At 40.6% G+C, this 68,148-nt stretch overlaps 6 protein-coding genes across 6 annotated transcripts; 1 reads left to right on the forward strand and 5 right to left on the reverse strand.

Moving 5' to 3' along the window:
- Window positions 1-4,618: 4,618 nt before the first annotated feature.
- LOC310940108 (uncharacterized protein) lies at window positions 4,619-8,995 on the reverse strand. The gene is made up of 5 exons (XM_083905038.1): window positions 8,861-8,995; window positions 8,098-8,383; window positions 7,835-8,001; window positions 6,441-7,657; window positions 4,619-6,070 (listed from the first exon to the last, which is right to left on the reverse strand). Exons 2-5 carry the CDS (start codon window positions 8,342-8,344, stop codon window positions 5,677-5,679), a joined length of 2,025 nt encoding a protein of 674 aa, XP_083761164.1. The 5' UTR covers window positions 8,345-8,383; window positions 8,861-8,995; the 3' UTR covers window positions 4,619-5,676.
- Window positions 8,996-10,621: 1,626 nt separating this feature from the next.
- On the reverse strand, window positions 10,622-19,076 carry gda (guanine deaminase; the record flags this gene model as incomplete). The annotated part of the gene is made up of 11 exons (XM_083905020.1): window positions 18,905-19,076; window positions 17,765-17,852; window positions 15,559-15,692; window positions 14,955-15,062; window positions 14,024-14,131; window positions 13,796-13,893; window positions 11,915-11,982; window positions 11,306-11,452; window positions 11,088-11,206; window positions 10,791-10,818; window positions 10,622-10,695 (listed from the first exon to the last, which is right to left on the reverse strand). The coding sequence occupies exons 1-11, from the start codon at window positions 19,064-19,066 to the stop codon at window positions 10,622-10,624; spliced, it is 1,134 nt and encodes a 377-aa protein (XP_083761146.1). The 5' UTR covers window positions 19,067-19,076.
- Window positions 19,077-25,185: 6,109 nt separating this feature from the next.
- Window positions 25,186-27,886, reverse strand: cUnh9orf85 (chromosome Un C9orf85 homolog). The gene is made up of 4 exons (XM_083904941.1): window positions 27,659-27,886; window positions 27,174-27,280; window positions 26,958-27,071; window positions 25,186-25,539 (listed from the first exon to the last, which is right to left on the reverse strand). The coding sequence occupies exons 1-4, from the start codon at window positions 27,758-27,760 to the stop codon at window positions 25,308-25,310; spliced, it is 555 nt and encodes a 184-aa protein (XP_083761067.1). The 5' UTR covers window positions 27,761-27,886; the 3' UTR covers window positions 25,186-25,307.
- Window positions 27,887-28,925: 1,039 nt separating this feature from the next.
- f2r (coagulation factor II (thrombin) receptor) lies at window positions 28,926-31,630 on the reverse strand. The gene is made up of 2 exons (XM_083904987.1): window positions 31,510-31,630; window positions 28,926-30,228 (listed from the first exon to the last, which is right to left on the reverse strand). The coding sequence occupies exons 1-2, from the start codon at window positions 31,574-31,576 to the stop codon at window positions 28,985-28,987; spliced, it is 1,311 nt and encodes a 436-aa protein (XP_083761113.1). The 5' UTR covers window positions 31,577-31,630; the 3' UTR covers window positions 28,926-28,984.
- Window positions 31,631-31,883: 253 nt separating this feature from the next.
- iqgap2 (IQ motif containing GTPase activating protein 2) lies at window positions 31,884-58,237 on the reverse strand. Its single transcript, XM_083904705.1, has 37 exons — window positions 58,152-58,237; window positions 52,053-52,209; window positions 50,853-50,930; window positions 49,937-50,013; window positions 48,004-48,071; window positions 47,197-47,310; window positions 46,896-47,077; window positions 46,176-46,263; window positions 45,685-45,848; window positions 45,466-45,553; window positions 45,197-45,360; window positions 44,957-45,117; window positions 44,719-44,843; window positions 44,460-44,623; window positions 40,951-41,041; window positions 40,693-40,860; window positions 40,435-40,577; window positions 40,176-40,346; window positions 39,982-40,065; window positions 39,794-39,865; window positions 39,630-39,699; window positions 39,296-39,504; window positions 39,053-39,205; window positions 38,793-38,956; window positions 38,496-38,720; window positions 38,278-38,418; window positions 37,079-37,163; window positions 36,515-36,747; window positions 35,817-35,949; window positions 35,347-35,449; window positions 35,124-35,265; window positions 34,405-34,492; window positions 34,100-34,312; window positions 33,854-34,014; window positions 33,635-33,778; window positions 32,493-32,601; window positions 31,884-32,338 (listed from the first exon to the last, which is right to left on the reverse strand). The coding sequence occupies exons 1-37, from the start codon at window positions 58,214-58,216 to the stop codon at window positions 32,225-32,227; spliced, it is 4,911 nt and encodes a 1,636-aa protein (XP_083760831.1). The 5' UTR covers window positions 58,217-58,237; the 3' UTR covers window positions 31,884-32,224.
- f2rl2 (coagulation factor II (thrombin) receptor-like 2) lies at window positions 42,140-43,907 on the forward strand (the record flags this gene model as incomplete). Its single annotated transcript, XM_083905084.1, has 2 exons — window positions 42,140-42,205; window positions 42,841-43,907. The coding sequence occupies exons 1-2, from the start codon at window positions 42,142-42,144 to the stop codon at window positions 43,905-43,907; spliced, it is 1,131 nt and encodes a 376-aa protein (XP_083761210.1). The 5' UTR covers window positions 42,140-42,141.
- Window positions 58,238-68,148: the final 9,911 nt, after the last annotated feature.

The following is a 68,148-nucleotide window of genomic DNA, read 5'->3' on the forward strand; positions in this document are numbered from 1 at the left end:
GATAAAATTATTAAAAGATTAAAAAAAAAAATTAAAGAGATAAAAATACAGCACCAGTCTATAAAAATAAGTTCTAAAACATACAGGGAGCCAGTGGAGTGAGGCCAAGATTGGAGTAAATAAAAAGTTCTACTGTTGTAAACAATTTCCACTGTTATACATATATAAATATATATATATATATATATATATATGTACACACATATTGTTGCTACTGTGTTGGAGGCCGGTGCATCTCATCACTTGACCCACACAACCTTGACGTCACTCAAAGTCTTGCACTTCACCAACTCGTCCAGACTGATTTCCCAGCAGTGGCTCACATCTACAAACTTGAGTCTCCTGCAGTGCCGCAACAACGTTTCCACCATGACCGCCTTCACGTCTGTCCACGTCAGGTCGACGTGCCGCACGTGCCTCAGTGGCAGGTTTGCGTAGACCGACAGGTCCGCGAACCACACCGAGTCGGACACGTGGAAGTTGTCCACGCCCAGAAGATCCTCCAAAAGGCAGTTCAAAGGACACGGGAGCGAGACCAGCGAGAGCCTCTCCAGTAACGGAGAACCAATCAGGAGACACTTCAGCACCTTCCTCAGGGACAGCCAGGACATGATGGGCATCATCTGACTGTGGCAGAGGGAGAAACTGCACAAAGAAAGACAAAAGTGTGTTTACGTGAGGTATTGGCTCATGCATTTTTCGCGTAGCTCAACATTAACCTTACTTGATCGTAAGAGAGCAGAGGTTGGGCAGCTGTGGTCGACCCAGACTGACCCACTGAGCCACCACATCCTCCTGTGGGACGGCAGGAGGTTTAGAGGGAGGCTCGGCAAAGATGAGCAGCTCTCTGAGTCTGGGACAGGCCTCCATGACCTCCAGCAGAGGGCAGTGAGGGCTGGTTTTCACTCCCTCCAGAGTGAGAGACACCAGGGAGGAGCCTGTCACCCGCAATGCAGGAGGCAGATCCTCCAGAGGGCCTTGGTAGAGCAGAGACAGACTCTGCAGCTGGCCTGACCAGGTCTGGAGGCCTGCAGCCAACACAGAGCCCTGGTTTCTTCCTGGAGGTTCTGCTTTATAATGCACGTTCACAGATATGGAGCAGATGTGTGGACACAAATGACCTAAACTGTCCAGAAAGTCATAAGTTACGCCTTTGACGTTCTTCAGCTGCAGGATTAGCTGTTCATCACCAGACTGTGAGAAAACTTTCCTTTTCTCCTCCACTTGGTTTCCAGAGCAACTCGGCCCTTCATCTGCACTTAGGTCTTCATCGCTCTCCTCACAGTATCCTTCACACAACATCTCCTCTTCCTCATGCTCCTCACCCCCTGCTGCAGCTCCTCTCTTCTCCATCCTCTCGCTCCACATCTCCATCAGCTTCGGAACTCCTTCTCTGACGCTGAACTCGTCTGTCTGGCTGAACTCTCTTCGCTCGATGAGACGACAGGCCTGCGCCAGGCCCTTCATGGCCACTGTTTTCAGGCCGGGCAGAGAGAGGAGTAGGTAAGCTGCTGCTGCCACGGGTTCTCCCTCCTGTTCCCCAAACCCAATATCCAGAGCCAGCAAGCTGGTGAGAGGAAGAGGAGCCGGGGATGCAAACGAGGAGGAGGAAGAGGCAACAGGAGGTTGAGATGGTCCACCTACAAGAGCAAGCAGTGAAGCAGGGGAGAGGAAATGACAGCGGGACACATCCAGGTGGCGCAGCAAAGGGCAGTGGCGGGCAACCGTCCCGATCACGCATCTGTCACAAGGCGTACCAGCCAGAGAGAGCGAGCGGAGGGCGGGGAGACGGCACAGAGTTTCAGACAGCACTTTTGGAGGCAGCTGCTGAGCCCCAGACAGATCCAGACTCCACAGACCCTGAGACACAACAGGAAGAAAATTTACAAACAAACAAAACAGAGAGGACGGGGGAGTTGGCTCACATTATTTTAAAGTTACAGCCGTGCGAGTAGAGCTTTGATTCACTCAGATCCTCAAAAACTTTTGTACAGTAAAACATGTTCAAATTAACATTTCTGTGTGTATTTTCATGCAGCCCAGAGATATGAGATATGCAAATAAGGTTTATTCTAATAACTGGTTAATCTGTCATTTATTGATATTTCTTGTTTAGTCCATAAAGCAGGGGTGTCAAACTCATTTTCATGGTGGTTACACTCAAAGGGCCTGATGTAACTGCCATACAGAATAAATGTAACTAAATGTAAACAAAGATAATGTCAAATAAAGGTAACTACTCCGTAACATATTGCTAAATAACTTTCTGTATTTCTTACTTATTCAATTTCACTCGTCGCATGACGCATATACCATGATACACTGCGTTCTAGTGGCGCTGCCGTCACTTTGCGAGTAACACAATCGCCGTGCATTGTGGGAAATGTAGTTTATGGTCAACGCACGCCTTAAAGCAGCATAGACGTATTTTAACACAGATTTTTAACACCAATGAATCACTCGCGGGCCACATAAAATGACGTGGCGAGCCACATCTGGCCCCCGGGCCTTGAGTTTGACACATGTGCCATAAAGTGTTGATCGATTTTTCCCAAACCTTGAAATAATGATGTTCTCATACTGAAGGAATAATTAAAAGTAAATAAGGAGAAATAACTGTTTATTTACACTGTTTATACCGCGGTCAAGTTAGGTATCAGGGCTTTTGTACTTGATTTTGACAAAATGCTTTTTCAATGATATCCACTTGTGACTGGATGTGGATTAAATGACTTTTTTATGTATTTAGAAGAAATTATATTAAAAAAAATATACAAAATAGTTCACTACAAGTCCAAAATTCAAACACAATATGCAAAATGTTTTCCAAAAGGAGCGTAATAAAAGAAAAAGGAATCAAAAACAAGTATACGCAGTAGGAAAACGGTGGTTTCTCTCTGACCTGGCAACGTGCAGCGATGTGGGCACAGAGGGCAGAGGTCACCAGACCGGGACACCTCTCCAGGGACAGGTTGTGGAGTTGTGGCACCAGCAGGAGGTGAAGAGCTGCTCGGGACAACTGCTTCCTGTTGGACAGCAGACACGTGAGGTCCTCGACCAGGTCTCCTGCTGCAGGGGGGTGAAACAAACGTGGAAGAGATGAATCAGAAGAGACGACTCTGGAGTATAAACCACGACGGCGACGAATGAGATCTTCACAAACTCACGCAGCAAGTTGAAAGGCCTCAATGAATACGAGTCGGCGGCGTCTTTCACGCGAACTTCCTTCATGTTGCCCGCGAGGTTGAAGAGACAGAGCTGCGTCAGGGACGGGAGCGCGTCGTCCTCGTCCGTCGTCCTTCTGCTCCTCTTCCACCTCACCCTCCTCCGCCCTGACTTATCCCTCCCATGTTCTCCTGAGGCCCAGAACAGAGACATGAGGACGCCGCAGGCTGATCGCTGTCCTACAGTCGGACAAAAGCAGGGATTAGTAGTAATCTCTCAAAGTCGCAGTATTTGTCGTGTAACAAAAGGTTGTAATGTAACATGCTGCTTACTTAAAAATATATATCACTCGTTACCAACAGGTGTAACAACTGCCAACAAAAAGCAATACTAGAAAAACACTTTAATCTCTCTGTTCTTACTTTAATCTCTGGAATTCTGACTTTAATCTCTTGAATTCTGATTTGAGCTCAGAGTTGTGTCTGTTTTTCCTCACCGTTTTGACTTTAATCTCGAAAACGAGAGCTGTGGTGCAACACTCACCTCATCCTCCGCCTCATCGAGTCGACTGTGGTTTGCAACGAGGATGAAGCTTCTTTTTAACGTTGTGTATAAGAAACAAGAGAATGAAATGCTCTATAAAAGTTAAACACAAGACATTAATTCCAAACCACGTTTGTTGGTATTGAATTCAATGTATTTTAAAATCTAACGTCCACAAGCAGGCGCTTTTATTTAAATAATAATAATAAAAGAATACTTTGCATTAAAGACAAATGGGACATATATAATATTTTGAGGTTATCTCCGTCGATTATTGAATTTTTAAAAAATGCGATTTTCCAATAACTAGAGAATAAAACAGAGAATTTGCAGATGTTTTGTTAAATGACAACAAGCAAATATACTAGTAATGGATTATTTATGTATGATGGATGAAACTTTGCCCGATACTAGCATTAGATATAAATAAATATATATTTTTTTTACTTACTATCACATTTATTTAGTCAATAATACAGTTAGGTCGAATGCAATCTATTCTGATTATGGCATTATTATTATTATTATTATTTTCTCTGCTGAAGTGCTATATTTCCAGTTATCCCATCTTATTATTATGTTTTTACATTTATATATTTTTTGTAAAAGCACAAATGAACATCACCTGCAATTTCAAATCACCGAATGACACTTCTTTAAGTTTAAACCTAATTGTTTGTGTTATAGCAGAATTTGAACATATTTTTAGGTCATCTCATTGTTTCGAACGTGTGTAAATATCTTTGATTTATCATTAAAAAGCCAAAAGCATATATATAAATATATAATATATATACACAACAACAACAACAACAACAACAACAACAAAGGTCAGCATCATATTTTCACCTCTCTTTATTTACTTTGCGGGACAACATGGGCAAACCAACAGGTTACATGTTTCCAGGCACTGAAGGTGGTTTTGATGTAAGACATTATAATAATAATAATAATATAGAATATAGAATTTAATTTAGTTTTCTGTGCAAAAATCAATCAGGTAATAAAAAAAAAAATAAAGTATAATAGTAATACTGTGATTCACACTAAAATACAGCAGTGCAGGTGTAGAATAACATATTTTTCAAATGTTTTCATACTGTATTTATGACGACTGCGATGGCAAATAATCAACTCCAGCGAGGAGGTGATGTTTCGATTTGTATTGACTTCTCTGTACATTTCTCCTTCTATTCCTTCAACTTGAAGACAAAAATTCCCCGTCAAAACTAATCGGATTTGGAGGAAATTTCGGCCGTGTTTGCAGGATCAGAATCACATCCAGATTGAGTTTCATCTGGATGTGATTCAGATTACAGATTCAATTTAAAGGGGGACATATTATGCTAAATCAACTTTTTAATCATTTTGATACCTCTGGAGGTCCTATGAGTAGGACCTCCAGAGGTAAGTGTGAAAGATGACTCGCTCGTGTTTTTGTGGTCCTCCTCAGTGTAAGTACAGGAGATAAAATACGCAATGTTGACTTCCGCACTCATTGTTACATCACAATGAGACATTCCTGGAAACACTCGCGGGGCTCCGCTTTGTCCCTAAAAAACACAAGAGTGCAGGCAATAGTATCCGGAAGAGCGGAAGCCTACAAAGTGTTCTATTCTTGGCTCCACAGTGCAGCACAGAGTTCTACACAAACTTCCAGCCTCAGAGGATTTATGTGTCCAGTGGATACATGTTATATATGACAGCAATATGCCGGCTAGAGTCGGATAATGATGGCTTTTCCAAATGCTAACTGCTGTTAGCTACCGGAGCCTCAGTGATGCTAACATAGTTTTGTTTTGGCAGGGTGATTGAACTGCTGTGGTGCTTCATCCTTAAGTTATTTAAACCAAAAAAAAAGTAAAATTTTGCATTACAGTGAAACATAAGATTCTTCTGAATAAATGTAATGTGATGTAATTTAAACGTTAAATATTGTTTGTCCACTTCCAGCACTGCTTCTCCTCACTACACCCAGACTACTTTGACGTCACTGAAACTCTTCGAGTTCCACACGTCCGCCTGCCTGATTTCCCAGCAGTGACTCAAGTCTACAAACTCCAGTCTCCGGCTGCGCTGCTTCAAATGTCTCACCGTGGTCACCTTCACGTCCGTCCGCGTCAGGTCGATGTGCTTCAGCCGCGACAGCGCCGTCGGAGACGACTCAGCCATCCTGCCAAAGCGATGGCGGTTGAACAATCTCACGTGCAGGAGATGCTGCAAAATGGAGTTGAGAGGACACGGCAGGGAGACCAGCGAGACCTTCTCCAGCAACGGAGAACCCTTCAAGAGACACCTCAGCACCTTCCCAAGGGACGGCCAGGACATGGTCGGCTTCTTCTCACTGTGAGCGTGGGAGAAACTGCAAACATAGAGCAGACACGATATCTCAACTAGAGCTGAAACAATTAATCGATTATTAACCGATTACTAGATTAATCGTCAACTATTTTGATAATCGATTAATCAGTTTGAAGCTTTTTGCATGATTAAAACAAGATTTCTGATTGTTTTAGCTTCTTAAATGATGAATATTTTCTTTGTTTCTTTGCTCCACATAACAAAGAAATCATTAAAACCAAATCATTTTGGTTTGTGGACAAAACAAAGACATTCGAGAACATCGTCATTTCCAGGTTTGACAAACACTGATCAACATTTTCTGACATTTTCTGGACCAAACAAATCTGAACTAATCATTAGTTTAAAGAGTGACTTAACATTATTCTTACTTGATCGTGAGAGAGCAGAGGTCCGGCAGCTCTGGTAGATCCTGATCGCCCAACTCATCCACATCCTCCTCTGGGACGGTCGGCATTCCGAAAAACTCGAAAGGAGGCTCGGCAAAGATGAGCAGCTCTCTGAGTCTGGGACAGGCCTCGATGACCTCCAGTAGACGGCAGTGACGGCTGGTTTTCACTCCCTCCAGAGTGAGAGACATCAGGGAGGAGCCTGTCGCCCGCAAGGCAGGATACAGATGCTGCACAGGGCCTTGGTAGAGCAGAGACAGACTCTGCAGCTGGCCTGACCAGGTCTGGAGGCCTGCAGCCAACACAGAGCCCTGGTTTCTTCCTGGAGGTTCTGCTTTATAATGCAGGTTCACAGATATGGAGCAGATGTGTGGACACAAATTACCTAAACTGTCCAGAAAGTCATAAGGTACACTCTTGACGTTCTTCAGCTGCAGGATTAGATGTTCATCACCAGACTGCGATGAAGCTCTCCCTTTCCTTTTCTCCTCCACTTGGTTTCCAGAGCAACTCGGCCCTTCATCTGCACTTAGATCTTCATCGCTCTCCTCACAGTATCCTTCACACAACATCTCCTCTTCCTCATGCTCCTCACCCCCTGCTCCTGCTGCTGCTGCTGCTCCTCTCTTCTCCATCCTCTCGCTCCACATCTCCATCAGCTTCGGAACTCCTTCTCTGTCGCTGAACTCGTCTGTCTGGCTGAACTCTCTGCGCTCGATGAGACGACAGGCCTGCGCTAGGCCCTTCATGGCCACTGTTTTCAGGCCAGGCAGAGAGAGGAGTAGGTAAGCTGCTGCTGCCACGGGTTCTCCCTCCTGTTCCCCAAACCCAATATCAAGAGCAAGTAAGCTGGTGAGAGGAAGAGCAGCCGGGGATGCAAACGAGGAGGAGGAAGAGGAGGAGGAGGAGGCGACAGGAGGTTGAGATGTAGAGGTGCTGCAAAAAGATGAGCCAGAAGAACTCGAACAGAACAGTCCACCTACAAGAGCAAGCAGTGAAGCAGGGGAGAGTAAATGACAGCGGGACACATCCAGGTGGCGCAGCAAAGGGCAGTGGTGGGCAATCGTCCGGATGACGCATCTGTCACAAGGCGTACCAGCCAGAGAGAGCGAGCGGAGGGCGGGGAGACGGCACAGAGTTTCAGACAGCACTTTTGAAGGCAGCTGCTGAGCCCCAGACAGATCCAGACTCCACAGACCCTGAGACACAACCGGAAGGAAGGTCAAAGTCAGGGTTCTGGTGTTTTCGAACGTCAATATAATTATCATCAGGTTTTTTTTCTCTGCCTATTTTTTGCTGGTAACCATGTGCGAGACGCACACACAAAATACAGAAAGACAAAGACAGAACCAAGGAGATGGAGGTTTCTCTCTGACCTGGCAACGTGCAGCGATGTAGCCACAGAGGGCAGAGGTCACCAGACCAGGACACCCCTCCAGTGACAGATTGTGGAGTTGGGGCACCAGCAGGAGGTGAAGCGCTGCTCGGGACAGCAGCTTCCTTTTGCACAGCAGACTAGTGAGCTCCTCGACCAGGTCTCCTGCTGCGGGCGGTGTGAAAGACAGAGAGTCAGAGCTATTAGAAGAGGTGAATCTCTGTGGAAATCACAAAAAATCTGTGGACAGCCGTGTGGACTCACGCAGCAAGTTGAAAGGCCCCATGATGTGCCTGAACGAGTACCGATCCAGGTATTTGTCAGCGTAGTCTTTCACCCACACCTCCTTCATGTTGTCCGCGAGGCTGTAAAGACACAGCTGTGTGAGGGCGGGGACGGCGTCGTCGTCCTCATCCCTCTTCCTCTTGCTCCCCTTCCAGTTCATTCTTTTCCACCTCCTTTGCCCTGCTTTCCCCCCACTACATGCACCCGAGGCCTGGAACAGAGGCATGGCCAAGCTGGATCTGTGAGACCCGGACGCTTCTCTTTCCTACAGGTGGATAAATAAAGATAAGTCCTCTGTTAGTCCAATAACGGGGACATTTACGGTGTCACAGTGACTTCATTACAGAGCAATTTTAGTGATTAACGTATAGGTTTGTTTGCTCCATATAACACATACATCATTATAGTGGAAAAATACTGGTTTGTGGACAAAATGCTTGAGAACATAATCAATACTATCCCATTTTAAGGATCGATAAAGTACATTAATCTAGCTATGTAGCTTTACTAAAATGACTATTTAAATAGTACTGTTATCTTACACATTTAAAGTTATATTTGCCGTTTTAAAAGTAACTATTAACACTTAATTAGAGAAACGCAGTAAAAATATAATGTCCTTATAAGGAATCACAAAGCTGATAACGTGAAAACTTGACCACTTCCAACATTGAGACGCAGATACAGAGGGAAGGCTTTTATTAATGTTATTAATGTAAAACAATTACGTACTAACACTTACCTGGCAGCTCTAACTTTGCTGTAAGTTGTTAAACTTCCACAAACACAAACAAGCAACAATAAAAGGTGAATAAAAACGTGAGGAATCTTTTTTTTCTCTCTGACGATGACAAAAAAAAGAAAAGAAAATCTCAAATTCACTTCCGGAATCTTCTCCGATGACTCTTGCTCTTTCTCGTGTGGGGTTTATTGGTGGTTGACGTCCAGCTGTACGGTGCAATACCGCCACCTACCGGACGGGAATGTGGCTCAAAAGACATGACAGTGGGGCAGTGTACAAAACATGGAATATTTATATAATAACCAAATAATTCAATTAAAATAGACATGTCATATTTAGAAGAATACATTCTCAGTCAAGCCGTATATGATATAAATATTTTTTTAGACAAATGGAGAAAAGAATAGGTGTTAAACAGAAACATGAATTAATACATTTTATTTATTTATTTAAAAAAGAAAAAAATCAACATACCACAAACCCAAAAACAACACTTAATTCACATTCTCTTAATTACAATTACGTAATTATACTTCATTTAAATGTATGCTAAATAAAATAAAATACATGATGTATAGATTAATAAGCAGTCTGTATTTGACTCACCCATACAATCTATTATTTTAGGTGTTACAAATATTTGCTATAACACACACACACAAACATGTACAGCATTCATAGAGGACACATATCGATGTCCCTTGTAAGACAGAAGTGTCCTCACTTCCTGTGGTTCACACGTATTTGTGTCCTAGAACAAACTAAAAGTAAAGTATTATCCATAACCTTAAGCTTAACATAGTTTTCACTTAACCGTTGCCTTAAAAATGAGATTTAGCCACTTTAGGATTTGAGAGCTTTGGTCCAAATGAGGACTGCACAAATACTCAAGTACGATGTCTCCCTCTAGTGGCTGTGATGGTGGACAGCATGATATCAACAGGTCAGCAGGACATGATAATAATGTCAGTGTCATCTCCAGATGGTGAAGGTCTATTAACAGAGCTGTTGACCAGTCAGCTGGAAGTGTCAGTGGCCGTTGTGTTCATCTTTACCTTCCAGACTTTGACCATTGACCGCAGATTTGGGAGGAAACGTCAATTGAAAAAAATTACAATCAAAGCAGACTTGGTTTCACTTTTTTTTTATTTTTAAATCGTACATCATTATTTGGCATGTGACTTGAGTTAAAGAGCCATATGTTGTGATGAAGACTATGAGCCCCCCCCCCCCCACCCCCCCCCACCCCGTAACGCATCAGGAAACTACGGTGGCCTTGAAAGGATGTCGTCGTTCTTCATTTGCGTGGTAAAAATTCTACTATAAAGAGGTCGTTAAAAACTCAGCTGACCACTGTAGCACAGGACACACCTCCCTCATGGTCTGATCAGTCGCTGCTAATCGTTATTGGTTGCTAATCGTCCGCAACACTTCTTTTTGTTGGCTTCAGAGACAATGAAGCATTGTCGAATCTGCGTCACCGTCCATTGATGGGGGAGATCAGTACGAGCCAGTCCGGCCAATCAGGAGATACCAATAGATGAGCAGAACACCAAGGTCTGTCCACGCTAAAAGGCTTTCCTATTTCTGACCAGAAAGGACCTAACTAACCACTACGATCCTCACTAAACTTCATAAAATAGCACCTCTGGATTTAACTCTAAAATATTTGTTGCGATACTTAATTTCCAACATATTTTTTTACGAAACAGTCCGTGCAGCCGTATTTGTGTCCGACTCCGACACAGGTGGAGGGTGAGTTTACTCCGCTGGCTCCGCGAAAGGCACAACCCTCCTCCCGGCCACAAACACCTCCACTATGTTACGATCGTCACCTGTAGAATACAGAGGTAAACACGGAGGCGGCGGGTCATGAGAGAGAGAGCGTCACCGAGAGAGTGTGACAAATACACCGAAGTAAAACACTCACCCAAATTTAAGAATTTTTCCAACAGAACCTGAAATTAAAATAGAGCGAAATCTGGTTAAATTTAAGTCTGTGTGCAACCACTAGATTAACCCTCCTCAAGGGGGTCTAATGTGACCCATTTTATAGCGTTACTAAAGCATAAATGGTTGTTTTTCTCCATTTTACCTATGCTATAATATTATATTAACTGTTAGTATAAACTGTAATGTGAAAAGTGGATCTGGTTTGCCGGTTGACGCTCAACAGGAAGTAGGAATATACAGACTAGTCAACGGGGGGGCAACCCGAGAAACCAACCTTCGGTTCTTCGCTCTGTATCAGGTCGATCGGTGCCCCGGGTGCAGCTACGTTCACCCTCAGGGCATCAAAGTCTTTGCCCACGACAAAGTTCCCCGTTTGGTCATCCAGGGACAACGCTGCGGACGAAAAAGACACGGTCAAAATTTTTGTCCGGGGACCCAAGACAAATCTCCCGCGACCCATCTGCGGTCCGCGACCCAGTCTTTTTGTTTCACCTTGGCTTCCTCCCAGCGTAGCCAGTCTGAAAACCTCCTCAAAGGTGAGCGTGTCATGGTCCGGGTCCTGGATGGTCAGGACCTTGGACGCGTCCATCGTTCTCCTCACGGCGTCCAGCATGGAAGCGGAGTAGCCTCCCGCCACGTCTGACGGACAGTTACACCACAGACACACGGGGCGAGCGTGTCACACAAATACTGACGCACACACACACAACAATCATTCGTTTTGTTTTAATGTCGTGGCTAAGGATCGAAAGTGTCTGTGTCCTGTCATTTTCACTTGTCCCCCATATCTTTACAGCCTGAACTGAACAAATCTGACATTAGACCTGGTGTTGTTCTACTTTAAGATGGACGTCGAGGCAGAGCAAACTGATCAGCTGGTGGTCAGCTGACGAGTCCGTGTCAGAACTGTCAGCTGAACTGCACTCACGGAAAAAAAAAAAAAAATACTCTCATGGACTTCTGTAAAAACAAAGATGATGCAACAACTGCCACAGCCGTGTGACATCAGAGCTTCTGAAGCTCTACAGACTGGAATTTAGAATTGGACTCATTTCTGACATTAATAAATGAACTGGTACAATAATCAATAATAATTCTCACCTGTTCCCAGACCCAACTTCACTTTGCGGTTCAGGACGTTTCGGACATTTAACACACCACTGCACAATCTGGAGAGAGAGAGGGGGAGAGAGACATCTGTAATGTTATGTTATTGTTATATATGTTTGTGTAGTGTATTTGCTAACTCTTCGTGGCCTTTTCTGGAAAAGACGTTAAAATATATATATATACATATATATATATATGTATATATATATATATATATATATACACACATATATATGTATTTTGACGTCTTTTATACATATATATATATATATTTAAAATACGACTTTCAATTTGTTTGGTGGAACAGAAACGGGGACTTTTATTTTGAAAAATGGGCGAGCATTTTTATTTGTTTTTATTAGCACAGACAAAATAAATTTAGACTGGGGGTTTGTTTTTAGTGTGGTCAAACAGAATCTGTGACCTTTCTTTTGAAAACTGTGTTGTTTTTTTTAGTGTGGACAAGCAGAAAATTTAACCTTTATTTTGAAAACTGTGGGGTTGTTTTTTAGTGTGGACAAGCAGAATCTGTGACCTTTATTTTGAAAACTGTGGGGTTGTTGTTTTTAGTGTGGACAAGCAGAATCTGTGACCTTTATTTTGAAAACTGTGGAGTTGTTGTTTTTAGGGTGGACAAGCAGAAACTGTGACCTTTATTTTGAAAACTGTGGGGTTGTTTTTTTAGTGTGGACAAGCAGAAAATGGGACCTTTACTTTGAAAACTGTGGGGTTGATGTTTTTAGTGTGGACAAGCAGAAAATGGGACCTTTATTTTGAAAACTGTGGTGTTGTTGTTTTTAGTGTGGACAAGCAGAATCTGTGACCTTTATTTTGAAAACTGTGGGGTTGTTGTTTTTAGTGTGGACAAGCAGAATCTGTGACCTTTATTTTGAAAACTGTGGAGTTGTTGTTTTTAGGGTGGACAAGCAGAAACTGTGACCTTTATTTTGAAAACTGTGGGGTTGTTTTTTTAGTGTGGACAAGCAGAAAATGGGACCTTTACTTTGAAAACTGTGGGGTTGATGTTTTTAGTGTGGACAAGCAGAAAATGGGACCTTTATTTTGAAAACTGTGGTGTTGTTGTTTTTAGTGTGGACAAGCAGAATCTGTGACCTTTATTTTGAAAACTGTGGGTTTGATGTTTTTAGTGTGGACAAGCAGAATCTGTGACCTTTATTTTGAAAACTGTGGGGTTGTTTTTTTAGTGTGGACAAGCAGAATCTGTGACCTTTATTTTGAAAACTGTGGTGTTGTTGTTTTTAGCGTGGACAAGCAGAAACTGTAACCTTTACTTTGAAAACTGTGGGGTTGTTGTTTTTAGTGTGGACAAGCAGAATCTGTGACCTTTATTTTGAAAACTGTGGTGTTGTTTTTTTTTTAGTGTGGACAAGCAGAAACTATGACCTTTATTTTGAAAACCATGGGGTTGTTGTGTAAAGTGTGGACAAGCAGAAAATGGAACCTTTATTTAGAAAACTGTGGGGTTGAATTTTTAGTGTGGACACGCAGAAACTATGACCTTTATTTTGAAAACTGTGGGGTTGTTTTTTAGTCTGGACAAAATTCCAAAGGACCAGAAAAACCTCCTCGTTATCTGAATTATGAAGACTGAATTCCTATGTGTAGATTAAACCACAATGTAAACACAAGCAAAGTGTCATCTGTTGTTCGCCACGGTGACCCGCCGCTCCCTTTTTTCCAGGCGAGTGGCTTCTCTTTTACACTTGACTCACAACAGAAGTGTTTCTCATTCACTTTGAAGGTGAGCAGTGTTTCCCCCCGAACCGCATCGTGGTTTAAACAATTTAGACGCTTAGTCTCCGAGAGCTTGACGGTGGGTAGGTGAGCGAATCAGAAGAATCGGAGACTTACGAAAAGTTGGAGCTGGGGCAGTGACACAGGGCGGCTCCCGTCTCTCTGAGCAGATCCAGCTCTTTATCGGTGAGGTGACAGCCGTGGGCCAACACGGTCTGTGAATCATCGCCGTCGTTACAAACAGATTCAAACTAGTTCAGCATTTTGTGTTTGCTTTACAGATAAGAGCGTGAGTGTGTGTGTGTGTGTGTGTGTGTGTGTGTGGACAGCGCAGCGTGGACTCACTTTGTCAGTGAGCAGGTTGTATTTGTGATAGACGTCGGTGTACGACTCCGACTCGGGGAACAGCTCCTTCACGAGGTTCACCTCCTCGATGTTTTCACTGACGTGGGTCTGGAAATAAACGCACACATTTAAAAAATAAATAAATAAATAAATAAATGAATGAATGAATAAATAAAGAAGCATTTTTTTCAGACTAATAACAATGTCTGTTTTAAGAATGCTTATTATATATCATACAGTATGTTATAACGCCTGGGTTTATAATTGAAGACAAATCTAATAATTTCTAGTTCGCATTTTTGAAGACAGTAGGTTTTATTCTACACTTGTATTTGCTCATTTTTTTCTGTTTTCAGACCTCATTACAGTCTCATTAAGAGGCTACTAAGAAAACTTAAAGGTGCCATATGTAAGAATGTGGCCAAAAACGGTTACTACATTCAAATTCAAAATACAGAGGTCTTTTAGGTTTCGTTTTCTGACGTAACTGGCAACCCGTGGTTGCTCGGCAGCTGAGACTCTACTGACTGCAATGATTGGTAGACGGCGGTAGGTGGCGCCACATGCCAAAACATGATTTCAAAACATAAACATGATTTGCAGTCTGCAAAAGATTTTTTTTTAATGCAAATATTTTGTCTGTACTGTTGTCGTTGGTGAGTTCAGTTTGTTATATAAACATTATTCCTGAGTCTCTGTGACATATTAGGAGGATTTTACGGCCTGTTGCTTTAGATTTATTACATAATGCACCTTTAATATCCGGCTTATTTCCAGCAGTCACATCATCTTGTGATTTCTTGTCTTCTTGTCTTGTCAGCATTTAAAAAACTTGAACAGACATCTGTGTGTGTGTTGGTTTAATTGCCCGTCTCCACGGCAACCCTTCCCAGCAGACGTAGCACTTGCTTGGTTGCCACAGCGAGCTCACCTGGATGTGCAGGTGGTTATTCTTAGCGATGGATCCCAGCTGTCCGAGCAAAGCTCCCGAGCAGGACGGAGCGAAGCGTGGAGTCACCACTGGCTTCACGAGAGGATACTGACCATAAAAAAACACAACAACAACAACAACAACAACAGTTAATAAAGTGAGTCACTTTGACCAACGCCAACTCGAGATTGCTCCATTACTTTTGCTAGAATCTCACCTTTTTGTTCAAGAGCTCCACGATGAACCTTTAATGGCACAAAACAACCAGTGTGATTCATTTAAAAGGAACATTTATGCATGTTTTTTTTTAAGCAAAACCTACTTTATTCTTCCAAATGAGCACACGTGTATGCAAATCTGAAGAAGATTAACCCCGGCTAACGCTAGAAGTTATTATAGTTAAACGTAAAACTAACTAATAATAAGGAAAAGTCCTTTAAAATGGCGTCTTTTGCTGGGTTGTCATGACGCACAATACGTAATTTGACCTTTTTGCGTCTTGCACCTGGCAAATACACCATATTAACACTAAAACTAATACAAAAGTAAAGTAATACTCCAAAAAAAATAAAAAGTAGACAGTAGATACATATACATAACATACGTAACATAACAACATGTTGATTACGCACCGACAGGTTTCCTCTTGAGACTCCTGTGTGGTCTCTCTGTAATGTTTCACTGAATTGTTTCGGTCCATACACACTTTGCCCACCAGGGCACGCTGTCCAAATTCATCTGCAAGAAGAAAAAGAATAAAAGTGGGGACGGAGACGAGCACAGACGAGCACGCGTTCGAAAAAGGTTATTTTTCTTCCTTTGTCAGGTCTTTGTAAACATGAAATGATGTTGAAAACGGACTCCGTCAGGCAAAACTATCAGTAGAATTCACTTCTGAGACCCTTTTGTGGACGCTTCTTTTGTGTTTTCAGTCATATTGCAATAAATACAGTCGTGTGGAGCTTAGAGGCTCATTCAGCACCTAGTGAACTCATTTGAAATATAAATGTAAATATATATATATCAAATATAACACATTACACTTTTTAAGTGAATACTCTCTGCACACAGAGTTATTCTGAGCTGTTGGTCTAAACTGACTGAGTTAGTTGGTGTGCAGAGTATTTAATTATTGACCAGGAACATGAGGACGTAGTGCAGAATTGTGATTTTTGGACGCTGGAAGGTGTTGTTTACGTGCATGATTAACACACGCGTGCGTTAATCATTAGTACGTGCGATGGTACAATTTACGCTCTTTGAACACTCAGCACATCAACATTATCACTTAATAATAACTATTTAGATTCAAACTATTCAATCTTGTGCAAAAAAAAAAGTCAAATTTAAGACATTTGTTTACAAAAAAGTACCACAGACTGCGTCTTAAACTCCTCTTTTTCAGAATAAAAGCCTCCGAATTCTGCAAGACTATTATTTCTTATAAGCAACGAATGATTTGGATGATTTAGATACAAGCAAATAAAGATTTAGATTGCCAACCAAGTATTAAACAATGAAAGTTTGATTTATGATCGTTTTGGTTTGTCCCATTACTATTGGTAAGTGTAAATACCCTCAAATTGAAGCTGAAAGCGTGCAGTTAAAGAACATCTTGTTCGTTTCATTTCAAATCCATTGTAGTGGTGTATAGAGCCGAAAAGAAGAGAATTGTGTCGATGTCCCAATATTTATGGACCTGACTGTATATATAAATATATATATAAATATATATATATATATATATAATAGACAGATCATGAATGTATTGATGTACATTATAATTACAATAAAAAGGTCAAAAGACAAAAATAAATAAATAAATAAAGAACAGGACAAAGGTAAAAGTTCAGTGAACTTGATTATGCTCCCAGTGTTTTATCTTTGTGTGTGTGTGTGTGTGTGTGTGTGTGTGTGTGTGTGTGTGTGTGTGTGTGTGTGTGTGTGTGTGTGTGTCCAGTATTATATAACACAACAACTCATTGATAAGGACGAGGCATAAAGGTGAACGAATCAAATGCGTTTCAGAGCCGGGAGACACGACATGTGACTGCAGCAGGAACTCAGCTGGTTTTTTTCAATGAGCCTCATTTTAGTCTTTAAAGACTGTTGTTTGTAAATGTCCACGTGTATATTCATACCACTGTCACAGACGGCGCCCCCCACAGGCCCGGAGCACTTCCGTTATTGCAGTTGCTTTTGGGATTTGTGCGGTTTTTTTGTTGTTTTTGAGTGTTATTTCCGTTGAAGCACGCGTGTCGGGTCGCGAAAAGAGATTAAACGTGATTCGTTTTTGGTTTGTGGACGAAGGAAAAACGCTTGACGACGTCGTCGTTTTTTTCGAGTTTAGGGAACAACAACAGAAGACATTTCACAACGTTTTCCTCCATCTCCAGTGTCGTGACGGTGTTTATGCTTTTACAAAATCCTCTACTCCTGAAACAGACAACGTTGACAGGCTGCAATGCAAACGCATGGCGAAGACCCCAGGAACCCTCTTTATCAACATATTTGTGTGTGTGTGTACTATTTATTTATATCTGTGTGAGGTCCAAAAAACAATAAAAATGCCAAAAAAATGCCTGGGCCCCATAACTTTAAAGGCATTTTTTTAAAGGATTAAGACCTGTTTTTAGGGTTAGGGATTATGGAACGCATTATGTCAATGATGTGTCCTCCCTAAGACATACAAACAGGTTTATGTGTGTGTGTGTGTGTGTGTGTGTGTGTGTGTGTGTGTGTGTGTGTGTGTGTGTGTGTGTGTGTGTGTGTGTGTGTGTGTGTGTGTGTGTGTGTGTGTGATATCTTACTTGCTATCTGGCCCAGCAGCAGAGAGGCATCTGTGTGTATGGTGGCAAAGTAGCACGCGGTGGTTGTTCCGTTTCTCAGGGTTCTTTTCTGTGAATGACAGGAGTCGTGTTACAAGGATTACGCCTCGCGTTTCGACGTATACACTTTTCTCTAAACACATTTTTCCCCCCGGAAAATATGCGCTTCTTTTCAAAGTAAGAGGCAAGTTTCTGAAACTGAATTCCCCACTTTCCCAACGATTTACTACTAGTTTGGCGTGTATCTGCCTCTTATATCTTAGACTTTGGGGCTCCCGTGTTGTCCGACACATGAGGCAGTCAGATTTCTCCATTCTTTGGGTTAGGGTTAGGGGTTAGGATCTACTTAGGATCTAAAACCATCGGCTTTATCCCTCTGTTTGATTGCAGAGGTAAGTTTACTAAGGTATTCTGTATGTGTGCATAATGTTCCGTAGTGTAAACAGTCGAAATCAATAAAACTGATGGCCGCGCGGAAAAAAGTGAAGCGTTAAATCCAAGTTAAATCGACAAGACGGAAGTGCTGACGCTGCACTTTGGTGCGATTCCAAAGGCATTTAATTAATCTGCAGTCCTCGCCCCCAGTGTACACACAAAACACAAGTGTTACATAATCCAGACTAATACATAATACATGTATCATATTCAGTTCTTTAACCCTCTTATCACCAGTGGAATTGTCTCCCAAAAAAAATTGTGCTTCTGCTCCTTTTTTTTCCACCAAGATAACTTTCACTTTCCGATATCTGGCAATTATTCAACCGTTTACCGGGAAATTTACGGGACTGAGAAGCCGACGTCACGAACGTTTGTCTGCGATTGGATGCTCGTGCCAAATCTTGGATGGTAACAGAAGCGATAGAGGGGAACTAAACTCTGCCCAAAGTCTGACTTTGAAAAATGCCAAGAAGTGGGCTGAGTGAGGGAGCAGTGCAGGGGGGGCGTGGCCTGGCCTGGCCTGGCAGAGATTTTGACACCAGTTGCAGCTCAGGCCTTGTGTAAACTGCTGCCCAAATCTGATCTGTAAGCATATTCCGACATCGTCTCTATATTTCCTCATGTCACGTAAACCTACTGGCTAGTTTTTTCGTTTGTTTTTTTTAACGATGCCGGCAAACTCACCACGACTTGAGTGTAGACCTTTTTGGCAAACTCCAGATCTTTGAAGCGAGACTCCACGGGGAAGGTGTAGGTGCTGAGCCACTGCAGCAACGGCAAGTCCAGAGCTGTACCAGCGTAGCTGTACTGGGACGCGTGAATGTGGCTGTCTATCATCCCTGGCATGAAGAACTCACTGCAAACATAAGCATAAATCAGAGGCACTGGTTGTTTTATCGTTCAGATTATTATTAATGTTATTACGTGGCTCATTTTTGAGGGCGTTAGCATGCACACAAAATTGCGAGAGGCCAAGCCGAACAAAAAAGTCAATAGGGACGATGGCCTCAACTCTACAGGAAGTAGGCCGTTTTGAATTTTGCCGTCCATTTTGGCGATTTGCATGCTTTGTCTTAAATGAACAAACCTCGTCCGAGCGCGTTTATTGTTTTCCGACATAAAAAGTTTTGTGCTCAGAAAATTCATCGGAAAGGTTTTGTGGATTCAAAAGGGGCGTGGCCACTGCAACCATCGGGAATTTCGGACCATTCGAAACAGGAAGTGCCCCATAACTTCGCCGTACATTGACCGATCGCCTCGAAACTTCATACGTGACGCAAGAGACGGACCCTGAACGCGTCTACGTTATTAGACGTCCATTTTTGGGTTGGGGGGGTTAACAAATAAAAGTGAAGACTGTTATAGATCATTCCATATCAAAACAAGTACCGTTTACTTGGAAATGATGTAACATGTCATCATGGAATATGTTTATTGCGATGTCATGATGGGATGTTATGTTCTAACTTTAACCTCATAGTACCCAACTGCTGTTTTTTCCCCACTTCATTTCATTAGACTAGATGACGCTCATTGGCCCCCCCGTGTCGTGTTGTGTTGAATTTGACACCCCTGAACTATCCATGCATCTTATACGGCTTTATCCTCCACGTGAGGGTCGCGCGGGGGGGGAGAGCTGTGGCGATCTGAGCTGACGTAAGGGCGATAACAGGCGGGGTGGAAAGTTAGCCGGTCACATACAGAGACAAAGAATCATCCACTCTCACACCAATGGTCAATTAAGAGTGTCAAATTTGCCTAATCCCCATATAGCATGAAACCGGAGAACCTGGACTAAAAGGTTGCAAAGCCAGGTCAGGCGAACCACTACTACGTCAACCGTGAGGCCCCACACGCTGACACAGTACACAATACACTAACAGAAAACCCCCTCCGAGTGCCACAACTGACACTTTATTAAGCGTCAAATTCACCTAGTAAAGCGGTCAGGGTTGTGGGCACTGACGCACGTGTGATTGGTCACGAGTGCTACGACACAATCTGTAACGACCGCGTCCAATGGCTTCTAATTCATTATCTGTGTATGAGTTGAGCCGTTGAGCCAGTGTCATCGTCTCTCTCTCTCTCTCTCTCTCTCTCTCTCTCTCTCTCTCTCTCTCTCTCTCTCTCGCTCTCTCCACTCACTGTTGTGTCAGTTGTGTAACTTCACGAGGGCTGAATCCAAACGCCCGAGACAGCGCGTCCAGTTTGCCGCCTTTCCCAATGAACGCAACCTGAGGACACACAGACATGGGGGGAGGTAGGGGGGGGGGGGTTTTGGGTTAAAAAGCCGTGTCTTTAATTACTTGCACTTCAAAGCGTGATTTCACACTCAAACAACGAGATCATGTATGTGACGTACAGCGGAGACAGCACAGAGAGGCGGCCGATGACCTCACGAGGCGCTCATGTGCCCCCGAGGCCGGAAAATCGGAAGAAGAACGTACGATAGAACACGCAAATCCCGTCATGGAGTCATCATCATCGGACGACGTTGAGATGCCTGATGCACCCCCCAACCCCCCCCCCCCCCCATTGTATTGTAAGCCTTTTTGAAAGGGCTCATATGCTTCAGACTGACAGGAGTGAAGAGCTCCGTCTGCTGGGGCCAAATTGTGGGAGTTGCTGAGCAACACCTCACAAATTGACACTTGACACAAATTTCAGAATCACGGGAGGTTATTTATACCCTCGGGAATAAGAGAGAGAGAGAGATTTGCTCCAAATACTGTATATACTATATACAGTATGTGTGTACACAAATGTATGTACATATACATATATTTATACATATACATACACACAAACGTATGTGTATACACACAAATGTATGTACATATACATATATTTATACATATACATACATATAAATACATATATATATGCACACATATATATCCATATATATAGACATGTATATACACATATACACATACATATATATATACGAATATATCCATATACATACATATATATACACACATGTATATATACATATACACATATATCCATATATACACATATATACATACATATAAATACATATATATATGCACACATATATATCCATATATATAGACATGTATATACACATATACACATACATATATATATACGAATATATCCATATACATACATATATATACACACATGTATATATACATATACACATATACACATATATCCATATATACACATATATACATACATATAAATACATATATATATGCACACATATATATCCATATATATAGACATGTATATACACATATACACATACATATATATATACGAATATATCCATATACATACATATATATACACATGTATATATACACATATATCCATATATACACATTTATACATACACATACACACGTGTATATATACATATACACATATATAAATACATATACATACATATATATACATATATACACACATATTTATAGAAATCCATTACTTTGTATATAAACAGTTAAATATTTGACTTATTTGCCAGTGCATACGTGACACTTGTGATCATCATAACGCGTTTGAATCCGTTACCTTCTTGGCAGCGTCCCTCTTGTAAAACAGGTTTAGAGCTAAAGGAAACTTAAGCTGAGTGTATAATTTGACACGAGCCAGTGTCACTGACATTGTTTTGTTGCCAAGTGATCAACAATAACAACTCAATAAGGAAACATTGAAAACCAACAAGTATTTAATTCTCCCATTTTGTCTCGTCTCTCCAGTCTGATCCGATTTTGATCCGATTTATTTTTTTTAAATAATCTATAAAGTACATTTTAAGTCAATGAAAAGACATGCAAAATAAAAAAAATAATTATATTCCTTGAAAGTGTCAGAGATCAATTAGATAAATACAAATAAAACACATTTGGTTGATTGGTGTTCAAATCAAATATGAACCTCAACAAGTTTTTTTTTTTTTTTTTTTTTTTAAATGCTGCACAGGCGGGTTTAAAAACTATAAAAGGCTGTATTTTTTTTTTATTTATGAATAATCTAAATGCTGTTTCAACAACACGCATCAGACGAACCTTCCCCTCCGTGTCCACTCCCACGAGCGCGTCTTCCAGAATCTGCACCGCCGTCTTCTGGGTCGAGTGGATGAACGTTCCCCTGAAGACCCGCGAAATCGCGCTTCTGTCGGTGTTTGACATCCTTTTTCTGTGGGTCGGCTGCAGTGGGACACACACAGAGAGAGAGAGAGACACTGAGAGACACAGAGACACTGAGAGACACCTGCGTGTAGGACACAGAGCGCATGCAGGAGGCTTTTTTATCCAGAGGGAACTCCACCACCAGGGCGCAGCATGTTCTCCACCTGACTGAGAGGACTCTCTGCAGCCAATCACAGGATTCTCTGTGTATGTGTGTGGGCACTTGGTATTCAGTGTTGCAATATATACTGTATAATAAACATGTAATAAATGTAATATATATGTATGTATGTATGTATATATACACATATATACATATACATACATATACACACACACACATATATATATATATATATATATACATACACACACATATGTATACATATACATATGTATACATATATTACATATACATACATATATATAGTACACATCCATAATACAATGAAATAAAATAATTGACTTCCCAATAAAATAAAGACATCTATCTATACATACACATGTATGTATACATGTATATGTATATATATATATATATGTGTATATGTATATTTATATTATATATATACATATACACACACATATATATATATACATATACATATACACACATATGTATACATATATACACATATATTACATATACATACATATCTTTAATGTATATGGATTCCCAATAAAATAAAGACATCTATCTATACATATACATATACACACACATACATATATATACATATACATATATATATATATAAACATATACATATACACACATATTGTAGAACTTTCTAGCAGTTGCCCAGCGCGTACAGTGCAAAATCAAAGGGCGATTGTCATCAAAGCAGTCGTCATCAAAGCTTTGCTGACCAAAGTGCTTCTTGTATATAGCAAATCCTTTGTTTGTTTGTCATCATCTGTAAATGATCATCAGAACCTGTATGATTTGCCGGTTTACAACCTATTAAGTAGTGTATTAAGTTGTGTTTAGAATAAAACCTCTTAAAGACACTCGAGTTGTCCGCCATACTTGTTCTGGTCGCCCTTTCCAGAGGGTAGTTTATTGAGCTGTAAGGAGCAGCTGGTAAAAAACTGGACACATATGTATACATATATACACATATATTACATATACATACATATCTTTAATGTATATGGCTTCCCAATAAAATAAAGACATCTATCTATCTATATATCTATCTATCTATCTTCACAGAGTTAAAGGCACAGCAACATAAACGCCGTAAAACATCAAAACAATCAATTAAAACAGTACAAATCGTAACATAATAACATTGTAAAATGGTAAAAAATCTCGATAGAAGTGTCCGGGGTTGACTGTTCTTGTGCTGGAGTGAAGTGCCAAGGAGAAGAAGTGGGTCGATTTTAAATGTTTAATAACTCGTTTTGGGGCAAAATCTAAAAAGCAGCCTGTTATTAGACCTCAGAGCTTAAGATGAGGTGTGAAGAAGAAGTTCAGATGGTGCAAAAGAGCTTTAAAGACCAACGATAACCTTCTAAAAATCAATCCTCCAATGAACATGAAGCCGGTGGAGGGAGGTCTTTGTCAAAAGGCGAGCGGCGGCTGCGGCGTTCTGGATCAGCTGGAGTCACTGGACAGATGACTGGTCTAAGCCAGAATACAGGAGATGGAGATACTGTAGGCTTTCACCTGAGTGAGGAGGCCAAGTTGGAAAACGCTGGACTTGACGACAGCTGAGATTTGCTTCTCAAATTTAAAAATTCGTACTACTCCATAAGAATAAAATTCCACATATGTACATTTTTTTGATATACACGTCGAGCAACTTTTACTCTTCCCCTTACTGTCTTTGTTACTCACGACTACCAAATAAAAGAGTAATAAGAAGAGTTGGTAATGGTCTGTATTTATATAGAGCTTTTCTAGTCATAAAGGCAAACTACTACAAATGAAAGTGCTGACTTGTGTGTCATAACCGATTTGCCTTGTTTTATGGACGCAATAAAAGGCATAGGTCAATAAAGAGAAACGCGGGGGGGGAGAAAAAAAGAGGAACTACTATTTCCGATAAAAATCACATTACCTCAAATGTGTCACAAACCATATGACAAACGGCCGCATACGTTCACTGGAAATGGCATCAAGTTGCGTGCGAGGGTTCAGAGTGGCCGGAAATAACGCAGCGTTGACACGAGGGTCGGTCTCTGCTGATGGACGCATTTTCATGTCTAAGATGAAATAATGTTCACGAGATCCCACTAAAAAAAAAAAGAGTCTCACAAGGCCACGCCTTAATCTGCACCCATCTGAACGTCTCGTATTTATTCCAAATTGGGAATGAGTCAACATTCTCGATTAACTATAGCAATGGTCAAAGGTATTGGAACAGTCTGGCTCACAACCTCCGTTTATGGGGTTAAAGGTCAGGGTCCTGTGCTCTTCTAAACCAAACTCCCAAGTCAAACCATGTATTTATAGTCCTTGCTTTGCTTTTAGAAGAGAAACTGCTGCCACAAAGGTGGAAGCGTAACGTTGTCCAAAAATGTCTCTGTATGCTAAAGAGTTAAGATCGTGCTTCAATAAAGATAAAGAGCCCAGAGTCTAAAAAAACCCCCATCGAAAGCCCCAAATACTTTTGTCCATATAGTTTGTCTGATAACGTCTATTCAGTCCTTCCTCAGTCCTACACCCAGAGGAAATGAGAGTGACTTGACGCCTCATTAGCATCGCTAATTAGCAGTTTTGTGCTATGGTCGAGCATTCCAGAGCTACGCACACGTTAATGACACGCTCACACTTCATCCATAGTCACGGGTTTACTTGCATCAGTCAGTTTGAGTGTGTTACAAAGGTCATTATGTACACTGATGAGGAAAATAATGTGATAAAACAAAATTTTAAAAAAAGAAAAGAAAGAAAAAAAAAATCCACTTTTTTAGTCTTTAACGTCAAGGTTGGACACGTCTGGCAGCGCCGCAGTCTTATTCTGCGTTTTCCTTCGACGCGAGTCGTCGCCAGCGTATTCGTCGTCGCCAACGTCTTCGTCAAGGTCACTGAAATCGTCACCGTCGTCGCTGCCCGAGTCTTTCCCGCCTCGCGCGCGAGGTTCCTTCGTCTGTTCGCGTTCCTCCTCGTCTGGCTCGTTCTTGTCCAGATGCGAGTTCACGCTGCGCACAGAGACGACAAAAAGACGGCGTCACACAACCGAGCGTCACGTTCACTACGCGTCCTCTTCAACAAGAACAGGGCATGCATTGTTTGAGGTGTCACAGTGTGACCAAAGAAGCAAATAAAAGAACATATGGTGTAAAAAAGAAAAGAAAAAAACACAGAAATGTTGGAACCAGTTGTAATGTATCATTTTGTCCACAAGATGGCAGTCCTGGAGGGAGTTACTACATGTGACCAACTCCAATACATTCATAATAGGAATGTTATTCTACTTTCAGATTAGGGCTGTAACGATACACAAACTCACAAACTCACGATTCGATTTGTATCACGATATTTGTTACATTTACACAATGTAACAATTTTTGTATTTTTTTTTTAAATTTAAAAACATTTTATTTAAACATCATTTACTTATAGCAACTTTTTAGCAATTTAATAACAAATATTTTGGAACACTTTGAACAGATTTGAACATAAATAAATAAATAAATAAATAAATAAATAAATAAATAACCAAAGACTTCTCTCTTTTCTGTAACAAACCAATACTGTTGGAAAATACAAAGTAAATGATCAATCAGACTGGGATTTGTCCCCAAAGCATGCTGGGAAGTGTAGTTCTTCATGAGAAGCAGTTTTGTTCCAGTCAAAATAACTTGTTTTGATTAACGGCAAAGGTAAGACAACATTTCCGCTTGTATTTCTTGAAAGTCGGTTGCTGTTTTGCTCTTATTTTGGGGCTGGATCCGTGAATCTTGTTCGTAGAGTGATAAAAATGGTACCGTTAGAATCTGTGAATTCTCCGTTGTTTACATAATCACGCTGATGCTCAGGTGCCGCTTTTCAATGTGTGCTCTGGAACGGGGTTTTTCCGCTCCTTCGGGTTTCCATCTGTGTTTTAACTGTGTTTGGTGAACATAAGAATGGTTTATATGAGCTTTTAGCTGAGTTTCTGACCTTTCTGTGGGTATAAAGCGTGTCTGTGTTTGTTAAAGTTAGACATGGTTCTATGTCGCTAAGAGATTAAAGCGATTAAAAAACATATCGCGTTAATGATGACTGTAATTAATTAATCACAATTAACGCGATAATTTGACACCCCTAATAAAAATAAGTTTGGTAGCACTAACAGCTCATATCATGTGGCTGACTGGAAAAATAACTGGGAGTTAGAAAGGTCGTTTCGCGATTCTGTTTTCTCAGCCACGAGTATCGCAATTTCAATTTCGATACGCATATCGTTGCAGCCCTATTTCAGATGCAGGATTAACCATTTAAATCATATACATAATGAGAGCATGTGATTACGAAAGGCTCGTTTGTGAGTCTCTGATAACAACGCGTACATGAATAAAACTGGCATCAGTAAGTTCACTGTAATAATTTGTCATATAATAACAATAACACTCACGGAACAACAATGTCCTCCTTCTTCCCACACTTGCAGCAGATTTCCAGTTGAAGAGAACAGGGTTTACAGATGATGTGATAGGCATCCTTCACCGTCTTTTGAGAACATTTCACACTGGGAGACAAAAGCCAAGGTGATGACGTCACGCGTGTATGGATGGATGGACAGTTTTGTGAAATGACACAATGTATTCATGTATTTAAACACAGCACTCACCATTTTTTGGCCTGCGTTAGAGACTTGTATTTGCTGTATTTCACTTTCCACTCGAGGACGTCCTTACAGTGTTGACACAGCCCGTCGTGGATCTTTGACTTTGCCTTCTACAATTAAAAATCATATATATATAAACAAACGGGACATTTGAGGACAGCCACATTTATCAACAGTTAACTTCCATTTTGTGACATTTGAAGGACCAAACAACTATTGCAGCTGTAACAATATAGAATACATCTGTAGGCTGGTTTATGGTGTTGGGGTTAGTGGTTAAAGTTTGGGGTTAGGGCTAGCGTTTAGCTAACCCGTTAGACAATTCTCCACTGACTACAGCGTTTGAAGCTATTCTAAAAGGTTGTTAATTAACAATAATGCAGCATTAGCACAATTAGAAGTTAGTTAGTAGGTAAATCAACATAAATAAATAAAAGTCTCTACAGTGGTTTCACCCTAAAAGAGAAGAATATAAAACGTTGACAAACCTTCACTTGTACCGATGCTCCGTATTTGTCGTTTCTGAACGCGGAGGAGTTTTGATGTTTCTGGCCTCGCGACCGAGACACGTTACCTTTCTGAGAACTCATAATTCGTATTCTTCTTATTCTTCTTTCATTTATTTATTTATTCAAATGTCTACTCACACATGTTCTCTTCGGTTCACAAGTGGGAAAACAACCATGAAGTCAACACAAGCATGCCAGCATAGAGCGGCGCACTAACCCGGAAGCGGAAGGAGTGGAGGCGCCGCGTCAAAATACGTCACCACGGTCAAAACGAACTTTATTGACAACGTTTAGGAACAAACGTTAGAAACTCAACAGTGCGTCAATAAATGTGCATTAAATACAGACAACACTTGGAATAAAGGATTAGGCTGCGTCAGAATAAAACACATGCACGAGATAAAAGAGGAAGGAAAAAAAACATGAAATAATCAAAAAAATGTTAAAATAATAATAATAATAATAAGTAGAAGAAGAAACAAACACTCGTGTTGTCACAAAAATGGACTAATACCTGGGAAATCCATTTTATATGCAAATAATCACAAATTGAATCTGAAAATAGTAACAATTTTGAAATATGATGAATGTGAATATGTGCCATCTGTGTGATCATAGCGCGCCCTCTGTTGGTGCTTTGGAGACATGACATGACATTATGTCAACATGGACAATCACTCCCATAAAGTATTTACAGCAGCCATTTTGAAAAATGTAAAATGTTGCATGCCATTTACGCAAGAAGTCGGAATCGACCGTAGCAAAATCAACTGATAACAACGCTCTTCCACATTGCATTTTGCGCACACAAACATGTAATACATGACATATGAAGAATTTACATGAACAGGTGAAGTTTTTTGATATCACACTTGATCAAACCCATGAATTTTCTTTGTGACATTTCCAAACACATAGACCTATAGATGCTTTAAACCTGAGGTCTCAAACATGCGGCTCGTGGGCCACGTGTGGTCCCCCCCCCGAATTGATTTCATGCGGCCCGCCGCTTAAAATCAAGTCATAATAATGAGTTTTTCTGTCTTTCTGTCTGTCTTTGAGATTTGTAGATTCATAAATATGTTTTTTTTTTTTTATTGTGCACTTCATCATTATCATTCCATATCAGAACAAACACTTTTATTTTTGTAATTCCGTGACATATCGTCTTTATTTTGATATCATACCATACTGGAAAGTTGTTATTTTACCAGAAAGTTGGACTTTATTTCACGTGCTCGGCCCCCTCCTGACCAGACTAGATGCTCATTTGAATTTTGAGAGCCCTGCCTCACGTCTGTGCTCTTAGGCCACCAGCCTGCTGTACTGGCTCCCCCCCGGGCCACTTTGACCGCTCTCCATCTTGCATAGCCTGCTGCTGTCTGTCGTCCCCCCGCTGGTTCTTGTGCTCTCCGTCTCGGAGCTGCTCTCTCCCCGCTTCGGTCGCCGGCACCTGAACAGCAACAGCGCCATCTGCTTCTGGCACTGAGACGAGCCGAAGTAGTAGAGGACGGGGTCCAGGCAGCAGCTGAGGCTGCCCACGCACATGGACAGCAGGTAGGCCTGGTACGAGCTGTCGCCGTCCTTGTGGGACAGCTGGACGTAGTGGACCATCAGGATGACGTTGGTGGGAGTGAAGCAGACCACAAACACCACCAGCACCACAAACGCCATCGCCATGGCCCGAGTCTTCCTGGAGCGGTTCTCCACGTTGGCGGCCGCCAAAGCCTGGATGATGCGTACGTAGCAGACCACGGTGAAGACCAGCGGGACGAAGAAGAAGACGGACGAGTAGATGGGGAAGAAGTAGAGATAGTAGGCCTGAAGTTTCTCCACGTCCTGCACGTCGTGGCAGGTGGTGACGTCCAGGCCCGACAGGTGGACGGTCTGCCCCGAGGTCAGCAGCGGGACGACCCCTCCGAGTGCCAGCAGCCACATGGCGCCACAGACGACCGAGGCCGTCCGAGGACTGCGCCACGTCAGCGAGTTCATGGGGTAGACCACGGCCAGGAAGCGGTCGACGCCGATGCACATGATGAGCAGCACGGAGCAGTACATGTTGCAGTAGAAGGCCGCCGTGACGACCCGGCACATGAAGGCGCCGTAGATCCAGTTGTTGCCGTGGTAGTGGTAGGCGATCTTGAAGGGCAGGAGCAGGCCGAAGAGCAGGTCGGCGCAGGCCAGGTTCAGCATGTAGATCACCGCCGGCTTCCTGGGACGGATGCGCCGCACGAACATCACCATGGAGACGAGGTTCAGGGGCACGCTGACGACGAAGACGAGGGTGTAAACGGTCGGGACGAGGCCCGTCGACAGGCGACCCCGCAGGAAGGCTTTGGCCTCCTCTGAGACAACATAGCGACGCTCTGGTAGACGAGCGCGTCCTCCTCCTCCTCCTCTCTCCTCCCTCCTCTCCTGCTCTGAACCTGAGCCGGACTCTTCGTCGTCCTTTAAGCTCTCCAACACTCGCAGGTCAACAAACTCCACGGGCTCCTCCTCAGTGATCAGCACAGAGTGGCCAGAGAACGTCCTGGGCAGAAGCAGCGAGTCTTTGAACAGAGAGACATAAACAACGTGAATTTAAGGTGCATTATGTAATAAATCTAAATCAACTGGCCATAAAATCCTCCTAATATGTCACAGAGACTCAGGAATAATGTTCATATAACAAACTGAACTCACCAACAACAACAGTACAGACAAAATATTTGCGTTAAAAGAAAACTTTTGCAGACTGCAAATCATGTTTATGTTTTGAAATCATGTTTTGGCATGTGGCACCACCTACCGCCTTCTACCAATCATTGCAGTCAGTAGAGTCTCAGCTGCCCGAGCAACCACGGGTTGCCAGTTACGTCAGAAAACGAAACCTAAAAGACCACGGTATTTTGAATTTGAATGTAGTAACTGTTTTTGGCCACATTCTTACATATGGCACCTTTAAACAAACAGCATCTTAATGTTTTTAAGAGTATTCTTCATTTGACTAAGTGAAAAAAAATGGGTGAAACAGCCCTTTAAGTTTTTTTTTTTTAACAATTCTTATTTTAATGGTTTCTTCTTGGTATCATCCTTCCTCTATTTTACAAGCTGTTTCCAGTGAATTTCCTGACGGTATTTTATTGCTTCCTTTAACGTCAACTTGTTTTTAAATGTGCTAGATACATTTGACCTTGACCTTTATTTATGCTAAAATACACATTTTAATGCATTAAACCTTATTAAAATCCATTTTTATAATCCTGTGGAAGAATGAGTGTATTCTGTAACGATTATACATATATTATGTTTCCCACATTTGTTTCCCCTTTGTCTTTATTCATTGGTAATGCCGAGTCAGCATTTTCTAACTACTGTTGATCCTGGTTTTTCAACATTTCCGAATATTGTTTTGCAACTTATTATTAAAAGTATTAAATACATACAGATATACTAGATATTCTTGTACTTTAATGCATAAATACACCAATAATTGAAATACAATTGGATTATTGCAAATATTGGCATTTAAATATTTCAGGAAAGTTGATTTTTTTTTTACAATTTAGTACAGTATGTCAAATTCTATGAGCATAAGCCAATTTTCCCTCTTATTCAATTGACTACAGCCCAGTCTATTGTCTATTTGGCCAGACAAAGGAAATGATGGGGTAGATTATCTTCCAGCAGAAGCAACTGTAAGCAGGAAACGGTGCAAATGGTATTCTTACATTAGTAAAAGCCCTGCAGATTGAATTATTGTGTAAATTATAAGAGTCATATTATTATTATTATTGTTGTTATTTTAAATCAACTACCAACCATTATATTTAAGTTTATGAGTGACTTACCATTTTGGAAGGAGAAAACTGAGCTCGAGAGAGAAAACAACAACAATCCCACAAACAGGTGAACCATGGCTTTACTGAGCGTCCTCCACACACCGTGTTGAGATGACAAGAGTCACTTCAGTCACTTCACTCTGTCGTCTTCAAACATCAAACCTGTTATTACAGCCCAGTGTGGACACGCCTCCGCCTCCCCCTCAGTCTCCGCCCCCAAATCAAAAGAAATATCATAATAATTTCCCCTTAAACACACGAGAGAAACGCGTGTAATTTATCATTCAAATTGTTAAAAAAAAAAATACATCAATTCATGCAACTTTTAAAAAGTTTAAATGTTTTATTTATTAAAACATGTTTCTTTAAAGCAGTAATTAAAAAGGCACGGGTAAACTACAGTAGTTCATAGAGAGCATGTCAATTCCCATCAAATGTGTTTTTCTGTTTGTTTTTTTTAGCATCTTTTACAAAGATAATATGAATAACATTAACATTTAATTCTTAAAAATCACTTTACATTTTACAATCAACCACATAGAAAAATACAGACTGGACATAACACAGTGGACAATAGAGACAATAGATTTTTTCGGGGGCTGATCCATGAAATCATAATTAAATGAAACACATAAACAACATAAACCTCTCTCTCTCCTGAATTGATATCTGTCAGAAGGCACAGTCTGTTTCCTCCTCGACTCCTGCTGCTTTCTTATGTTTTTTATTTTCCATAAAATTTCTTGTTAAGGAGAAAAATGAGCAAGTTGACATTCACTTTGGCTTTGTCGAACATCTTCATCACGGCCACACCTTCGTACTGCAGCTGCAGAAGGTCCTGAAAGCACACAGTTCCACATATTATCCTCATGATCAGTAAAGAAAAAGCACAGACTCATCACTGAGCTGGGAAATATGATTCTCTCCACAACAGGAAAATGTGGGAAAAAAAACCATCTCTCTATTCGTGGAAAAGTGTGCGAAACATTTACCTGGAAATGAAGCTGGACCTTTTCCATTTCCACTCCCATAAACTTCGCCTTTACCTCAAAGTCCCCGACTTCCTCAGAGGGAGAAATGTCAAACATGACATTTTTAAACCTGAGAGATGATAACACGCGGATTAGTGGAAGAAAAAAAATGATAACACAGCACAAAGACGGGAAAAACAAAGTCATTATTAAGACTTTTCTTTGTAAATTTCCGTCCATTTCAGCTCATTTTTCCCCTGTGTTGGCAGATTTGAGTTGAATTGTGCCTTTATCGTGAATAAATGTTTCAAAATAATATGCCAAAATACCAGGAATTTAAAAAGTGGAAACTTTCCATGGGAATCTACGGGAATAAATTATAGTTGATAAGTAATACAAGTCAAAATTGTAGCATAATTTGAGTTGTAGCATAATCAATGCTATTTCCTGACAATCACAGACACCTCCCCCCCTCTGGCTTGCAGCTAATTTTTTTTCCAGTGGCCACTCGTGGTACTGCAACTAAAAATACTCAAAAAGCAATTTTCCCATAGACCACAATAGTCAAAGAGACGTGTGTAAAACTGTTCACAGGACACCTCGAGACATTGATATATATATAAGTATTTATAGATGTTTGTATTCTATATTTTTTATTTCACAGAGTTTTATTTTTGTACAACTTTCCTATAGGCCATAAAAAGCCCAGAAAAATCATATTTCCGTGCAGTTTCTTTAAATTATCCAAAATCCCCAGTAAATTCTCATTAATTCACATAACTCCCATGGAAAGTTTCCTATTTTGAATATTTTGCAACCCCTTTTTACTGAAAGTTGTTCTTATAATTTAGAAAACTGTCAACTAACTTCTACAGCATGTGATGCTGAATAAACCTGGCATAATAGACCTTTCTCAGAGTAAATGAATAAATGAACAACATGAAAAAGTTGTACAAACACAGGTTTTACCAGTTATATTAATTATGGTGGTTATTATTATCCAAGTTTTTGAGAAAAGGACATTGAAATAATCATACTTATGATGATATTTCACACAATTTCAAAATAAAAGTGTTTGTTTTGATATGGAACGATAAATAGTCTATAACATACGATGCAAAATAACTCATAACTTGATATTAAGTGACGAGTTCTCTACTCACTGGTTTGTCTGAAGGCCTTCTATCTCCAAAACGACTCCCTTCTCATGCAGCCTCGCTGCTGTGTACTTCAGAGACTGAGGCTTCCACTTCTTGCTGCCCTTCTCTTCTCCTTTGCTGTCCAGTTTTATCGATCTGCGAGAGTTCCTGCGAGAGACGGAGACATCTCAGCACATATCCATAAAACGTCTAAATTCTTCACCTTAACCGCGCGCCACTCACTTCCTGTTGAGGTTATCCAGGCAGGTCTTGATGTAAGTGTCGTAATAGTTCATCTGATCCTGGTGGAACGCCGTCTTGGCGTTGAGCGCCGTCAGCGTCTGCTGGAGCTTCACGAGCTCGGCCTTCCTCCTCTGTCTGTAGCGTCTCTGGTAGCGGATGTCCTGTCAATTAAAGTGTAAAGTTTTACAACGGTGCTCACACGTTAACATTATGCCCGTGTAAACGAATGAAGAGCTGCGTATAAACCTTGGATATGTCGTTGATGAGGTCCTGGTATTTGTTGGTGGCCTCGGCGAGGCCGGCCTGCTCCAGGTTCCTCAGGTTCCTCAGGATCTTCCTCTTCTTCTGCTCCAGAGGCAGCTGGCTGTCCTCCAGAACCCCCGGGTTGCTCTTCAGACCCTCCGGCGTCTGAGCGTCCTGGACCGCTCGCCACTCCACAATCTTGACATGCTCCGACTCCTTCAATAGGAGAGAAGTAATTTTTTTAGAAGCAGCAGAACAAAGCAGAATAAATTAACAACATCATTTATTGCAGATATCGTCTTTTTTACCTGTGGTGCAGTTGCTGGGGTCTCAAGAATTTCGGGTAAAGTCTCTCCAGGTTGAATCCGAATCACATCCACAATTAGCTTTTTCGTCCTGATAAACACAAACACACACAAATATATAATTTTAGTTACAATATTATCACGATATTGCGATTATTTGAAAATTCATATATCGTGATACACTCACAACACTCTTGGCACCATCTAGTGGACTGAAACGTCAATTGTTTTGGTTTATGCTTATCCACAAAAAAAGTGTAATGTTTATTTGTAACATCAGTTAAAAAGAAAAATAGAAGGAACCGATACTTGGCGTCTCAAAAGCGATATTGTAACGGAAAATATTGCGATATTTCACTGTATCGATTTTTCCCCCACCCCAAATGAGAAGGTTATGTAATACTGGTCACATTTAAATTTGGTAAATGAAGTAACAGCAGCTCTTGGTCCCTTTTAAGAAAGTGATGCAGACGGATACATGTTTATGGGACAGATAACCCTAGCCCGCCAACCCCCTTCCTTTTTGGACAGGAAACAATAGACGAGCAGGAAAGATAACAAAGACAAGCAACTGAGTGATGTGCCATAAAAAACACACACGTGTGTGTGTGTGTGTGTGTGTGTGTGTGGGGGGAAAGGTTAAATAAAGTGCATCACACAGCGTTTACAGTGTGGATCCATTGCCTGACGATTAAGTATTTTGCCTCAAACTCCAAACTTACTTCGTCATGAGCGTCTTCAGGTCCTTGTCGTCTCCTTCCAGCAGCTCAAACTTGCTGGTCAGCGTGAGGGAGATCTCCGTCTTTGCCAGCTGGTGCAGAGCGCTCTCTCGGTTCGGGTCACTTGGGTCCACCGCTCCTTCACCTGACACCGGTAAAACACTTCAAGTCAAACACACTGTAGCATGTAGTAATAATAATAATGACTATGAAAGTGTGACGGTACCAAAGAGAGACTCGACGTCCGGCACGTCTCCCAGGTCCTGCAGCAGCTCATGCAGCAAGTCATTGTGGTCTGGAGAGATGGCCTCCAGATGTTCCAACAGCAACTGAACAAACACACACACATGATTAGACTTAATACTTACAGAGTGTAACATTTAAAAGGATTTATATACATATAGTATATTAATTTGTATGTATAATAAGTCTTTTATATCTCGTTTAGGAGCCTTGTTTCAGTGGATTTTACTCATGTTTCTACAGCAGCCCTAATGGATAAACCAGTATTTTGAAGTATTTATATTTATATACAAACAAACAACGGCTACATCCGTATAAGAAGAAGGAAAAAAGCACTGATGCCGAGTGCTCGAGAGTGGAGATAGTAGTTCTCTGACACAGCTGCAGTCTCACCATTAGATCACATCAATAATCCCCTGCACACTATAGACAATTAATTTTGCTTGGATATACCGAGTGAGTGTTGATGATCTCCTCTATCGAGATGTAGATGATAGGTTTGCTCAAGGTCACCATGTCTGAGTATTCGTCAATGTTAAACTTCTCCTCGGGTTCGGGAACGTCGCACGCCGACTGGAAAAAAGCCCTGAAAGAAAAACAAAAACAGACAGAAAATAAATCCAGTCTTTTGATCTGAATACTTAATTGTTGTTGCTCCTGATTTCTACTTTGTCATATATAGAGAAGTTGCTCCCACACACTTAATCCAGCAAAGTGGATTAAGATTTATGTGGATTTCAATATCACAGTAACGTAGGTCAGAAGGTAGGTAAGAAGAAGACTTTTAGTGCGTCACAACCCAGAATATGACACGCCCACTGATGACGAGGAGGAACCAGTATTTTTTGGTTCCAGCTGAGAACCAACTTTTCTGGTTCAGAACCAATTCTTTTTCATCGTGCTCATGCTAGCCTTCAAGCTAGCTTTAGCCCCTCTGGAGTGAAGTTCACCACATGTTTTTGTGCTGATGGAGTAGCCTCTTCCTTTGCTGCTGCTGCTGCTGCTGCTTCGGTCCTTGGTTAATCCCCTGTCTTTGTTATTGAAAGGAGCATTTCCTCTTTCTCTACAAACTTTAGCGTTCATGAAATCCACACAACCAGAGACGTTTATACAGAACACTTCACTAAAAGCACAATTTTTCATTTTCTCACCTAAACTTCTCGTACGTCTGAGAAATGTAGTTGTTCATCGGCGTCATGTGTGCGTTCTCGCCCTCAAACAGCTTATTGGCGGCGGCGTGCTGGAGCATCTTGGCCACGGAGCCCAGGTTGCGACGCTGGTCCGGGTGGAGCTGCCCCCCCGCCGACATGTCGATGATGTCGAAGCCGTCGGGCGCGATGATGGGCGGGTTCATGTAGCGGTAGTACAGCAGGTTTCCTACGATCTAAGAAGAGAATAACATAATATCTGTCAAAGTCCATTCAAATCTGATTCACTACAGTCATGATTCAGAACAAATCTGAAGTTGGGAGACATTTAATAAGATTAACCTTTACTGATCCCCCACATGGGGACATTTCATAATTGTATCTATAAAGGCAAAAAGCAGCATGGATTCTGATAAAACAGATGTATATTTGATCTAAGAAGTGACACAAACCCGATTTAAGAAACAGAAATGAGAATTAATTGCATTTCTATGTCCACAGCTCTCAAAAACAATCAGATATGAGGCACAAACAAACAATCTGGAACTCGTATGTGTACATGTTTACCTTCATCAGCTCGTCTTCTGAGGCGTCTGGAAACTTTTCATGGAGGGTGTTCTTCAGAACTTTTGCTATGTATCTCATGCCATAACTACATGCAAAACAAACAAACAAACAAAAAAAGCATTGATGGGATGGGACGTGAACAAAACAACATGCATTCGTGTGACTGTATATGACAAATGACAGAGTGGACCTAAATGGCAGGAAAAAAGCACTTGAATTAGCAACTGTAATTACTGATGTGTTTCAGTCGCTTTCCGGGCCACGTGAATAATCAAACATCACCATCTAGTGGTAAAAACTAAATAAAAAATATGAATAATTTGCTTCAGTTTTGGTTCATAAAGGTTTACTTGGTTCATGTTGCAGAAAGCACAGCTGTGTTATTGTTTTGGACGACATAGATCACGTCTTCTAACCACAGTGATGATTCTCTGCTAATAACCATGAGCTAACAGGCAAAGCTGAACCCTAAACAACAAGAACGAGAGGTAAATTACACACGCCACAGCGTATCATCATATCTATTTTGTCTAGCTCTAGTACACTGGACACTGCTCTCATTATTATTGTTGAAATAATACTGTAAAATTAGAACAAAAACACTTAGAAAAAGTTAAGTAATAAGATGTGTAATTTGTTTTTTCATGGGTTTTCCTCACAGAAACACCTTAGATTTAAGGTAAACAAATAAACTGCACTTTGAACACGTTGCTTTGTTAAATAAAATCTAATTGAATATTTTTTTACATTCATTTATAACTTCTATATTCATTTATTTTGAAGAATAATATGCATGTGTGTGTGCTTTTATCCCAAAACCACCATAAGAGTATGGTACTGGGTTTTGGATTAAACATTTTCAATTAAATATTAAAGTCAAGTTATTATTATTGTAAAGTCAAGTTATTATTATTTTTTTATTGTTTGTTCTTAGGTCTATTCGGTCACACATTTGTATGATTTATTTGTATTATTTATTTATTTATCTCTGATGTACAGCACTTTGTTTCAGCTGTTGTTTTTAAAGTGCTTTATAAATAAAGTTGGATTGGTTTGGAGATGGAAGTAAAAGCACTTACAAAATGAAACTGGTAAATAAATAAAAATCATGCCATGTCAACACACTCGACCAAACAGTGAAAAACAAAACTGTCACAGCAAACATTCAGTAGACGTTTCACAGACCCCCCCAAACTTACGGGATGTTATCCAGCGAGGAGACAATGGAGTTGAGGACTTTATCTGTAGCAGAGCGCAGTGCCAGACTGGACGCCTCCAGCCTGGTGCGTACTTCCTCATGTGACATGGCCTGCTCGGGCGTCACTTCATACGGCAGCTTACTGAGGGGAAGACAAACATTTATTATAACTACACACTTATCTACGTTCAAAAAAAATACACAAGTCATTGTCCCCACCTGGCCTCTCCAGTGGCCGTCTCCAGCTGGTTCACCCAGGCTTTGTACACGTCCACAGGGTTGGTGTTGATGCCTAAGTTCTTGTCCTCGATGAGGTCTTTAACCACAGGGGCCAGAAGCTGCCTCAGCGCGTTGTGGCCTCGAGCACCTCTGTTAAAGCTCACGACCATCTTGATGACGGTGGGATTCCCGGTGACTATATCCTGGATCTGGTCCACTTTAGAACTGAAGACGAGACATCAGTTAGTGTTCACAAAAACACAAAAAATGGCACAAAAGTAGTGTCACAGCACTCACTCGATTTCCTCCTCTAAGGCGGTCTTGAAGAGTTTGAGCAGTAAGCACTCCTCTCTCTGGTTGGAAGCGTAGTTATACAGCGTGAAGATCACCGTGTCCATGAATTTAGTAGACTTATTTTGGGGCATCTGGAAGATTAGCTTGGCCAGATATGATGGATTAGTCTGAAAGAGAAAACAAGGAGTATTTTACATGTACATAACTGGACTTTTATTAAACCCTTTAAGTATGATTTTAGTGAAACATGTTTTCTGTAATACCTGTAGCAGGTAAAAGAGATGTTGGTAGGCTTCCAGTTTTCTTCTTTTCCCTTTACTAAGGCCTTTAATACCCAGTTTTTCTCCTGCAGTCAGGTCATCTTTACTCGCTTTACTCTTCTTGTTCTTCATTTTCTTACTATGGGACACGACGTCCTTTTGAAAGAAACACGCGCAGTTTAAGTATATGAACAGCTGTTACAAAAATAACACAATAGTAACACATTAACGTAAAAAGTCACCAACCTGCAGCGTGATCCTGTTCTTCACGAGCAGTCCAATCTTGATGTCCATCAGGTTCAGGTCTTTCTCCATCTGCTGATTGGAGCGGATCTTGGTGACCACTTCCTCCCGGAACCGCGTCACTTCTTGCTCTTCCTGCAGATCCAGAGAACTCTGCTCCAGCAAGTGGACAAACTTTCGCACCACTGACAGAGGAGGATCCTTGGCCCCAGCTTAAAGAAAATTCAAAGTTTAGTACACATCATCTAAATACTAATATAGTTAAGTGATGCTAATTTAAGTCATTTCAGTGTAGCTCAGTTTCTCAGCAGGAACATTAAATGCCTTTTTGACTCACTTAGGGTTCTGTAATCGTCTCTGGCTTTGTTGGCCTTTAGAAAAGCCTGGATCTTCACAATTTCTTTTTCCTAAAAACACAAAATAACAACAACAATTGAGATTTAAAAACCTGGAACAAACTAAATCCAAAAACTGACGCCGACTGACTGAAGTCATACTCACATGCTCTTTAAAGAACTGCAGCCTCTGATTGTATTTACGCTTGGCTTTCCACATTTTCACCACAGACTGGATCTACACATCAGATTTATGTTAATTTTTAAGTGTCAAATTATGCACATACAGTTAAATACGTAGGAAAAGCTCATCGCTACCATGATTATTTTAGTTATTTAAGGATATTTCTCTACCTTCACAACAGAAGCAACATTTTTCTGTAGCAAATTCTTTCTGTCGTTGTACGCTTTCCTTTGTTTGTAACCCTTCCAGCAAGCCTGCAAGAAAAAACATAGAAGATTTGAATCAGAAAACATGGCTTATTAAACATAAGAGTGTAACTTCCATCGCTATCCCACGTTAGTTCACAGTGGCGCCCACAAACTACCTGTAATTTGACAACGTGTGGCTCTTGTTGGTGTAGATACTCCATTCTCTGGGCGTGCTTTTTCCTGACCAGGTAACCTCTGACCCTGGCCTGCAGCTGGGTCACAAAGGACTCGTTGGCCAACCATAACTGCTCCCTGTGATATTCTGCCGTCACGGAGCTGACGGCAGTCTGAGGGGAAGAAGAAAAGTCATTTTTTAAGGTTTAACTCCAATTCATACACTTTTAAACACTACAAAAACACTGTGGGACAGAATACCTGGATTTCCTCTTTGCTGAGCTGGCTATCCCTTTGTTCAAATCCTTCAGGCTCTTCCCACGTGCCCTGTCCAGTCTCCAAGTTATAGTAGTAGTCATATCTGTCCTTCATGACGTGTTTTACCCACTCACTATCTATCTTGCCTGGAGGAAAAGCAGAAACATTTTGTAGAAGACCAACTCTGGACAAAAACAAATTAACTCTCTCACTATGAAGGTGTCGGAGCATCCATTTTAGGTGATGCATGAATTCAATTACCTTCAGCAGCGCCGCTGGCTTGTCTCTGGCCCAGTTCTTCCTGGTACGTGTCAGCACATTCGGGCAGCACCGCTCTCAATGCTGCGCTGGGAGCCTGCAGAGCCTTCAGTGTATTCTGGGAGTCTCCGTCTGACACCGTCTTATTAATATCAGCTACGGCTGCTGCCACTGGCGAAACAAACGAGATTGAACGTAAGGAACAGTGAATTTGTGCCGAGTAAGTAAATAGCAAAATAGTGAACTTGGGTGCGTGCGTACATGCGAGAGCCTCCTCTTCATCCTGGTTGGCTGCGAGTACGGCCTCTTGAATCTGGTCCAGCCACAGAACTGCAGACTCATCTCCAGAGTTCTGCACTCGACAAAACGACAAAAAAAAAAGGTCATTTATCCACCATTTAGAGAGGAGAACTAATACTCGAAGAAATCCTTCATGCACAAGCAGCACAATACTAACTTGACATCAGATTAAGGACATTTTAAAAATGGTTCTTGGATGTATATTGTGTACATTTATCAAGTTAGGATTGTGCATTTTTCTACAGCTCTACAGCAGCAAAGTTTCACAGTAGCATTAGAGCAACGGCAAATCGTAAGCAGTACCGTTTCCCCTGTGTCCAGTTGTAAAAACTACGGAAAGGGGGGAAAAAAGAAAGAACAAACATTTACCATATCCCCCCAGTGTACAGTGTGCATCACAACAAAGGCAAACGAATGTTTATTCAGCCTAATTTTAGGCGAGTACTCTGCTGGGGACCGAGGGGAAGGAAGTCATCATTAAAACAGCCGAAGCAGAGTGAGAGTAGCTTCATATATATATGTATATATATATACATATATATATATGTATATATATACATATATATACATGTATATATATACATATATATACATATATATACATTTATATGTGTATGTATATATATGTATGTATATATATATATATATATATGTAAGTTGCAAAGTTTTGTGCATCAAGTGCATTGTTTCCATCTAAACTGAAGCCAAACAAAGCACGTTCTAAATCAAATAAGATCTAACTGCTGTATAATGTGATAGTGGTAAAAGAGTAGCCTACATTTTCAGACAGATCTCCTCAAAAACCCTGTAACACTGTAAAAGCAATGTGTCTAATTTGCAGCTTTGAGACTCCACAAACGCAGACAAACGTTTCAATTGTTCAGCGGTTTGTGAAGTGCTGGGAGTGTCCCGTCCACCCCCAGTGAGTCAGTGGGCAGTTACTGACGTAGGCAGATAGGAAACATGCTCCCTGCAGCACCATACAAACAGGCGCAAACATTATCACATACAGTAGTGGGGAACCGAGCTCGAGGAGGAGAAGAGCGCGCACTGCAGTCATCATTTCTAACAGGTTACACGCTGAAGATATGTTAAATCAGCACATTTCGCCAGTGGAAACGTTCACAGAACACCAGGACGGAAGCTTTGAACATGGCCGACCTTGTGTCAGGATTACTTCTTTGTCTCATGGCGGTGCAGACCATTCAGCATGACGGTAAGTTTAAAACACTTTTTGAAGCAAGTGTGTGTTTTTGGGATATTTTAGTACTAATACATACACTACTGTTCAAAAGTTTGGGGTCACCTATACAATTATTTGGTGTTTTCCATTAAAACACACTTTTATTAATTAAAAGAGTTGCAGAATGAATAGAAAATATAGTCAAGACATTGACAAGATTAACAATAACTTTGCTTTGGTCAAAGAACCAGCAAGACTGTTTTCAGCTGTGCTAACATAATAGCAAAAGGGTTTTTTATTCAACCAATAGCTTTCTAACGCGATTAGCAAACACAATGTACCATTAGAACACTGGAAATGGGCCTCTATACACCTGTTCATGTTCCATTAAAAACCAGATGTTTGCAGCTAGAACAGTCGTTTACCACATTAACAATGTATAGAGTGTATTTCTGATTCATTTCATGATATATGCATTGAAAAAAAGTGTTTTTCCATCAAAAATAAGGACATTTCTAAGTGACCCCAAACTTTTGAACAGTAGTGTATCTGATACAAATCCTCAATCTGAAAATAAATGAAATAATGTATAATCTATGACTTAAATGCCTGTTTTCTTCTTGCATTAAAGCCATAAACATGATGTCGTTTTTTCTACCCACGTCTAGTAAACACAACCAAGGCCAAAACCAACATTCCAACTGCTCTGATACCAAAAACCTTCAAAGGGTGGACGTCCAAACACAATCACACAAACAAGCTGCAGGCTCATCTCCATCCCAGTGGGAACCCTTGGCTCTATGTGAACCCAGAGGACCCGGTGACGGCGTACACCACAGGGATCCTCAGCACCTGGGTCATACCTTCAGCATACATCCTGGCCATGCTGGTGGGCATCCCCTCCAACGCGTACATCCTGGGATTCCTCAGAGTCAAACTCCGAGCCAAGTCCATGTCCACTGTGATTCTGTACCTGAACCTGGCCTTGTCCGACCTGCTACTGCTGCTCTCCTTGGCGCTGCGCGTTCACTACCACTTCAATGGCAACAACTGGATATTTGGGGAAATGTCCTGCCGCCTTATGACGGCCCTGTTTTACGGCAACGTTTACTGTTCGGCTCAAACGATAGCGTGCATTAGCCTGAAGCGCTACCTGGCTGTGGTCAGGCCGTTTCTGTACCGCAGGCTGACGAAGACTATGCTGACAGCGGGGACATGCTTGGTCGTGTGGTTCCTGTTTGGTGCTGCTGTGGTTCCAGAGCTTCTGGTGAGGCAGAGCTACCAGGTTCCCCTGCTGGGAATTACGACCTGTCATGATGTGCTGCCACTGGAAGAACACACATACTCCCTGTTGATGCTGCACAGACTGATACTGGTTTGCCTGGGCTTTATCGTGCCCTTCCTGGTTTGTATCTATGCTCATGTGGTGGTGGTCCACCACCTGGGTCAGTCTGGCTGTGACTGGAGAGCTTTCATCAGGGTCACCACGCTGGTCTTTGTCATCTTTGTGGTGTGCTTCTTGCCCAGCGGGATCCTGCACATCGCCCACTACATCCGCGTGTTCTCCAGCGGCGACGACGGACTGTACGGATACTACAGGGTGGCAGTGTGTCTCTGCTGCTTCCACAGCTGTCTGGATCCCTTCCTGTGTTTGCTCATTTCCAAGACGCCCACTTCAGAGCTGCAGTTCATTTCCTTCCCTGAAACATCTCGGCGACCAGCGCTTACGACATGAGGCTGGATGTGTGCGTGCAGAAAAAACTAACAACACGTCCTCGGACCATTGTTTGGACACAGCGGGGAAGCTCAAGTCAGAAGGATGTTAAAGTTCAGGCTGGAAACTGACTTCAGCAGCTGAATGCAACAGTTTATATCAGAGCTACAACAAACACAAATAGGATCTTATATTCTATGGACATGCTTGCTCAAGGACTTTTAAACATTTGCCAAAAGGGAAGCCTGAACCTGCAAACATTATAAATGTTGCCTCCTAGACGTTGAAAGATGCTGAACAAGTATGTGAAAGTATCAGAATCACTCTATTATGACTGCACTCTATCCTCTATTTTGCATTTCTAGAGGTCCAATTTAAATGAAAATAGACAAACAATCATAGTAACTAGAGGGATAAATGGCTGCTGTGTGACTATAATAAAAACTACTCAGTATTAAAGTATAGTGTGTGGTTATAAAGTGTTTATTCAGCCATAAAACTTGTGCATATTTTGCATTCTGTGAATGCAAATTTGCAATTTGTTCGACCGAAATAAAACGTGTGTTGAATTACCTGGCAGAGCAGTTGCTTCGTGTATTGTAGGAGGTCGTGGTAGTGTTTGGCTGTGGCTGGGTTCACCCCAGTCAACTTGGCTGTAGGGAGGAGCAGCGCCGCGAGAGTCTGATGATGATCACCCGAGTTTAGCGCCTCATTGATCTCGGCGATGGCTATGATGCCTGGAGGTGACGAGGAGGTCAAACATCCTCTATTTATACATTTTATTAACAGTACAGATGCTTTGATTTACGAAAAAAAACAGAAACTTCCTTACGTTCGTGCTCTTCGTGGACCTGAACGTTGACCGTGTCGATGCACTTCTGAACATCGTTCCAGGTGAGGAACTCTTGGCCCTGGGCAAGGGACTCGGCTCGCAGTTTGACAAGTGTGTCAGCATATCTGAACGAGCGAGGAGTCAAAACAATACGAGTCAGCGCACAACACCTCCGAGACCTTCTTTTTTACGCTCCGTCACTGATAAATCCAAAGCGATGTCCGGCGGCCATCTTTACCTGTTGAGGTTGTCTTGGTCCATGTTGGTGAAGCCCAGAGGAGAGTCGGACAGCTGCTCAATCACAGCCTGCGGGTCTTTGGTGTCCAGCACTTCGTTGAGCACGGCTACGGCGGACAGCATCTCCACGGCGACGCTCAGCTCTTCGTGGCTCAGGCCAGACTGTGTCGAATGTGACATTTGTCAAGCAAAAACCTCCATGTACCATCATATATCAGAATATGAAACATAAATGTCTCACCCGTCCACCTTGCAGCTGCAGACTGAAAAGCTCAGCCTGATAGAGGTTGGCAGCAGTTTGATAGACAATGGGCAGTTGCGCCTCAGGGTTCATCAGCTCCTCTGCCGTCTCCACTGCGTTGCCGCGACGTATAGCGGCATTAACGGCAGCAACCGCTTCAAGTTCTGGTTGAGACATTTTTCACAGGTAGTCAGGCACAGTGACAAACATTCTTTGATACAAAAGCTGTGGTTTTACTCAATAATACTGAACATAAAGTAGGTTCTTACTTCGTTTTTCAGCCTCGGCAATGTCGTTGCAAGAGCTGATGACTTTCTGGATCTCCTCTTTGTCCGTCATCACTGCTCTCCCGACATCCTGCAGCAAGATTATTATTCAGCATGTTTTAACACCAAGAATTGCTTTTTTTCCCCCCACTAAAAAAGAAAAGAAAACATGGGCACTCTGGCTCCAGCAGCAGCTGAGCAAACACGCGCGAGTCACTTTACCTTGGACTTGTGTTGGCAGTAGGTGGTAAAATGTTCCAGGTACCAGTGGCTGTTTGACTCATGGACACCAAGCAGGGAAAGAGATTCAAGTCTAAGAGCAGTGAGCAGAGCGGCCTCGTCCTGGGCCGACAGCGCTTCATTCACCTGCCTTATCGCCGTCTGGACTGGAGGGAAGGAGAACCGGGACAAATTGTCACTTACAGACACAGCGTTTTTCCTTTTTAAACACAGTTGAAACTATGAGTTCTAAATGAAATTAAACAGGGATGTACAATATTATTAGCACGATATCAGTATCGGCTAAAATTGGCTTTGAAACTACTATTACAACTACTATTTAACTACTACAACAACTATTATTCACATTACAGAAGAGACTCAATAAATAAACAAACTGGCATATCATATATCAGCAAAAAGTCCAATATATTCATGGTACTACTGGGAAAAAAAGAAAGCATGTAAAAGGTCATGGGGGGAAAAGTCCTTACTGTTGACTAAGTTAACACAGCCCTGGATCTCCTGCTGTGTGAGCAGCTCCTCATAAACATCTCTTTCTTCAGTAGCAATTGGGGAACTCTAGCAAAAGACAAAAAGAAAACACAAATACAATTTGTTTTGTTATTAAATCCACACAGCGACATATTTAATTTGAACTTCAGTCGGATGATAATGAGGCTGCATATTTGACATGTTATTCTAATCGTATTTCAAACAGCACGACTCCTGTTTTTACAGTATCTGTGGAGAGAGGAGAGCGTGGGAGGCGAGATGCCAGATGATGAGCAGCAGCAGCGTTTGTTGAAGTACAGCTGACACTGCAGCTGCTGGAATGTGCTGAGTGGAGTCAGTGGAGGCAAAGTGTTTCGGACCTCAGTGCAGACTTATACTTTGTTCAGAAACAGCCATTTTTTTTAAGTTAACATTTTTTGCATTCTGTTAACTTGTTTGGAAAAGCACATTCATCCATTTTGCATTTTTGGTTACACTTTCATTACAGCATTGAAGGAACAAAATCTGTTGGTGGTCCAACTGTGGAGGTCAGGCTTAAGGCCTAGGTTACACTGCAGCAGCAGCAGCAGCTTTATTAAAATAGTTAAACAGATGTGAATCAAGCCTTCCATATAGGAAAACCCAGTCATAATCATCATATTACTGTTAATTAAAGAAATAAAATATTGAAACTGAAAGTTCTTCTTAAGACTTCTCACCCGCCCAGAGGCCTGATCCTGCTTCCGGGTCTTAGCCTTGCTCAGCGTGTCCTGGTAGTCCTGGGCCAAAGCGTCGTCCTGGATGTTCTTCAGCATTGCATTGGGATTAGTAAGCGCTCCCATGGTCACAGACGCCTGACCTCTGTCAACAGCCTCATTGATGGCGATCACAGCGGCGTGTACTAAACGGAGCAAAGTGTGCAGAAACAGTTTAGAGCTTTTAGGCCAAACTGCAAGCCTTTCAACTATGTCGGATACGAAAACTACAACTTTTGTGGCCTGCAACAAACAAAGGACTTACGAGCTGCTTCATCCACCGAGAGCTCATTGGCCAGGATTCCTCCAATCTTACTGAAGGCCGGCATTTGAATGCCATACTTATCCAGCTCACTCCTCATGTTGCTGATCTCTTCCTCTGGAAATGAGATTTGCCAAAGGCAGGGACAATTGTTGTGGTGACAAAGTATAACAGTGAACAAGCCATTGCAGACAATATACTGATTTATCTGTTTTACCCCTCAGCAAATAAGCATCAGACATCATACATACTGCCTCATGGATACTATGAAAACAAATATCATGAAGCTTTTTGACTTTGAAGTGGTTGGATGATCCATTTGTTCACTGTACAATTACTGTACAGTGAACAAATAAATCGAATAGAAATACTGACATTTAAATGGGACGGGAGTGATGACACAATCCCAGAGGCTTAGTGAGGACAATGACGTGTCGTCTTAAGCTTCCAATTCAATGTTATTGAAATAATAATTAAATTAAATAATTAAAAATGTCAATATTAGACCATGTTTGAGTAAATCCTCATAAAACCTTTCATGCTTGAGGGTACATGATATTATTTTACGCTTCTCAATTTATATCCCGACGAGACAGAGCGCTCTCGTTAAAAGACGACAATAAGTAACGTGATGTGTTACACAACAGAATTTCAAAAAAGCCTCCCTAAAGCAACACGTATCCTTGATTAAACTAGTAGTAGTGTCATCGGGAGATGACACAACCACGCAATAATAACTTAACCGTTTCTTCTGCCGTTTAAAATCCACTGCTTTTGTGCTATTCTTGTACATATTTCAATGGCTCTTACCTGTAAAGGCCACTTTTCCCAGTAGGTCCTGAATCGGTGGTGCAATGCCCAGTTTGTACAAGTACAAGCTGCAATGAAACACAAAAGGGGTCAAAAGATTGACATTTTATTTGCATTTTTCTCCTCAAGAACATGATTAATACCCATTAACACCAGCAGGGGGTAGTGTTGGCTGAGATAAAAAACAGGCCGACAGCTCTGCGACAGCGCCACAGGGCAAACAAATTCCGACAAACAGGTGACTGGAAGTGTCATTAAACTTTCATCTTGCCGCAGGTATCCAATTGTGATGATGAATTATTGATATTAGAGGCAGGTGTGGCTTCACCGCGACTCTGAGCGGAGCAGACAAAGCGATTCCGCCCTTTGATCGCGCTGTGTGTGCGTGTGTGTGTAAACATGGAATGCACTCTGTCCTTGAGACACAGGGGGCAATAGACAATTATCCAAACGGCTTTGGTGAGAGAGGGGTAATGTTTTTAAGAGCGAGGCAGCTGATTCACGCAGTCAACAGCTGACTGAGGTTAATGAAAGTGGCCGATTATACGCCACTGGGGTTGCTGAGCATCAGCTGACGAGCCTGGTGCGACTAACTCTATGTAATCTCTCTTGTTTTACATTCATTTATTTCCATCACTGTGTCAGTAGAGACTTTTAGACGTGTGTTCCCATTCTGAATGTGGCGAAGCATCCGCCGCTTTGGCCTCCATGTGTGCACAATGTGTTTGTGCTCGGGGACGCAGCGTATTTCACCAAGGTCTGGTGGGAGTCCGTGCTCGACTCATGAGGAAGGAAGAGCACGTGTGTGTGTGTGTGTGTGCGTCTGTGTGTGTGTGTGTGCAGAAGCAGGGAAGGAAACCAATTCTCTCGGGACCCTGACCAAAACACTACAAGAGAGAAAACAATCCAATCGGCTTGCGTAACCACTCCCTAAATCTGTGTCTGGTTAACCAAAAGGGTCAGACAGATAAAGCAGACTTTAGTGGATTTAAAAGGTATCAAGGAGCAGGAGTAGTAACACTCGAGCCAACCACGACGACACAATATAACCAACTTTTACGAGATACATGTTCACATTACAAAGCCTTGTGGTATGATCTATCTATCTATCTATCTATCTATCTATCTATCTATCTATCTATCTATCTATCTATCTATCTATCTATCTATCTATCTAGTTTAAATGAATTTAATTCCAACTAACTAACTATAATTATTTGAGCACTGCGCCTGAACGCATGTCAACTCGCATGACATTAGCGGAAACAATAGGTTAGAGCTGGTTACCCAGTGCTGTATAACATAACCTTGACCCATTTAACAGAAATCATAAAAAAAAAAGGATTGCACTTGCATTTCTAACCCGCCACAAAAGACAGAGTAGAGTATTTTAACCATTTGTGGATGGAACATGGAAAGTGAAGAGGGCATTACTGAGCCCCAGAGTGGTGTAAAACATACATTTGTCATTTCATATAAGTGTAAATTCTGTAACCTCACACTCTGCAGCTGTACGGAGAGACAGAAGTGGCAACAAATGACCTTTACAAGTCAAAGTGTTTGACATCGTCTGCCGTAACTACTGAGTAAAAGGGATATTTATCTATGTTAAACACTGTAAATGAACACAGGTCAACATTTACACACAAAATCCAACACTCTAATCCACCCAAGAGGTCACACAACAATAAGACTTAAGGTCAGTGATAACAATAACAGTTGAGTCCACTGGTTTTCTTTCCTTTTCCCTGAAGTGAGGTTACACTACACTTGATATTGAGGTGTGGCACCATAACTGGGTGCTCTGCCAGTGTGCAAACAAAAGCTTTTTACTCATGGGTGAGCAATTTTACTGTCAGAAGAGGAGAACTGTGTGCAGGGTTCAGAAAAGGTGAAAAATCCCTCTGTGTTTTTTTGGATCTTTCAATCTTACCTGAGTGCGTGTATGCAGTACACCACCTTGGGCATGTTTTTGCGATCGTAAACATCTGTCGTTTCGGGATAGAATATCTGAAATCAGAAACCACGAGAGGTATCAGTCACTCTTCTTTTATCAGGGTCTTGGCACTCTTTACCGAACAGGAGCAAGATCATCCATCACAAAATGATACGACGGTTCACGCTGTAATAGAAACGCCAGTATGATGCATTGCAATCCCAGGAAACAGCTGTTGGAAATGTTTAGTTACGTCAGAGTCAGAAGTGGGTGATTTATCGTTGTTTTACTTTATGGACGTTAACATCTTGACGGCGATGATGTGGTGACACTTAATTAGGACTGCGACGATAAAATCGATTACTATATTAATCATCAACTAATGTTGATTTTCTTCTTATTGAATGGGAATATTTTCAGGTTATTTTGTTCCATACAACAAATAAATCATTAAAACCGAATAATTTACGTTTGTGGACAAAATAATACATAATTTCCAGACCAAACAAATACTCAATTCATCAAGGGTCATTGTTTTGACCGCTCGCTCTCAAATCAGAGAAACCACTGATGCATTTGTTATAATGTGCGAAAACAAGTGTGTTATTCAGCCAGTGTCTCTCACTACCCACAGTCTATAATGCAAAGCAGCTCACTGGACGACATGTTTATGTTTTGCATCAAGCACCAGTTCCACACCAACATGGCCTTTGGAAGACAGGTTTTACAAGACATCTAAATTAACCACTGGTGTCCTGAAGCATTGCTCTTTAAAAAAAGATCTTAAATAATATATTGCATAAAATATATAAATAAAGATAATATTTTCAAGTAAAACTGGAAATAAACGTTGTATTTAGTTGTATTCGCTCCTTTTTCATCACCTGGACATTGGGTATGAGTATGGACTTACCTTGGGGAGGCCCACTGACTCCATCGCTCTGAGCCACTGCACTGTGTTGTCAGTGTGTCTAAAGTGCAGTCCACTGCTCTGGAGGAGAAAACACAAAAACACACATGATTAAAAAGTCAATAATGATCACAAACTGTAAAAGACATTTACAGTAACAATAACGTGATTTGGCTGCAGTTTACACACACACACACGTGATGATCTGCTGGACAACGACCTTGGGCTCAACAGAACCTGGCACCGCGGACACTTAAGTGTCCAAGAGGAACAGTACGTTTGGTTGTGCGGAAATACTTTGTCTTAAAAAAACAACAACAAAAAGAAGACATTGTACAGCGCCAGGTAGTCTGCAGGTTGCTTTGCTACCATTGTTACCACAGCAACCAATCATGACTGTGTGCATGTGTGCACTTTTTCTGTTTCTGGCATAAACACACCTAATCAGGACCAGCAGTCCAAAACTTGAAACAGGTCCTGATGAGGCAGAACCTCATTTCCAAGAAACTGGTTAAGTATGGGCATGAGATTTGAATTATGGATAGGTTAAGATTGAGGTTAGGCATTAACAGGTTATTGCTACGATTAAGGACTCGGCATGCACACTTCTCACGTCAATACATCCTAGACTCTTTATCTCTTTGATATCTAGAAAATAAAAAAATAAAAATACTGGAAAGCAGAGAAATAGGGCTTTGCATCCATATATTTGTTATTACGGTGGCCCATCAGGAATACGGCAGAACGACCGTCCAATCACAGACTAGATTCACCAGTGCGTCACTACCGAAATTTCTAAAAGGTTGAATAACTGTCAGATATCGAAAGTGAAAGTTATCTTGGAAAAAGGAGGCAGAAAATTCACTGATCTAACTTTTTTTTTTGACAACTCTACAGCCATAAAATCTAAATAAATCCAGGTGGGGTTAATTAAACCCCGCCTGGATTGTCTTTTTTCTATAGTTATAAGAAGAAGGCAGCATTGACCGAGGCAGCTTGTTGTACAATACTGGAGAAAAGTTAGACTCCTTCCACTGCTTATGACATCTGAAAAGGTCAAGGATGTCAGAGTAAGACCTTCACCCTCTCCAGTGTGAAATACTGTCTCAAATGTCAGCAAGTACCAGAAAGATCTGGCGCAAACCGCTGTGCAGTGGTGAAATCATAAACTTTTTTTTCTGGAATAATTTTCTGGACACTTACTTTATAACGGGTCTGGTCTCGGTCATAGATCCTTTTCACAGCCACCATTTTGGGGGCGAAGAAGTTGGCAAGTTTGCCAAGGTAGACGCCGTTCCTCAGTCCTTCTTCTAATTCTGTGGTCGCGGGCAGTTCTTCTTCTAGGCAGGCCTCCATCCACCTGGAGGTCAAAATCAAAGACACTATAACTGAGCAACTTGCAGACATGTATATTAATCAAAAATCTGAATATTAATTGATTACTACAGTTAATAAATCGTCAAGTACTTTTATTTTTACAATAATTAAAACAAGTTTTCTGATTTTTCAGCTTCTTAAATGTGAATATTTTCTGATTTCTTTGCTCCAGTTAACAAATTAATCTACTCTTTGTTCCATATGACAACATTTAACGGACCAAACAAGTACTAAAACAATTGACAGATCTTTACTTTAATTGTTTTGTTGTACAAAACTACTTGGATGGAGAATTTCAGATGAACAGTATTCACCGAGTACACACTCACGCAATTGTTCTTGATGTTTTATGGCAGTTGTGGCGTCTGTAATGTTGCGTTACTGCCTTTCTCTCCTTATTATTTTTATTTCACCTTCTCTTTCTCCTACACTCTTAGAAATAAACGTGCTAAGTAGAACCATATAAGGTTCTTCGGCTTGTCCTCATAGGAGAACCCTTTTTGGCTCCAGGTTGAACCTTCCGTTTTGGAGGGTTCCAACAAGAACCCTTTTAAAACCCTTTATTCAGGAAAGGAGTTTTAACCATTAAGTGTTACCAAGAACCCTTGAAAAACCCTTTCTTCGGGGAAAGAAGCAAATGGTTCCAGGTAGAACCTCAGCTCTTGTAGAAGGACCCTTTTGGAACCCTCATTTCTAAGAGTGTATCCTCCTGAAGACAGCAAGTACAACATTTTCCCACAGAGGGTTTCACTTAGCCGAGGGTTTTGAGGGTTAAACAGAAGAAGAAAGTGTTGGTTTGACACAGAACTTGGCGTGGTTACAGGGAACACCTACACTGTGCCCAGCATGCTTTAGGAAGGGGGTTGTGGACACATTTGCAGCCTGAGCTCTGGGACAAAGTGAAGGTTAGACGGACTCTTCATTGACAGTTTTAAGTGGAATAATAGGCAAAATAATCCGATATAAAAGCTTTGAGGTGCACTTCATTACAAGAGATGGCTACAGACACAGTCTGGAAAGAGTAAAAGCTGTGCACAGCACATGTTAAAGTAACACTGAGACATTTTTCACAATGATGTCATTTCCCCACTGAAAGGTGGAATATTTGCTTTTAGAGCCGCGGCCTCAGCCATGGCTATTCCCAGAGATATTAAGGGGGGAAAAAAATGCATTCCAAAGAGCGAGTGAATGATTCGAGAAGACAATGAATCATCACGGTCTGAAAATCTGTTACACATTATCCTGCTGCCTGGAAGTGTGAGACGCGATATTTATTACTACGGTCACACCTCGGTGCCGATGGCTCCACATTCAAACAAAAACAAGTCAGTTTTGTTCAGTGTTCTCCTATAAGTGAGTTCTCCCACTTCTTTAAAAGTGCACATAGTACTCTCTGCTGAAGCTTGTTGATGCTTCAGTTATTGTTTTCATAAAAGCAACTCCCTTGAAAAACAATAAAAGCTTCCCACATGCATTCATGCCCACTCACAACTTGTTTAGCTTGATTAAATGGCCATGTGGGTGAGCTGGCCTCCAATGAGTGTCAGCACATTAAAGGACAAACACACACACACACGCATGCACGCACACACACACACACACACTTTAAATCAAGTACAGTCAATATGGGGATTTTGTAAGAAATAAAAAAGACCTGCGCAACAAATCTGCGCTTTTTTAAAAAGAGAGAATAAAGATAGGAGCTGTTTTTAGGGCTGCGACAATTACTCAAATATTCAATTAATCAATTACTAAATTAACATTTTGATCATTCATTTATTGGTTTGAATGTTTTTATGAATTAAAACAAGTTCACTGATTTTTTTCCATCCTCTTAAATGTGAATATTTTCTTGTTTCTTTGCTCTATATGTCAAAATAAATAAATTAAAACTGAACAATTTTGGTTTGTGGACACAAAAAAAAGACATTTGAGAACATGATTTTGAGGTTTGGGGAAAACAAATCAACATTTTATGGACCAAAAGACTGATCAGTCAAAAATCAAGAATATAATAGACAGATTAACAATTTGAAAAATAATCCATTGCAGCCTTACTTATTTTTGTAGCTATTTCTATAATCAGTCCGCATTTACTGCATTACTCGATTTATCATTCTGTAAAATGTCCGAAAAGTATTTCTAAAACCTGGAATTGATGATGTTCTCAAAGGTCCTGTTTTATTCAGTTGTCTTTGTTATATGGAGCAAAGGAAACAGAATATATTCCCATTTAAGACGCTGAAAAAACCCAAAAAACAACTCTATTTAGTTGATTTTAATCGTTTGACACACAAGGATGCAGTATTTACTGATGAAAAGCCGAAGTAAATTCAGCACCTTATCACAGCTTCTAAAGGCCTCCCAGAGCAATTATGCATAATTACCTAAATACTACCAGAGCCTCAGCCTCTACATTTCTAATGCTTAGATGTTCCTCACATCGCCCTCCCACCCCGCGTTTTAGGAGCAGATGCTATTGTTGCATCAACAGAACGACACACCAGTTAACCTTTTTACAAACGCACAAAGTTGCTTGCCAGGAAAAAAAAACCATTTGGCAGCGAATCAAAACAAAGCAGATAGAGACACAAACAGGGTGCGCTCTATCTATCACATATGCTCAGGCTCACACCAAAGTCAAAGAAATGAAGTTTCATAACACATGAACTTATAAATGAAGCGTGAACGCAGATGTGAGCAGAAAAATGACTACAGTTACAAAGAATAGATGTTGTTGGCGGGAATGTGACATCCTGCACAGGGTAACCCAGCTCTCCTGTGAAACTTCACTTCCTGGACTTAAGACAATGTGTCTCCTGGAGCAGGACAGCCTAGTAGTCCTGTTTACAACCACTTAAAGCAGCACTTCCTGTCATTGTCCAACCTGTGTGACTAACTGGACTCAACAAACCACAGCTTTCTGGACCAAAGGCACTCGACACAATTATTAATAAACTGCACTTTTTTTTCTGGCCACAAAATGTCTCTTGTTGCGTCACGAACGCTTAGTCACGCTGGTCATGAGTTTGGGGCGTTTGTGTGCATGTGGCTCCGTGTGCACAAAGACAGCTGTAGTTAGGAGTGAGGACACAGAGACCAACAGTGGTTGTGTTTAAAAAGGTCCTAAACCGAGCTTCAAACCTAAACCGGCGACTGTTTACTCTCCAGTGAAGGTACAAAGTCTTGTTAGAGAAAATGTGTGTGTGTGTGTGTGTGTGTGTGTATGGACAACGCCACCACTAAAAGTTAAGTTCACAACATGGAGGACTTTGAACAACAAACCATGTGGGCAAAATGGTGTGGAGCAAATTAAATATGCAAGTTCACGTCACGTGCCGTACACACGCACGTCATTGTTTTAGTTTCAGGGTGACTAAAGTGACATTTAAATACAAAATAATCAATGTTAATATGTGTTTTTTTTTTTTTTGTAGAAGTTGCAGATCAGATTGTCCTTAATCCCATCACTGGTCAGGCGATAACGCAGAGTCAGCACTTCAGGCGTAAGGCATCTATAAATTAAAACCAGGAATCACAAAATCTGCCCTTTTTGGAAACTCAAATTTTGTTTCACTAAGAATTTCTGGTAACACTTTAGCTTAGGAAACACATATACACCATTAACTAGGTACATAAGTCGCATACTAGCCCTTTACTGGTAACCATTAAGCAAGTATTGACACCTTATTCTACATAAACTTATTCTACCTCTATTACGGACATGAATTAAGATTTTTCCACCATAAGGTGTTAATACATGCTTAATAAAGGGCTAGTATGCTACTTATAAGCATGTTAATGATGAATATGTTTTCCCTAATCTAAGCGTTACCGAATTTATAAGCTTCTCTAAAATATTCTGGTGTTGTCGAACACATAATTTGATCAAAGACCATTATGGGGCACAAACGAAGAAACTAGAAAATATTCACATAAGAAACTTGTTTTAATTAATAAAAAATACACACTTAAACTGATTAATCAATGATCATAATAGCTGACGATTAACTGCAGCCCGAAAGACCATTAACCAGGTGCACTCCGGCGTTATGTCGACTGCCTGACCCCCAGAGAGCAGAACCTAATCCCACGCTCACTCCAGTTTTAACCCTAATCTAATTTGACATGTTTCTAAAACCAGACGCTCCTATCCACAATTACACAGGAGAGTGATGTAAAAGTGCAGCAGTGTGCGAGTACAGTTTTTAAGTGCAGCTCAGGTAAGATCTGCACAAAACTTATATATCCTGTGACATAAGCAGATGATGTCGGGCTATTTAAACAGGTCTTAACTGAGCCAAAGTACAAGTTCAGTTGTCAAACAGAGTAATCTGGTGAGAATAAGCTGATGGAAATCGAGTCCCAAACTGAAATTCCTGGTCAATTTCCAGAAACTTTTCCACAGGATTGGGAACTTTAGGTTCTGGAATATTGGAAACCCCCTTTTTTGCTGAGTCACCACTAAGCCACAGCATGCCGTAATGGATTTGAGCATAGATTATAATCCATCCAGTGCATCAATCAATCAGAGGATGTCGTCACAAAATCAGAGTGTGAAAAAAAGAAGCACAGTTCAACTTCCTGTTCAAAAAGATGCCCCACTGAACAAGGCAGGAAGTGGGTTTTTAGCTTTAGCTCGTTTTAGTTTCAGGCACCGCTTTACTGAGAGTCTTCATCAGATTTATTGTCCTCTTCTCTTCACAATATCTTTTTTTTGTTGAGTAAAAATATCCCTAAACTAATCAGTAAATAATCATCAAGTGTCTATTTGATGATTTGAACAATCAATGAGGATAAGGGTGTGGTGGAAAGAGAGAGAGAGGCACTCTTTCCACAAAGTCAGCACCTCCCTTGTTTTTAATCACACGCACGTGCACACGCACACACACACACACACACTCTTGTACTTGCTGCATACTGAGGACCGGGTAAAAGAGCTGACAAAGTGAGGACCAGCATTTCCACTTTATAAATATCTACTTATATATAAAATTTTACCCAAAATGTTTGGTCCAAAATTTGAAAAAAAAATTGACCCAAAATTTGACAAAAACGTCATACTATACTGTCATCCAAAATTTGAAAAGAAATTTGACCCAACATTTTTGGTCCAAAATTTGAAAAAAAAATTATGCAAAATTTTTGGTCTAAAATTTGAAAAAAAAAATTGGACCCAAAATGTTTGGTCCAAAATTTGGGAAAAAAATTGACGAAATTTTTTTTGTCCAAAATTTGAAAAAAAAAATTGGACCCAAAATGTTTGGTCAAAAATTTGAAAAACAATTTGACGCAAAATTTTTGGGTCCAAAATTTGAAAAAAAAATTGGACCCAAAATTTTTGGTCCAAAATTTGACAAAAAAAGTAATTTTTTTGACAAACAGAGTATTAGCATGTTATAGCAACCTAAGGAAGTGATTTCAATGAAAACAAAGTGACGACCGACAAAAATTTCCTCACTCCGTAAAAATTTCCTCACTTTGTTGGTTAAAAACCCTCACTGGTCCTCAGTATGGCGCAAGTACAAGAACACACACACACACGCACACGCACGCACACACACGCACGTGTGCTTACGGTTCCGCGTCATCTCATTACAGCTGCGTGCTGCACAAACATTTAATCACACACCGCTTCGCTCCCTCCATCATCTCCCTTCACCGTCTTCCCTCCATCGCTTCATTTCTCTACCACTTCCTTAGCGGCAAACTTGTCGTGTGACACTCCACGTCTACATAATCAAACACTCGAAAGGAACTGAATGACAAACACACACACACACACACAGCCATTGTAATTCTACCACAGTGCAAACAACCCGAAGGGAAAGTGGTTCTTTTCGTCATCGTGTGCCTCTTATGTTTCATGGTTTTCCCTTAATTCCGCGCCGCCGCAGCCTTCTGCCAGCTCGCTCCCATTCTTACCGCTTGGCCTCCTCCAGGTGACACAGGTATACGTAGGCAATGTTCTGTCGCCTCCTCTCGTCCATCTCCTCTGCCGAGAGCCTCTCATCGTCCTGGATGGCTGCAAAACAACAACACAATATTGTGTTATGCCTCAAAAAGTATACTCGCAAAAAGGGATGTTTCAGGTGAACTTAAGTTGACGCTCTCTAAACTTTTGAATGCACATGTCCAATTGTTCAATGTTTCAGTACTTACTCTGAATAACATGCTGCTCCACTAACAAGGTGATTAACCGTTGAAAGTTCTGGTTCAATCGTCTTCATCATGATGTTCAAATTTTGACATCATGAGACAACACTTTAAAATTGATCAAGTTATCTACTGCTTTCATGGTAGAATATCACTGTAGCATGAACTTTTCATAGGGATACTTGTCTAAAGGTAGGCAAGAGAGTCAAACTGCCAACTAGTGATCACAGGCTTCAATACAACACAAAATCACGGTCAAAAATATCTGGTATATGAATATCGATAACTAAAAGATATGGTAAAACTCATTTTCAGATTACATTAGAGCCCACAGCAGATAATAATAAGGAGAATCAGCCAATGCAGTGTCAAAAGTTATCCTAAACATTCAATCATTTATGGTTTATATTTGACCAGAGTCAGTCTAAAAATTAAACAAATACCCAAAAAAAATGATCGTCCATCTTCAGATAATTTGGCTCGTATGAAGCATCTGAAAGGTACGTTTTTGAGGAACTGCGCTTGTATATTAAAAATGAAAGTAAAACGGTTGGATTTGTAAGTTGATCCAAGGCAAGAATTGTTAAAACGAGGTTTCATTTCATTTTTTAGGTGCTGATCGGTTCACTAAAACACTCACTCGGCTGATTGAACCATTGTGTGGTAAAAGGAAAATGTCAATGACCTGAGTGAGTGGATTATTCCACTGAAGTGACTTCTGCTGAGAGCTGGCCTTTACCTGCACTGCAGTTTAATCACATCTAACTAGCCCCCCCCCCCCTCCGACTGTGCTTCTTACTAACGCTGCTCTAATCCAATCAAATCTCTTTATTTCAGGCTGAGTGAAGAAGATACAATGACAGACCTGAGGATCAGGTTAAGGATCGTCACTTTCCCCGACTCGACCAAAATGCCTCGTCTTGGAGTTTGACAAAAGACTTTGCAGCTCGGTTTTCGTGCGGTGTCGCTTTTTCTCTTTTAAAAGGATGTTGGCGCTTAAGACGACGTTACTGTGTGTTGTGTTGTGCAAACACACACACGTGTGAGTCAGCTCGTTGGTCCTGTTGATTGATCAGCTTAAACAATTTAATCCCAGGGAAGCATTTAAATTGTTAGTGTGTGTGTGTCAGCTCGTAAACAATGCGATCAGGATATTCCTGGAATTTTAGGTTTGCACATTGTCCAAAACACATCTTAACAATTGTTTATCAAGGCTCTATGGGCCTTTAAACCTCCGTCTATTCATCAGCCACGTGCATCCATTGTTCCCAAGATCTCAATACGACTGACATAATATACTAAGTGGGCAGTTTATTAGGGACACCCACATACAGCTGACAGCTCTAAAACCTCTTTAAAACAGCGCAACGTTTCACAGATTTTGTGTTTTCTTCAGTTAGACAGATATTGTGATGCATCGCTGTATCGCAGGATCGTTGTATCGCGATATTATCTGTATCGTGGACCAAGTATCGCGTATTGTAGCCTGAGGCAACCCTGCGATTCCCACCCCTGCTCTGGAGGGCCTCATTAGTCACCAGATCCAAATCCAACAGAGCACTTCTGGGATGTGGTGGAGTGTTGCTCCACAGTGTTGTCAAGTTGCTAAAAGTAGTTTTAGGTTTATTTTCTGACATTTTATGGACCAAATGATCACTCAAACAATCAAGAAAATCACGATTACAGTAATAATCGTCAGTTGCGACCCTAATTATCAGCCCCGTTATTCAACTTTGATAAATCTGATGATCGTCTTCAAAGCCCACTGTCTGCAGACTTTAGCAAATATTGACATTCATTTTGGAGGGAGCCAAAATGGAGCAAACAGTCATGACAGACTTTGCTTTTTAGGTGAAGTGGGAAGCATTATCTTACCCATCAACACCACATGAGCTGTAATCAATGAACTCCACTGAGCCAATGCACTGATGACATGATTGATTCACGTTATCTGTCACACAGTTGTATGTTGCCCACAGATGCTCGAGTGACAAAGATATCTACGCCAAACAAACACTTACTCAATGAAGCATTATGCAGACATAATGTGTGTTTTACTGTATATCACTTGACTACACTGCATTCCTGGCATAGCCATGGAGTCAGTTATAGATTTCTTCAGAGCAGCAGAATCCAAAGTTAATGGTTAACCTATGAGAAAATGCCAAATGTGTGGACAGGCTGATATGCCGCAAGCTAACTCCATTAAATAAATAGATAGATAAAAAAAAAGTACACCACTGTGTCCCAGTGTGGATCATGTGAGAGCACTTGGAATACAGAGACAGTTCAGGCATATAAAATCATATTTATCCTGACCAAACTATTTCACAATAGTATTGTTTTTATCAACTGTAAAAGTCTGCTTTAAAGCTTGTAAATATGAAAATATGTCCCTTACATTCAATTGTCCAATGAAAGTAACAGAAGCTTTACTGGCTTTGCCCATTCATGATATTTGTACTCACAGGTAGATTTGTTTTGCAATTTTAAAAATGGTGGCGTCCTTTGACAAACGTCGTACAAAGACATGACAAACATACAATGTGATTAAATGAAAAAATAAAGTTTTAAAACTAAGTCAAATGACTGCAGAGTGCTCCAGGCTTCAGCGATCAGCACTTGAAATATGTAAAACAAACACAAAAAAACAAGAAGAACCACTGATGTAATACTAGAATAAATAATGGGGCAAAATTAAAAAAAATAAATAATATGTTGCCGAAACAAAACTACTTTTACATCTTTTTTGTTTACATCATGGTAGGGCTGCAAAAGTTATTAAATGATGACTAAATGTCAACTATTGATAATGAATTAAATCATAGTGTGTGTGTTTTTTCTTTTTCAATAAATAAAACAGGTTTTTCCGCTTTTCCAAGTCATTGATTATGGACATTTATGCTAATGAGACATGTATTGTTAACTTATGTGTGAGTGCTTTTATCGCAATTCACGATTAATAAATAAAAATCGTAGTGTCCCATTCATACCCAGGGAGTTAAAACGGTCTCAGAACTGCTCAATTTAACCAGTTTGGGAAACATTTTCAACATTTTCTGACCAAACAGATACTCGAGAAAATCGTGAATCGTCTATTATCGCGTTCCGTTAAAAAAAGGACTGTATATGCTGTGAGTTAAGACGGCATTTACGAGTCATTGATTATGCCCATTTATGATAATGAGACACGTATTGTTAACTAATGTGTGAGTGCTTTTATCGCAATTCACGATAAATAAAAAAAACGTAGTGTCCCATTCATACCCAGGGAGTTAAAACGGTATCAGAACTGCTCAATTTAACCAGTTTGGGAAACATTTTCTGACCAAACAGATACTCGAGAAAATTGCGAATCGTCTATTATCGCGTTCCGTTAAAAAAGGGACTGTATATTCTGTGAGTTAAGATGGCATTTACGAGTCATTGTTTATGCCCATTTATGATAATGAGACATGTATTGTTAACTAATGTGTGAGTGCTTTTATCGCAATTCACGATAAATAAATAAAAATCGTAGTGTCCCATTCATACCCAGGGAGTTAAAACGGTATCAGAACTGCTCAATTTAACCAGTTTGGGAAACATTTTCAACATTTTCTGACCAAACAGATACTCGAGAAAATCGTGAATCGTCTATTATCGCGTTCCGTTAAAAAAAAAAGGACTGTATATGCTGTGAGTTAAGACGGCATTTACAAATCATTGTTTATGCCCTTTTATGATAATGGGACATGTATTGTTAACTTAAATGTGAGGGCTTTTATCGCAATTCACGATAAATTAAAAAAAATCGTAGTGTCCCATTCATACCCAGGGAGTTAAAACGGTCTCAGAACTGCTCAATTTAACCAGTTTGGGAAACATTTTCAACATTTTCTGACCAAACAGATACTCGAGAAAATCGTGAATCGTCTATTATCGCATTCCGTTAAAAAAAAGGACTGTATATGCTGTGAGTTAAGACTGCATTTACGAGTCATTGATTATGCCCTTTTATGATAATGGGACATGTATTGTTAACTAATGTGCTAGTGCTTTTATCGCAATTCACGATAAATAAATAAAAAAATCGTAGTGTCCCATTCATACCCAAGGAGTTAAAACAGTCTCAGAACTGCTCAATTTAACCAGTTTGGGAAACATTTTCAACATTTTCTGACCAAACAGATACTCGAGAAAATCGTGAATCGTCTATTATCGCGTTCCGTTAAAAAAAAGGACTGTATATGCTGTGAGTTAAGACGGCATTTAGAAATCCTTGTTTATGCCCTTTTATGATAATGGGACATGTATTGTTAACTTAAATGTGAGGGCATTTATCGCAATTCGCGATAAATTAAAAAAACGGTAGTGTCCCATTCATACCCAGGGAGTTAAAACGGTATCAGAACTGCTCAATTTAACCAGTTTGGGAAACATTTTCAACATTCTCTGACCAAACAGATACTCGAGAAAATCGTGAATCGTCTGTTATCGCGTTCCGTTAAAAAAAAAGGACTGTATATGCTGTGAGTTAAGACGGCATTTACGAGTCATTGATTATGCCCATTTATGATAATGAGACATGTATTGTTAACTAATGTGTGAGTGCTTTTATCGCAATTCACGATCAATTAAAAAAAACCGTAGTGTCCCATTCATACCCAGGGAGTTAAAACGGTATCAGAACTGCTCAATTTAACCAGTTTGAGAAACATTTTCTGACCAAACAGATACTCGAGAAAATCGTGAATCGTCTATTATCGCGTTCCGTTAAAAAAAAGGACTGTATATGCTGTGAGTTAAGACGGCATTTAGAAATCCTTGTTTATGCCCTTTTATGATAATGGGACATGTATTGTTAACTTAAATGTGAGGGCTTTTATCGCAATTCACGATAAATTAAAAAACGGTAGTGTCCCATTCATACCCAGGGAGTTAAAACGGTATCAGAACTGCTCAATTTAACCAGTTTGGGAAACATTTTCTGACCAAACAGATACTCGAGAAAATCGTGAATCGTCTATTATCGCGTTCCGTTAAAAAAAAGGACTGTATATGCTGTGAGATAAGACGCCATTTACGAGTCATTGATTATGCCCGTTTAGGATAATGAGACATGTATTGTTAACTAATGTGAGAGTGCTTTTATCGCAATTCACGATAAATAAAAAAACCGTAGTGTCCCATTCATACCCAGGGAGTTAAAACGGTATCAGAACTGCTCAATTTAACCAGTTTGAGAAACATTTTCTGACCAAACAGATACTCGAGAAAATCGTGAATCGTCTATTATCGCGTTCCGTTAAAAAAAAAGGACTGTATATGCTGTGAGTTAAGACGCCATTTACGAGTCATTGATTATGCCCATTTATGATAATGGGACATGTATTGTTACCTTAAGTATGAGTGCTTTTATCGCAATTCACGATAAATAAAAAAATCGTAGTGTCCCATTCATACACAGGGAGTTAAAACGGTCTCAGAACCCCTCAGTTTAACCAGTTTATAGCTTTAATTTAACAACTATATAATCCCTTAATTTAAAAAACACTTTTGTTCACTTTCCTCAATCATATTTACCCACATTTTGCCACGACTGCCACACCTACTGAAGCTATCCTGATGCTAAAAAAAGTGAAGAAAAGCACCTGTTGCTCATCAGACGCTACTGAATGTTAGCTAGTTTTTTTTTTCTTTTTTCTTTAACCGTCTGTGCGTTAAAAAGTGAGAAGGGGGGAGTAAATGAAGTGTTCACGCCGTGTCATAGCGTCATAAAACAGAGACATTTACTTACTTCCATAACGTGGCTTTTGTAAAGTTGCGGTTTCTTCATGGTACATCCTGCTTCGTTTCCTCCTCCAACTCACTGTGTGTGTGAGTGAGCGCTCGTCTGTCCTGGAAACAACCGCAGCCTCAAAGCAAGCTAGCGTTAAAACAAAACAGTTGTGTTGTCAGTCAGCGGCGCTGATATAAAACTAAAAAGAGAGGCTTAAAGACTCGTGAGTCGTGTCATTACAACGTCCCCATGCTGTGCCGTGCCGTGCCGTAGTGTGCTGTAGTGTGTCAGTGTCTCGTTCTCCTGCCCTCCACTCAAACACACACACGCCGACAAGAAAATGATTGACGGGCCACACGAGACTGGACATTTTACATTTGACTCACTCGCACCACCTGCTGGTCAAAGCGAGGCAGAGCATGCTGCGTTCACTGACAACTGGGAAACACAGAGCGAACTAACTGTTTTGTTGTTCAACGTTATGTCAAATATGTTAATTTTTAAGAAGGCGTTTTGGCCCTGATATTTGCTCAGGGTCACCCTAAGGTGGCGTACTGTCAGTGGGCAGTGAAATTGTTTTGTGGTTAACGTGTGGTTAATTAATTTCCTTTTAATTTCTGGAATTCGGTGGAATATTATGTCAATTGTGATATTTTAAGGGAGGGCTTTTATTTTGGCAGAACAGATTAATATCAAAAAGGTGTGATAGCAAACCAAAATGAAGAAAACAATAACACACCAAGACTAATAATAAAATAACATATACAATACTCTGATACACAGCAGATAAATAAATGAATAATCACTCTCAATATTATGTTTCAACTGAAAAGAGAAAATAAAAACTTACATATCAACACAGCACTCGCGTACAATATCCTGATTGTATGAATTGTTATTTTCTATTGGATTTTTAAAAAAATAATTTTTGCAACGCTGCACCCAACTACTCCAAGTTCTTTGAAGTTCAAAGCCCCTTAACAGAGATAAAAGCTCCCCAATGCAGATCAAAGCCTTACTTTTCTTAAATGGTAAATTGGTATTTTATATTCTTATATACATATACACATATATATATATATATATATACATATAGAGAAGAAAATTGCCTCAACATTGGACATTTATGCGATGGACAGATAGAAGATGATCCTTGAATGAATAGATGAGTGACTTCACACTCATTTCTTCATTTGTGACGTCACATTTTACATTAATAAAAATAATACTTTGGTGCCTTTAGTGAGTCACCTGTCATGTTTGAAGTCATTTACCTGTTGAACATTTGCTGCATTACAGTTTATCTGATATTACCAATCTTTGAGTGTACTTGAAGTACTTTACATCAGCCACTAGATGGCAGCATTACCCTGAGTGTTTGAATGAAGTATATTTCTCTCCGAAACATAATTAAAGGTGGCATATGTAAGAATGTGGTCAAAAAACGGTTACATTCAAATTAAAAATACAGAGGTCTTTTAGGTTTCGTTTTCTGACGTAACTGGGAACCCGTGGTTGCTCGGCAGCTGAGACTCTACTGACTGCAATGATTGGTAGGTGGCAGTAGGTGGCGGTAGGTGGCGCCACATGCCAAAACATGATTTCAAAACATAAACATGATTTGCAGTCTGCAAACAATTTTTTTTAATGCAAATATTTTGTCTGTACTGTTGTTGTTGGTGAGTTCAGTTTGTTATATGAACATTATTCCTGAGTCTCTGTGACATATTAGGAGGATTTTATGGCCAGTTGATTTAGATTTATTACATAATGCACCTTTAAGTCAGACATACTGCAAATTTAAAATGTCCAAAGAGCATCTAGTCTGGTCAGGAAAGGTCAAATTCAAACTTCCTAAAAAAAAAAAAAAGACATTTGTGACTATATTTCGCAGAATTTCAAAATAAAAGTGTTTGTTTTGATACAGACTGAAAAAAATAAAAACACAGCATCATTTTGCTAGAGAACATAACTTTTATTATATATTATTGTTTATATGCAGCACAGCCTGCAATCCCTGCCTTTCCAGTTTCACTCGTCATTCACGGAGCGTCATTTTGGCAAATATTTCTTCACGCACAGCATCTTCACACGCTTCACTGGACCTCGCGGCGTACGGCGCAGTCGTCCTACACAGGTCTGGCAGGTCCTCTTTTTACGACGATATACACGACTGTATTCTCCACATACATTTTTTTTTTGTTTTTAGTAACCTCCATATATGGATGAACAGAACAAACAAGAGTGATACATTCACATTTTTCCCCCCTCAACAAAAACCTTAATATTGCCACCATTTTTTTTTTTTTTTTTTTTACTGCCAGAAGGGTTTTACAGTAAGAACGCAAACGTTGACCACAAAAGAACAGAAGTTTTCTTACATGCATGCAAGATGATGCACACACACAAACACACACATAGTAGCAGGTACTGTAAATAAGGATTTAAAGCAGGGGTCTCAAACTCAAAAGGTCTAAAGAGCATCTAGTCTGGACAGGAAGTGGAAAAAAAGTCAAACTTTCTGGTAAAAAAAACAACAACTGTTCAGTCTGGGTGGACGACATGAGCTAAGATTATATCACAATACTCCATTATGATGTCAAAATAACATAACAAAATGACATTTTTGACGATATTTCACGGAATTTCAAAATAAAAGCGCTTGTTTTGATGCAAAATGAATCTATAAATATGAAAAAAAAAATATTTTAACTCGACTTTAAGTGGCAGGCCGCATTGAATCAATTGGGGGAGCCGCAAGTTTGAGACCCCTGGACACAGACACACACACACATACACACACACACACACACACACACACCCACACACACACACACACAGATACAGTAGATGGATTTATCACCTGGACACGGCAGCAGAGACAATGAGGCAATTTTTTACACATTTAACCCAGAACTTCACCAATATCAGATTGGATATGTACATAATATTTATACTCATGCACTCACACACACACACACACACACACACACACACACACACACACACACACACACACACACACACACACACACACACACACACACACACACACACACACACACACACTCTCTCACATACACGCACATAAATACAGTACATAAGCGATACCTCAAACGTAAACGTAAACACACCGGGAATGTCAACCGTAATAAAAAATAAAATCACTTTCTTCTGTAACTCAAATTTGTAAGTCATGTTATGAACATCTCGTGTATTCTCGTGTATTTTCGGCCGTGTTTCAAAAAATACGAGAGGAGAAAGTACAGGTTTTTGTTTGTGTGTGTGAAATAAATGGAAATAGAGACGTCTTCATGTACAGTAAGTACCACTTTGGAAGCCAGTTTTTTTTCGACAGCAGTGCAAGGGCTGCGATAACAAATACACAAAACACCTGTCACTTAAAATGGTGCATATGTATATATGGGTTCCCCTTTCCTCAGATAAAGGTAGGTAAGGTAGATCACGTTTTCAAGTGTTAGTTGATAGATTTGGCAAATAATAATCTGTTTTAAGCTCAATTTCTTCCTCTGATGTTTTTTTTTTAAAATATAAAATAAAATATAATGAAAAAAAAAAAAAGCTGATGTTTCCTTAGGAGACATTTTCATCATGGGTGGAACAAATTGGCCCCCAGATTGTTATTTACATTATTACTTTGTGTGTCTTGCGCGGTATCTTACGCCAAATCAAGTCATATTTGAATCCACTGTCGTGCCGTGTATCTGATTTTTACAAAAAAAAAAAAAAAGAAAGAAGAAGAAGAGGAGGCTTATCACACAGAAACACGAGTCCGATTAAAAATGAACAGTACGAGAAAATTGCACACATATTATTCACACACAAAAACGCCATGATTATCTTATCGGGTTCAATTTCTCTTCATGTTTCAGACTGCTCCACTTAAGGAGAGGCACATTTAAAAAAAAAAAAAAAAAAAAAAAGGCCATTCAGTAAATTCTCAAAAGGAAGTGGCACGACGTGTCATTAATGGACGTCAGAGAT

Source organism: Microchirus variegatus, assembly GCF_963457635.1.
Source record: "Microchirus variegatus genome assembly, chromosome: 18".
NCBI classification, from domain to species: Eukaryota; Metazoa; Chordata; class Actinopteri; order Pleuronectiformes; family Soleidae; genus Microchirus; species Microchirus variegatus.

Coding starts and splice junctions, on each gene's coding strand:
- f2r (XM_083904987.1), bottom strand. CDS start 31,576: ATGGTTCACCTGTTTGTGGGATTGTTGTTGTTTTCTCTCTCGAGCTCA. Junction 30,229..31,509: donor AGTTTTCTCCTTCCAAAATG/GTAAGTCACTCA, acceptor CTCTGTTCAAAG/ACTCGCTGCTTCTGCCCAGG.
- cUnh9orf85 (XM_083904941.1), bottom strand. CDS start 27,760: ATGAGTTCTCAGAAAGGTAACGTGTCTCGGTCGCGAGGCCAGAAACAT. Junction 27,281..27,658: donor GAGCATCGGTACAAGTGAAG/GTTTGTCAACGT, acceptor TTTTAATTGTAG/AAGGCAAAGTCAAAGATCCA. Junction 27,072..27,173: donor CTAACGCAGGCCAAAAAATG/GTGAGTGCTGTG, acceptor TTTGTCTCCCAG/TGTGAAATGTTCTCAAAAGA.
- iqgap2 (XM_083904705.1), bottom strand. CDS start 58,216: ATGGACGAGAGGAGGCGACAGAACATTGCCTACGTATACCTGTGTCAC. Junction 39,206..39,295: donor AGAACAGGATCACGCTGCAG/GTTGGTGACTTT, acceptor TTCTTTCAAAAG/GACGTCGTGTCCCATAGTAA. Junction 35,950..36,514: donor CAGACGTACGAGAAGTTTAG/GTGAGAAAATGA, acceptor TTTTTCTTTCAG/GGCTTTTTTCCAGTCGGCGT.
- LOC310940108 (XM_083905038.1), bottom strand. CDS start 8,344: ATGCCTCTGTTCCAGGCCTCGGGTGCATGTAGTGGGGGGAAAGCAGGG. Junction 8,002..8,097: donor GGGGCCTTTCAACTTGCTGC/GTGAGTCCACAC, acceptor CACCGCCCGCAG/CAGGAGACCTGGTCGAGGAG. Junction 6,071..6,440: donor CTCTGCTCTCTCACGATCAA/GTAAGAATAATG, acceptor CTATGTTTGCAG/TTTCTCCCACGCTCACAGTG.